Source organism: Chroicocephalus ridibundus, chromosome 2 (genome assembly GCF_963924245.1).
Source record: "Chroicocephalus ridibundus chromosome 2, bChrRid1.1, whole genome shotgun sequence".
NCBI classification, from domain to species: Eukaryota; Metazoa; Chordata; class Aves; order Charadriiformes; family Laridae; genus Chroicocephalus; species Chroicocephalus ridibundus.
In genome coordinates, this window is record NC_086285.1 from 50,417,088 (window position 1) to 50,478,035 (window position 60,948).

General features: G+C 41.0%; 2 protein-coding genes across 2 annotated transcripts; both read right to left on the minus strand.

Moving 5' to 3' along the window:
- Window positions 1-6,276: 6,276 nt before the first annotated feature.
- Window positions 6,277-58,379, minus strand: GLB1 (galactosidase beta 1). The gene is made up of 16 exons (XM_063325398.1): window positions 58,240-58,379; window positions 46,420-46,589; window positions 36,816-36,966; window positions 36,458-36,518; window positions 35,525-35,619; window positions 34,067-34,247; window positions 32,742-32,800; window positions 31,729-31,850; window positions 31,592-31,632; window positions 30,994-31,106; window positions 27,499-27,573; window positions 22,368-22,457; window positions 20,322-20,435; window positions 19,015-19,146; window positions 15,262-15,501; window positions 6,277-11,506 (listed from the first exon to the last, which is right to left on the minus strand). The coding sequence occupies exons 1-16, from the start codon at window positions 58,291-58,293 to the stop codon at window positions 11,246-11,248; spliced, it is 1,959 nt and encodes a 652-aa protein (XP_063181468.1). The 5' UTR covers window positions 58,294-58,379; the 3' UTR covers window positions 6,277-11,245.
- TMPPE (transmembrane protein with metallophosphoesterase domain) lies at window positions 50,383-58,354 on the minus strand. The gene is made up of 2 exons (XM_063325399.1): window positions 58,240-58,354; window positions 50,383-55,381 (listed from the first exon to the last, which is right to left on the minus strand). Exon 2 carries the CDS (start codon window positions 55,290-55,292, stop codon window positions 53,973-53,975), a length of 1,320 nt encoding a protein of 439 aa, XP_063181469.1. The 5' UTR covers window positions 55,293-55,381; window positions 58,240-58,354; the 3' UTR covers window positions 50,383-53,972.
- Window positions 58,380-60,948: the final 2,569 nt, after the last annotated feature.

The window sequence follows — 60,948 nt, forward strand, 5'->3', positions numbered from 1 at the left end:
TCATCAACCCATCGTTGCATAACACAGGTCAGTACTCACTTCCTTTCCTCAGAAATACGAGGGAACCCCCAAAAATCCCCGTGGGGAGGCTGGCACCCATCTGCTCCTGGCTTTTTGCGTGAATGGGTATGCTGCAGCCCCCTCTCCCACAGTCACATGGAGCCGAGAGCAAATCCATTCATTTCCTCGCCAGCTTCAGCTCACGTTCTCCGCACGCAGCAGTCAACGCAAGTCGGATGTCTGTCTGATGACTGCGCTGGCGGAAGATTTGGCATTTGAAGAGGCAGTTTCATGAAAATCTGAACATGGGAGAGAACATATTTTTGGTGGCAGTCACACTGTCTAGCGATCAACACCTTTTAACCCGGTGCTGCTGTTTGCTTTTTGTTTCAGCCTCGGATTAAAACTATTTTAGAGTAAGCGCGGCCTATTTTTCAACGTTATTGAAATCAAATATTTCAATTTTTCGGCTCTGAATTATTATTAAAATTTTATTCTGTTGGGAATTCTTATTAAAATTTTATTCTAATTCTGAAAGTCCTCACATAATCAAAAATTGTAGATAGAACTCATGGATTTATCTTATTTAACATATTTTTTGTAAACAACTTCTTGAATAAATATGCCGCATTGCTTAATCAGTATTTTATTCCACATATCCATAGGAAAGTGCCAGAATTCAGAAAAAAGCTAGCATTAGAAGCAAAATGTCAGTAAAGTGATGAATGTTATTGTAGAAGACTACCAAAAGGAAAAGTTTTTTGTTGGTTTTTTTTTTTTAAAGCTACTGACTTAGTTCATGAGAATTTGCCTAGCAAATAAGCTTTCGTTGCTTCTATAGTGTAAAAAACCTACAGTGTTTTATAAACTTTATCAAAATGGGACTATGTGAACAAAATTTAAACAATCAAACCTCAAATCGGCATTTATGAAAGGTCAGCTCTTAAGTGATAATTATTTAAAAATTTGTGCGAGGGACTGAAAAAGCAAAGGTCAGCACTAGATATACAAGATTCTGCAGAATTTTTCTTTGTGTGCTTTTTTTTGGGGTGGGGCTGTTCTTTTTTAAATTGTACAGATGCAGGGTAACTACTAATTGCATCAGAAACAGAAAAAAAAGCTCACCTTTTCTGTAAGGTAATTCACAATAAAAAACTCAGTCATAATACGATAGGATTGAATGTGGCCTGGCTTTTCAGGAGGGCACAGGCCCAATTCATGAACCGCCATGCCAACATAAACCACTGGGTACGTATAGGTGTCCAGGTTCCTGGAAAAATGTAAGAAGAGCTCTAGAAATGTCAACTACTTGTACAGAAATAGCTGTAGAAAAGCTGAATACTCCCTAACTAGGGAACAAATAGGTAGCTAGTATCAATGTTTATTTTAGTGACACCTCCTAACAAAATCTGCCATGTTTTCTAGACCTGAAGCCACAAGATCACACAAAGTTACCGCTTCAGCAAAAGCAAAACAAAACACAGTAAAAAAAAAAAATAATAATAATAAAATCAGCAAGATCCTTCACAGCAAAAGCCACAACTGCCTGGCCAGCGAATGGCACAAGCTAGACGTGTCTACTCCAACAAGAGCAGTGGCTGAGGACCAGGGACGTGAAACCTCCTACAGACCCACCAGCCAGACGTGCCCTTTGAGCGGAAGGGCGCTTCTCTTTTGTGACAGCAAACGCAGAGAGTCCCACGCAGACAGACCACGGTAGAACACAACTGCCCCAGGTTGTGTTCATGCGGACAATGCTTGTGCTTAAGAAAAAAAAACATGTTTTATTACCTGCAGTTTACTAGATGGCTTGCACTGGCTTCCTTATTGTATTGGGCCACAGACTTAACCCAGGCAGACGCATGTCCATCACTACCTCTCACCCAGAGATGATATGCCCAAAAGAGACTATAGCACCCTTTTCCTTTAATTCTCCCTGAAAAGATAAAAAGAAAAAACCAAAAAAACAAAAAAGAAAAAAAGCGCCTTTTTTAAGGCGCCAGTTTCAGCCTTGCCAGGGATCTCAGTCAATTCAGCTCTTGCATCTGCTACCTGAAAATCAGGACTCTGCCCTCCTTTGTAAAGCAAGGCATTTTGCAGATGAAAAGTACTACAACAAATTTAAGTATTATTATAGAGACAAAAATCTGTACATTCATTGCTAGATTTCTTGCCTTGTCTCAAGACATCAAGAAATATGCATACTCTTTTACTCACAGCCCAAAAAGTTTCATCTCCTTCCACAGAAGACGAAAATAACTTCATAATGCATTACTCTCTTAAAAAAAAAAAAAAAAAAAAAAAAAAAGCCTTTGGTTTTGAGCAATTTCTTCCTAACATTTCTCAGTCAACGGGTGATTGTTGTCCTGAATCATGAGGGTTTGCAGACAAAACCCCTACCCCTTTTAGACTTGCTTGCCTGATTTACTTCATCGTTTTGACATTTGTAATCAGCAGGGGGTTTCACCAATTTGCATGAACACCCTAAAACAGGTAGCAGGAAAAAAACTAAGTACTTCATCAGAACAGGAACATTCTTTCCAAGCCAAACCAGCATCACATTTTCGCATCAAAAGGCACAGCACCTGACAATAAATGAGTAAGCCCCAAAATCAAAATACTCTCTGGAGCACAGACCAAGGTTGTTAAAAGACAGCCGATGCTTTTAAATCATCTCAATTGCTGTACACCAGATTGCATTGCAGATTGGGAGCTTTATAGTTCAGAGTTGGTTGGGTTTTTTTTTTTGCTGAGTTACAGTGAGCAAGCAGCTGAATCATCAGTCAAACCTCAGTCTCTTCTACTGAAAAGGCTTTAAAAGCACTGAAATTCCAGCTCAAATTAGTAAGAAAAAAAGACTTCACCTGAAAGTGTCAGGTGCTGAAACTCAGACACAATCAGATACGCTCACCTTGAAAAGAGGGGTAGATGGACCTTAGTCAAACTTGTAGCTTTCTTCTTATATGAAAAAATACACTTTTTATTAAATGAGAAAAAGAAACCAGAAAACAAATAATATGAGCTGAGCTCTGTGTATTTTTGAAGCCCTCAGCCTCAGGCAAAAGCATTTTCCTGTGCTGTGTGCCAATAAGGCAGACCCTTGACAAACCCCTTATGCAGAGAGAGAAGAAACTGTGGGAATCCCTGAATGTTCCTTCACCCACTTTGCAGGACAAGTACAACAGTGTGGTTGTCTTCCTGAAGAAGGCACTTGCTCACCAGAAACCGCACTGAAACCAAACCAGGCATCATCTAGCCCTATTATTTTGTGAACAACTGACAACACGTGATGCATATCAAGGACTGTCAGAAAAAGCATGGTTTCTACCGTGAATTGCAAAGATAACATGGAAGACAAGATGGTGACAAGCGGTTGGAGAGCAAGTGCCAGCAGAGCTACAGGTATTCACAACCTTGCAGCTAGGTGGACTTTTGTTAGGATTTGGATATATTTTCCCCACCCTGCACATCCAGCCAGGGGAGCTGAATCTTCACCCCACTTCACCTCCTTTCTTTCATGTAAAATTTTCCACTTGTAGCTACGAAAATCTGAAAACTAGAGAGCTCAGCATCATTCACTTTTGCCAGTTCAGTGAGATGCAAGGCCACAGACTGTAGCTGGTTCGTGGTGGCTGGAGGCACCAAACAGGAAATTATTTTCTCTCCCCTCTCCACCGCAACCTGCTTGGATTTGAAAAAAGAAAAAAAAAAAAAAACAACCAAACAACACAACAACAAACAACCCACTATTTACCAGAAACATTATTATGCTTTCCCCTCGGTCTTCACAAGGCTTCTTATCCAGATCACGTTTTCTAACACTGTTTGCTTGTACCTACATAGTGCTTAAACATCCCCTGTTTCAGCACCGTTTCTGTAGGTACAGTACGAAGGAGAAACAAACTTCCTGCAAGTCAAGTATGCTACTACTCTAATCTCATTTCAGTGCCTTTGCAAGACTGGGTTTTTCAGAATTAAAAAAAAAAAAATAAAGTAGCCTAGGTAGCTTCTACTCTTGTGTCTGAATTACTCACACCTTCTGTCCAAGCTCTCTTTATTTCCTAGGATGTGTGATCAAGCTTGATTTTGGGGGTGGGGTGTGATGCATCCCTTTTTTTTTTTTTTTTCCAATAAAAGACATTAAGAGGAGTCCAAAGTTTGGCTAATGCTAAAACACCAACTGTCTCGGCATGAGACAGATAAAATTAGAAAGGATTCGTAGAAGCTCTAGGTTTTCTTCAACACCTCGGAAGCCTTTGAGTCAAAGCAAAGAGACCTCAGAGATGAGACTTGAAAAAGTTAAAAAAAAAAAAAGCTGCTTCAGCAGATACCAACCACCAGCAATTTTCTTCTATTTCAACACAAGCTAGGAAGACTCAGGGCTTTAAATAAAGTCACGTCTGCAGGTGTCTATGTTTGACTGTAGTCAAAAGACTCACATTGCTTTAACTTCAGCTTTTGAAGTAGATACTGCTCTGGATCAAAGGACCAAAAGAGCAATATCGGAATGCACTGTAGCAGAAGTCATTGCTTTGACAAAATTTTGCAGGAAATCATGCTAACCCTTCACGAGTTCAGTACTGGGTTCTCAGGTTCTTCAGTGCACCAGATCTACCTATTCATGATTAGTGCAAACCACATCCTAAAAATGAGGTGGGGGGGAAGTCAGAAAGCTTGAAAGAAGATTATGTACAGTGCGTGCAGGATCTAGGCCCATCTCTCAGAGCCTAAAGTCTTCTGGGAAACCTCACTGGTATAGCACAGTGTTTCAACATCCAGAAAGAAAATTTAACATGGAGGCAAGAAAGGAGTGCAAGTTTTCCTCCTGCGCAGCTTCTTTCTTCTTCCATATGTGCCTGCTCTGAAAACAGCAACACTTTCAATATACAGGAGAAAGGTAACAGTCTAAAGCTCAGCAACAGACAGCGCATGAGGAAGGTTAAGAGTAAGCTACCAGTTTCTTTCCCTCCTTCTCCTCAACAATTCTACCTATGCTTCAGAAGGCTCTTTCACCCACAGTGCAGGAACACATCCAGATCCTGCAGCCACCACGCACACAACTGTTCACTTTCACCCAAGGCAAGTGCTACTGCAGAGCTCCACATCCAGGGGAGACTTCTGGCTAAATTTAGACTACAGATCCATAAAGAGTGTCCACTCTGTACACCTGACCAAGATTTGTGGGACTTGCCAAAAGGAAACTCTGAATGGGATTTGGAAGGAAGGTATAATCAAGCTGGAAGCAAAGGCACCGTCGTCCAGCTTGCAAACTAATGATGGATAGGTGGAAGGGGTGGAGATAACTCCGCTTGAGACAACTGAAGACACATCGAAGGAAATTTTTTTAGTTTCTCTACACACAAGACTTCCCTAGTATGAAAGGAAGAACAAGGAACACTTAGGGAAGAATGAAACAGGAAACAGAGAAGAGTAATTTCTTAGCTGTAGCGTTAGAGGGATGGCCTGCAATTGCTAGGCCTTTCCCCACATTGTGATCTGGCCCACAACCACACACACACAACACTGAAAATGCTCAGTTAATATTAGTATAGAAGCACCAAGTTTAAAAAAAATAAAACAAACAGTATCATATACACTTAGAAGGACTGAAGAAACTTAACAGCAAAATTGTTTCAAACCATAGATACTGGCTGCATTTTCCTACTGAATTTGCACCAATATTCAACAGATCTACTCTACTTAACAAAGGCCCTTTCTGTTGGAGTTTCAAACTCAATTCACAGTTCCATTAGGGAGTCTTTTTTCCCCTTGTCTACCAACAAAAAAAAAAAAAAATTAAAAAGGCTAAGTTACGGTCATGCAGCTGTAAGCGTGTTACCAAAGTGCAAGATACTGATCTTAACAAGACGCTTGCAGAGCCTGCTCTGAACGCATGCTGGGGAGTTCCATGAACAAGACTGTGCTGCCCATTACAGCACTGCAGAGTTAAAAGTGGGACCTTCCTAAGACCCTGACTTTGGAGTCCTATCTATACTTGGCTCCTGAGGGACAGGTGTATGTGCTGAAGTCCGAAACAGGAATTCTTGAATACATTGCTGATTCCTTGGCCACAAATCCTACTGAAAGGGGATGGCATTACCAAGGGCCTGAAATTAGCACTGCAACTGTGAAACCTCTTGTAGGTAACACACCCCTTCAAGACTTCCCCCAAAGCTAGGGACTCTGGTTCACTACTCCCATGTTTGATAACATAACAAGCAACAGAAAATACCTTCTGAAAAGGGATTTTTAAACATACGTAGTTTATTCAGCACAAGCATGACAAAGATCCCCCATGACATCTTTTCCAACGTTTTTCCACTCAGCCCTTTGCATCAAGTCTCAAGATCATCTCTTCCTGCACAGTTTTGCCTTCTCATTGACGGAGAACCATTAGACATCATTCTTCTGTAGCTTCCAGTTCCCTTTGTCATGAAATCTTCCAGACAGGACCTTGAGGCTGGCTACCATGCTTTTAAGTCCTGGCCTGCAAGACAGCTTTCTGGCAACTCAGTAATTTCTTTCAAATAAAGCTGCTGCAGCACCTGGACCAGGTCATTCAGGACCTCACCATCCTTTCACATCCTTGATGAGTCTTCTCCATGTTGCTCTGCACCTCTTAAAATTTCTGTAAATCCAGTCCATCAGGGAGGTAAGAAGATAACAGAGAGGGCACGAAACAGTTTTAGAGCACAAAGACATACTTCATGTTGGCTGTGAACAGTGAAACTGGTGACTGGTGTGCATGCAGCAATGAAGACTTCCATTAGCTGTTGACAAGCTTCCTAACACTGGAAGAGCTTGCCTAGGGAAGCGTGAGGTCTCCATCACAGGAAACTGTGAAGAACAGGTTACACAAATACACTGGGAATACTTTAGACACAGATAACATTGGCTTCAGAAAGAGAGGCATAGGGCTAGATCATCTCTCACAAACCTTTCATCTTTTATTACCTGTTAAAATGCTGTCTGCAGTCTGGAAAAGATACATGCAAAAAGAGATTAAACCAAAAATGTGGGGACTGCACATTAATCAGCAGTTCCTTTGGGAAGTTATGCTAGAGCATTTGCAAGCAAAAAAAAAAAAAAAGGAAGAAGATGAGTGATTGCAAAGCCATGTAACAGAAAAACATTTTCAAGTAGTTTCCTGCTGATACAGAGGCAACAATGCCCAGTAAATAACTAAGCTGCTGACAGAGGCTCTGGTTAGGATCTGTCAGCACTGCGAGCTATTTGCTCAAATATGGATGGATTTCCAGGAAGAGCATCCTAGGAAAACTGTCAGGATATCCATTTTACACATGGAGAGATGCTACTGTTCCCAGTGATCTCAATATATCTGAAATGAGATTAGAAGGGGACTGCAACAGTCTAGTCAGTCATCCAACTATATCAAAGTGACCAAATCCATCCAAAGAGAGTATATTTCTTCCCTTTGCAGTCCAAACTTAGTGTTTTGTTAACAGGTTGCCTTCTCAGCCTGGATAATCCAGTATCAGCTCCTTCAGAGCACACTGTGAAACACAGGATTCTTCTGTAATTGCCATTTCTGAATGCCTGACACATTTGTCAGGTGGATAGGGTTTGCTGTCCACTTGGGAGGACTATTTTTAGAGCCAGGCTCACGTAAGCATTCAAACTGTGCAAAGAAACGAGTATTTCATCAAAAAACAGCGAAAGAAAGCCACAGGCACTGTGGAATCCCCAGAGAGATGGGAGAGCAGAAAGACAGGGAGAACTACCTGCACAGGTGAATTACGAAGGGCATGGTGAGTCTAAAGAGGCATGGACACGGTCAAGTTTCAAGTGATTCAGGGACTGAAATTTTGGTCAACACTTAGGAAGAGAATTATATTATGAATATAAGACTAGTCTTGTACGTAGATTAAGAAAGAGAATTCAACTATATACTGCACACTATTCACCAGTTCATGTTCACCTATTTGCTCATTCATCCCAAGTAATCACATTTAAAAGGCCTTCATTCATGGGCAGGCAGTATTACAGTCTAAGCTTACAAACCTCACTCCATGGCTGAAAAAACCCCATCTGTGCTAAGCTGAGCCTCTACAGCTACACTCTAGGTGCAGATTTGAAATGGCGCTCCCCTACAGAACTGTAAAGATCACACCTACCTTCCAGCTGGGACCAGTGTAACATCTCCACTTCTCTTTACACACTAATTCTGACCAAACACCGGGTTTGCACTGGTCTGCTGAAGGCAGGGAACACTGTGCCAGCAAAGTACTTCCAAATTCCCAAGGACAGGCAGGAGGGAGCATTTGAGGAGCCACAATTTTAGCATTAGGAACATTCTTTCTTGCCACGCCTTCAGTAGAAGCTGGCTCCAGACAGACCATCCCATGGAGTTCCAGCATCTGGAACAGATCACACAGCTACACTGCAGATACTAACCAGGGGTCTGACAATGGTTTCACATCATGGCCTTCAAATCCAAATTGAAACTTGGTCAAGGTGAGCCAGCTAAATCCTCACACCCCTCTTCTCCTATGCATTTGGTCTTCAGTCAGAAGGTTCTCTGCTGATTTCATTTCTACCCCTGGACACAGACGATAGAACCACATTTGAGGATAGATTAAAACAACTGACCTGCTCAAGACTGCAAAGGAGCAAAATGACAAAGCGGTCCCATTTTGCACCATATACTTGGTCTGAGGAGGACTGCACGCCAAAGCTAGGAAACCTAGGGTAAGCCCCAGCCACATAGCATCAGCAGTGGTGTGGGCACAGCAACCCAGTATGAGACATTTACAGGGCAGAACACCCTCCTGCAGCACCTACAGACGCATCCTTGGGTAAAGCAGCAGCAAGCGGCAACAGGTTCTTCTTAGTAGCGCTGTACTGTGGAGGCCCTGTGCCACAGAGGCCTCCCTTCTGCATACTCAAATAAATACTGCACTGCTTGGCAACCTCTAGCAGTGTTTTCATGTAGGTAGATCAGAATTAGGAATCAGGGCTTCAACTTTCAGTTCCTTTCTGTAAACAAGAGAACACTTCACTGAAAGCAGAAAACACGCCGGTGTGTTAATCAAGCTATCTAAGCCCTACTTGAAAAACCTTACGCTCTTTTTTTTTCATGTTGTTCTTGTTAGTCTTATATCTAACCAGATGCATGTTTGTAATCCTTGATGCAAAGCCTTTCTGCTTGGAATATTACAGAGTTGTGGCAAAAAGTGAAGTCTCATCAATTACACTACATTTTCACAACTACGACGTAAAACAAAATGAAGTCAGAATGAGCGCCAGGAGTTCCACTCCCCTCACAGCACTTAACTGCCATAAAAATTAAAAATACTCCTGGCTGTTAAAACACTGAACTGTTGTAGGAATAATACCTAAATAGTACTGTCATTCTGCACACTTCAAGCCACAAAACCCACAACCGGTATGAAACTAACTCTGTTCCATTCCTTACATTCAAGGCCTGGCTCTGAGGTAATTAATACTTCATAATAAACCGACTGCAGAGCATGTTCCAGGGTCTGAATAGGGACTGTGCCAAGAAAAAAAAAAAAAAAAAAATTTAGGGTCAGGGCAGACCACTTTATTCCAAGAATGAAGTGTGTCAGGTACTGAACACACAGTCCCCAGCCATTAGATTTTGCATGTGAGGTGAGAATTTAAAGAGTAGCAGCTCTCTGGCTCAGGTAAACCACATGTGTCTGGTTTGAAAGCCCATCATACGCATCAGACATAGCAGAGATGTAGATACTCAAGGGAGTGGTGGTCCTTTTCGCTCGCTCCTCAGGTGACAGTAGTAGTCCTTATCAGCTGAGAAGAAATAAGTTTTTGCATTGGCCATCTCAGAAAAGGGTGGCACCTCTGGGGTCCACACAGCCTGTCACAACTACTTTGTTTTGCTTTACTTTGCACAAATCTTCATACCACAGAAAACAAATGAGACACCAAGAAGAACTGCTTCTCCATAGAGACTTTACAACCTCATTTCTCCCTTATGCTGTAACTCCTCATAACTCTACCTCATCCCCTTTTTCCCTTCCCAAGCAAGCACAGGGAGGATTTAATCTTTAAAGAACCATTTTAATAATATCAGACAAAAATCAAAGAAACAAACCACAGATTATGAAAATACTTGATTCCATTATCTTAATCTTTTGTTGTTTAAATCTCACCAAGGAGTTTGCATGATTGACACCAAACCCATTAGAATCAATGAGACAACTCAGTCTATTGTAGAAAGTCAGTTTTACTGACAGAGATTGCCCATCTTTGCAAATACCAGGCCCTTACAAAAATCATCAATTTACTGGAACAAAATAGAAGATGTGAATTAATGACTAAAAGAGAACTAAAGTTCTTTAACTTTAGCCTTCCACTTCCAAGGTGCTGGCCTATGAAAAACAAGTACTCCAAGTCCATTAAAGTGGAGAGAAAAAAAAAAAAAAGAGAAAATAAATAGGATCCATTAAAAGGAAATGTGGCTCATTTTAAGACTAAATTCTGCAGGCAGGTTAATCAGAGGCTATGGTCCAACCAAAACAGCCTAAGTTTTACATAGTCCTTGTACTTATCAACTTAAAGTCTTCAAAGATAGCATAAGTTGGGAAGCAGTAAATTGGCTTTCCAAGAGGGGACAGACGCGGACTACAAGGTGCCTCCACACTACTCCTGTTCGGACCAGCTTGTATTTCAGTGCTTTCTTTCACAGTTCTTCTCACTGCTCCTGTGAGAAACCAATAGAAATTTTTCTAAGGTCACTTGCACAGGGGTGAAAAAATTGAGGTCTGCCCAACATTGGCAGTGAGCCTCTTCAGACTACTGATAGTAACCAGATGATAAAATCAGCTGAAAGCGTCTAGTCTCTTGGCAGCTCTGACCTACCAGCCCATGTGAATAAACAGCAAGCTAGCGAGACTGTGCACTCCTTTTGCAGGCTCCTCTCCAGTTGCAAAACATGGTAAAAAAAGAAAAGCGTACGACGGTTCCTGTAATATAAGCTGCTACAAGGACTACATTTTTACTAGACTGATAGGAACATTATCTTCCAGTTGAGTTAAATTTTACAGTCCAAAGCAAATTCTAAAGCTAGAGCTTTTATTTTTTTCAGAGAATGTCAGTATTTAAATCTGGCAGGAATTTGAGGAATTTAAGAAGTTGCCTCAGCTAAACAACTTACTGATAAACACTGAGTCTTTAAAAAAGGGAAGTATGGTTTGAGGAAAAGGGAAGCAAATTGGGGGAAGATAAGAAAATACTCAAATTATTATAGATGGTTCAGCCACGTGTCTCTAACAAAGAGTTGGGGGGCATCATTTTCATACTGTGTTGTTGCATTGATACTAGGTTTGTCTACAAATTCTATCTCGCATGCTCGGGTGCTGCAAGGAGAACACTCCAGCTCCAACACTGTTATGTTGTTTGGCACCGATGAAACAAGTATATTCCTGGGAACGAAAAGGGTCAGCTGAGGACCACGGGCCGGCCAGTAGCGACCAAGATTAAAGCCATTGATCCAAATTTGTCCCTGTTAAGGCAGAAAGAAAAAAAAATGACATTTTAATAATTTGACAGCGATAAAATGATGAAATAGCTTTAAGAATAACGCTCTTCACATAGTAACTGAATTTCCTCCGTTATCCAGTTTGATAGAACACAAGGATAAAAAAAAAATCTGTTCAAGAAAGTGCTAATGACAGTCAAAAGAATCTAAATTCCCTGATGAGTTAAAGCCATCATTAATATTTAAAAAGAAAGTGGTCAAATACTGCAGTAATTCCAAATATGACAATTCTTAGGAAAATGGAATTGCAGGTTCCTGGCACTGAATTTTGCACCAAATTTCAGACGAAAGCAAAACTGAAAACCCTATTTGCTTGAAGCTGATTGTTAAAAGGAGAAAGAACTCAGAAAAGAAAAAAAACAGACCCTAATTCTGTTGTGGCTGTCTGTACAAGCATAAGACTACATTATCTTGGTAGCCCCTTCATGTTGCATGATTTCATGAAAAAGATACAGCTTGTCTAGACACATGAAATTCAGATGTCTATTATACTTGTAATAGCTCAATCAACAAAAGAACATGTGAAATCACACTTCAAGAGAGTACTGTATTTTGGTGCAGTTACCTACAAGCATTAAAATCTTTGGGGCTCTGCGAGCATTAATTTAAGTTCAATGAAGTTGTGGTTAACATGCCATACAAACTCTTTAAATTATTTTTATTGTGGAGGTGGCCAGAACTGCTAACACAAAATACTGTTCTAAAATAATAAATAAGACCTTAAGTTCAAAAGATAAAACAAAATTGGGCAAAAGGAAAAGAAAAAAGCCAGACCAGTCATTTATACACCACAAAACAGACACACTGAAGTGAAACAAATGCAGATTTTTCCAAAAGTCTGTCTATCTATCTAGTCTATGTATTGGTGAGTTGCAGAATGTTCTGTAAAACTGTAAATGGACTCTACTGAGTTGAGCTGAATCTTAGTTCATTAAACAAGACATAAGGGAGGATATACAGCTCATTTGGGTAAATAATTTGCTTTTACTCCTCCTAAATGTCTTTTCACCATATGTCAGACGAGAGTTCAGTGGACAAGAAGAGGGATGGGAACAGATAACTGCATCTGTGTTTTCCCTCCTGCTTTGGCCTTTGGTAATCAGAATATAGAGGAAAAGAAGCTAACTCATGGCGTTGATGTGCAGTGATAAAAATAATAAAATAGTCTGAATCAGTGGAAAGTAAGGACTTTTACTGCACTCTTGGTCATTTCTACAATTTTCTGGGATATCTGAATAATACTTTTAAAGGATTTACAGAAGCACAATTGTAATATAATGAGTGTTGCTGTTCAAGACGCTTTGGAGGTATTTTTCTTGTGTTTTCTTTTGCAAGTATTTAGGAAAACAGGCCTTATGAATCTTGCAAGAGAAATTTTATAATAAGTTGGTACACGTGTAAATGCACGTGAGTTATTTCAGCTCTCTATTCACTTCCCGGGTATAAGATTCCTATCTTGTACAGTTCTGCCGAGGTGCTAATAAACTTTGACCTCAAACTTTCCTTTTTCTTTTAGTTTTTTTTTTAATTGAGTTTATCTTCATAGCTTGTTTTTGCTGTATTAAAAGGCAAGGGAAGAGCTATTTATTAAAGCTCGCTACTCTGCTGCTGTGGTAGTTTTAGAAGAAAACATGGCATTAATGCAACCTTCCCCACTACGACATAAATTAGTGAGTGTACCCACCAGACAGTAGCCTACATACTACAGAGAGTGACTGTAATCCTGGGGGAAGTAGGAGTTTACTGTAGGAATCAACTGCATTAGAGTTCTAACGCAGCAGGTATGATCAGGCAGGTCGCCGTTTCTGATCTGAATCAGTCACTGGTTGCAACTCATTTTTCCAGTAAAGTTATGAACTCAGTTTCTCAATTCGAAACTGTCCTTATTAACATTGCAGTCCCTAAAGACTGCACACTCAGGAATTTGTATGCCCTAAACCAGCAAATCACACCACTATACACACTACCAGTACATATGCCCTAGACAAAATAAAGGAGGGGGAATCTCTGTCTTCAGTTACAAGATTTCCTTTAGTAGGGTCAGCAACCAAAACCTATGATTCCAAAGAAATCAAGAACAGTTCTGACTCCAAATCCTCATTTCTGCTGAAGAAAAGCAGCCAAATAAATCTAAACGTACATTCAGGGCCATCTACGCTTAAGGGCATTGTGCTTCCTCAAGCAAGGGTAGAGGAAGTTTTATTAATAGTGAAGGCTTTAGAAACCACTGAAGGCAAGCGAGCTACAACATAGGTCATGACTGTTAATGCTCCACCCTTCTTCCAGGCAATCCACCATGCCATATTCTTCATCTTAATATGCAAAGGCAAGATGATCATTAGAATTACATGTTTTCTTGGTAAGTGTTGTTTCCATGGTTTTCCAACTACTCAAACCAGGTGGGTTTTTATTAAAAGTCCCTCTCCGCACCTTGGCATCAGCAATTTATACAGTGCCACTGAAGGAATTAAGACCCAGATTCGGCGGGACCCAGGTGGAATTTAAACCCTTATGGCCTTCTGCCTTAAAGGTATTTCTCATTGGTAAAGTTATCTGGAAGTCTCAGTTTCCACACGCACTATCACCTCAATCTTAGTACTCCTAGGTATCTTATTTAAAACTTTGGTCCAATTCATGTAAAGCTTGAAGGATCGATTCAATAACCCTACTTACAGTTTGTCTGGGATCTCTTCACCTTGACTGTTTTAGAGGGTGTACAAACTACGTAAAACAGGTTTCTGTGTTTGGTAGATCAGAGAAAAAAGATTCCCACCAGTACATGAGACTTCTTGGACTCATTTGCCATTTCAAAGATGAGTTTGCCAACAGGCAGGTATTGTCATCTCGCTTCCTGAAGATTTACGATTCATTGGGTCACAAAATTTACTGCAAAAGTCTCAGATTCCAGTTCCTGTGTAAAAAGCTATTTTTTGGATTTTATTCAGTGACTTTGTAAGATAGACACATATATAGGAACAGGGACTAAATCAGACTTCCTCATCCAAGCTCAGTAACACTAAGTGCCTGCCATGAATCACTGCATATTGGGAAGTGCTTTAACCACTACAGTACTGTAGAGAGGCCACGAGCAACTCCTTCTCCTACTCTATTTTAATAGCAGTAAATTAATTGTTTCAGAAAGGAATAATTTTGCTATCTAACACAGGCACTTCCCTGAAGCCTGGACTTAAATGCTTAGGTTTCCAAGAGGAGTGGCACTTCAGTGCACACATTCTGCCCTCTGTGCACCAGCTAGTTGAGCTGGTCCTTGCCCATCCTGCGTGCTGGCTGTTACAAACATGGCACTGTGAAAACTCACTCTTTGCTGCTCTAGCTATGCTCCAGGCCCATAAGAAGTTCCCATTAACAGAGATATGCCCACAAGCTTCTCACAGCAGTGCTCTCTGATCCATTCAGTCCAGGTGCAGGTAGCCTCCAGAAGACAAGCACTAACATCTTCCATGCATTGGATCTGTACCCATGGGCACTTTCTAGACCAATACCAGGTATCTTCTGAGTGTGTTTTCCTTCTCTTAATGGTTTATCTCCAGATTTACTTAAAGCAAGGAATCAATTTCCTAGTTGTTTAAATATATTTGAGACACTCCACCACTACAACCAACTTCTACCCATCCAAGAGAGGTGGACTTTGATTGTCCATAGAAGTTTCAGTGCTTTCCGAGTGGACTTTACAGCAGTTTTTACAGCAAAAGTTGTACCTTTGTCCAGCCAGGGAACTTGACATAGGTGTCCTGAGGCCAGTCTGGAATCCCTCCAGGAATTGACAGTCTACCAGTGTAAAAAGTAGGTGCTTCATAACTCAGTGGATTGCCAACAGATCTCTTTGGTAGGTCAACATGGCCATTAATGTCACGGTTCACTGCTCCATCTATGTCTAGAGGATACATTTCCCATTCAACAAGTATGTCTTCATCAAGAGTTAAATTTGAAACTAGACCCTAGGAGGAGAAAAAAAACACCAAAACAAAACACTAACACATAACATATTTAGCTTCATGTTATTGAAGTTACTTGGCTGCAACTATAAATCAGTCAGGAATAAAAACTGAATCAAACTACTTGCAACAGCTGCCAATCTCTGTATGAAAAAAACAAGCATCTGGTCTTCACCAAGTTACAAACTTTGCTTAAGAATAAACGGTTTCGTTTATTCTCTGTGGAAGATCTGTTCCTCTTCAATGTTTTGAGCTTTCACTGATGCCCAAGGGTTTGGTTTTTTTTTTGTCAAACTTTTTTCCCGTAACTGTGAAAATATCTGTTTTGCTTGATTCCAAAACCTGGGGCTTAAACAAAAAGCAGAAAAAGCACTGAATAGCATATGTTTGAGATACCATCAAGATATCTGGTAACACTGAGTCACTAACCCAAGACATTAACCTGCACAATAGCGGAGAAAGCAGTATTTACTTCCTACAAATCTTCTACAGCTAAGATACAGTATCACAAAATCAAGGCACATGCTTTGTGACCCTGATTCAGTGAAATACTTTAAGCTTACAGTCAGCTTCAAGCCCACGGAGTCCTGTTTCATTTCTATGGAACCACGTGTGCAGCACACCAGGGCACGTGCACAATGAATGCAAAAGCAAGGCAAGCTCATGATTTAAGAGTGAAAGGAACATTAAGTGACCCCTGCACATGTCCTAATTGTGTTATAATAATAGTTTCTGAAGTTGTGTTTCAGTGCAATGCAAGGGGTTGATTTTAAACCAATGCTGCTACATCCATATAATTGGTTGAATAGACACTGTATAGAAGCTGTTTTTCAGTGCAACTTAAGTTCTGTTGCAAACACCACATGTCGAACAGGAACAAGCAAAACCACATTTTCAATGGCCTAATACTATGTCGTGTGTCTGTTCTGATGTCTAGTAAGCATGGCACTGACTCATCATCAGTACAAGCACCAATTGGTTTTCTCTTCTTTACCTAGGCACCCACTTTACAGAAGAGGAACTTGTTTCTCTTATATCAAACTAAAATATCTGCACAGAGTTAAGTGGCAAAACTTTTCCATACAACCTAGACTTTACTGTCTAGCGATCAATTGAAGTAATGCAACATAACGTTAGCCCAAACTTTCTGATTTGCCTCCCTAAGCCCATCTTTAGGCACTATGAATGGCGTGATTTTTCAAGTGAGATGAAGTACTAAGCATTCTTACTTTGGTCTGCATAAGAATGCATATTCAACAGTCCAGATATGGATATAAATTTCCCAAGCAAAACAAAGATCTAGGTGGCAGTGAGTATGTAAAAAAAAAAAAAAAAAAAAAAAAAGAAAAAACAGAAACCACACTCTTCCTTCCTTTGTGTCCTTCAACAACAAGACTTAGATCAGCAGGATGTTTTAAAACCAAAACTCTTTTAAGATTCTTTCCCAAAAGCTAGGTGGCTAGCTCAATTTCAAGCTAAAAAATGCTATTAAAAAAAACATCAAAAAAAACCCAGAAAAGCTACCCTATTTGCTTAAAAATGCAAGAATTCACAAGGTAGGAACCTCTTTCCCTGAAGTTATTTTTGAAAGCACAAAATAGCTAAAACCCAAGGTTAATCCCAGCTTTCAAAATCAACACAAGAACAGCGCGAGGGAGGGATTCTATGAGAAGAAGCAATGCATGTTTTACAAAGTTACCCAAGAAAGGCTGCCTCTTCCACACGGAGGGATGCTGCTTTTAGAGGATTATTCTCACAAAGAATGTGTCTCCTAAACTTGCTTTCACTCTTAAATCTTTAACAGGTTGAAACCCTGGTATAAGTGTGAATTTCGGCTAAACCACAGCAACATTGAGCACCTCCCAAATCCAGCCTCTAACCCTCTATTCTGTTACCTTAATTTAGCACTAAGCACATAGGCTTCCTTATCACCTGGCCTGTTATTAAATACATAAATAAACGCAACAAAACCACCACGTAGCTAGCTGTGAGAGAGGAGTGAGAAAAAACGGGAGAGAAACAGCCCTGCAGACAGCAAAGTCAGTGAAGGAGGGGGAGAAGATGCTCCAGGTGCTGGAGCAGAGATTCCCTTGCAACCCACTGTCAAGACCATAGCGACACAGGTTGTCGCCCTGCAGCCTATGGAGGTCCGTAGTGGAGCAAATATCCACCCTGCAGCTTGGGGAGAACCCCACACTGGAACAGGTGCATATGCCCTGAAAAAAGCTGTAGCCTGTGGAGAGCCCATGCTGGAGCACGCTTCTAGCAGGAGCTGTAGCCAGTGGAGAGGAACCCACGCAGGAGCAGGTTTTCTGGCAGGAGCTGTGACCTTTTGGGGGACCTGTGCTGGAGCAGCCTGTTTCTGAAGGACTGCAGCCCATGGAAAGGACTCGTGCTGGAGTAGTTCTTGACCTGCATCCATGGGAAGAGCCCATATTGGAGAAGTTAATGAAGGACTATACCCTGTGGGTGGGACACCATGCTGGAGCAGGAAAGAATGTGAGGAGGAAGGAGCAGCTGAGATTGTTATCAACTGACCACATCCTCTGTTCCCCATCCCCCTGCACCTCTCAGTGGAAGGAGGCAGAAGAGTCAGGAGTGAAGTTGAGCCTGGGAAGAAGGGAGGGGTGGGGGGAAGGTGTTTTTCAGATTTGTTCTTATTTCTCATTATCTTACTCTGTTTAACTGGCAATAAATTAAATCAATTTCCCCAGGTCAAGTCTGTTTTGCCCCTGATGGTAATTGCTGAGTGACCTCCCTGTCCTCATCTCAACCCACCAGCTTTTCATTGTATTTTCTCCCCATCCTGTTCATGGAGGAGGAGTGGTAGAGTGGCTTGGTGAGCACCTGGTACCCAGCCAAGGTCAACCCACCACAGCCACTCATGTGGGTAGGTGACAGTCACAAAGTGTAGCATGGACCCAGAAGCATTCAGAAGCTTTCTGATAATTATCTTTAACACCTGATCAGTCCAAATCTGAACTGGCAATTTTGCATGGAAAGGTGCTCATGAGACAGCCTTTTCTAGACACACTGCAAATATTGCAAGGGTACGCTGCTGACAAACGAAATGGGACATGGGAAGAGACACAAAAGTGTGTGTGTGTGTGTGTGTGTACATGCACACACACAAATACAACCTCGGGATTCACAAGCCTTGAAGTACAACCAAGACTTAACCTGATTTCCAACGCATTTTTGGAGTTTATCCAAACAGCTTTGCACATTTTCAAATGCTAGCTACACGCTCATCTCAGTCTGAAAGTCTTGTGGGCAACGCTTCGGCTGACAACATAAGTGAACCAATAAAAAAAAATTAAAAGATGTCTGTCAGTTTTTAAATTGCACTTTGATTTCGGTGACTGGAAAAACTCAAATAAAAACTACTGAGTAGTTATTATATTTTCAGGTAAAGTTACAGCTGTGTAATCCTGATCCTTTTGCTCTTTCTAACCCACTACGTTTTAACCTGTGGAAAAGCCACCGTAATCCAGTAACTCAATTGATTTTACTTACTTTAAAGTCATTATTGTATCTACCAAAGTTGACTCGGCCCATGTTCTCTACCAAGATGTCCAGATTTGCTCCAGCCTTCCCAGTTATATTTATTGTAAGTGATTTGCCCCTTTCAAGGACACCTTGAGGAACCTATATGAATTACACCAAGAGAAAGAAAATAATAACCATTGAAAACCAACAAAATCCTGTTATTTGTCTCTTCAACTTGCATGAAGAAAAGAAAGAGGACAAAGGAAACAAACAGAAAGAGTTAAAAAAAAATAATTTTCCTTTCCTCCTCTTGCATGGGAGCACACACACAGTGCTGCTATGTCAATATTCACACGTCAAAACATCAACTGGATGTACTACTAGGCAGCATTTGTCTAACTGACACCATCTCTTTCCTTAGCTGGATTCAACTAACTCAATCAACTGTTAGAACTCGTAGAACTGTTAGTATTTTTGACGCATCTGATTCACAAAAAGCAAGCTCCCAAATTTAGTTTAGTGACTATAAAGATTTTGGCAATATCAGTGATTAAAAGAGGCTTAATCTTCCAATTAAGCTCACATCAATATTTAAGCTTTATTTATTCCCATTGCCACAACATAAGGAAAGAAGACCTTGACCTGGACACCAAGATGATGAGAGTCAGCACAGGTCAAAGTATAATTAAAGAATAGGCTACAAAAGTCCGTAAATTGATATTAATTCTCATTAAGCAGGAACGAAACCCTGCTTAAGGGAAGGAAAAATAAAGTTCACATCCTGTACAATACACTACTTTTTTTTTTTTTAAAAAAAAAAAAAAACTTGTGGTCAGAAGCCGGTTTCATAAGGTAAGACATAGGCTCAGGCTTCCACTTCCCCCCACCCTCAAAGGAAAAAAAAAAAAGAGAAGACTAAAATGAAATAAAAATTTAAAAAAAAAATAATCTATGGAAACACTGTAGAAAGCCACCAAGCATACAAAATTCATTAATGTATTTCATGAACCTGTAAGTAAAGCCTTCCTCTAGGCTTTGGTTGTTTTAGTGTGGTTTTCTTTTCCCTGAAGTCATGAATCTGTATTAACATTCAAATATCTCAAAAATGGAAACAATTACATTTTCCTTAGAAATAATAGTCATATTTTCTGAAATATGAACATTTAGAACGAATCAACTGTACACTTCCTTACTTCCTTCATCTGATTAAATAAGTTTGTCTAAAAAAGTTGTTTGGTAAGTTGGAGAAAGGAGAAAAAAAAAAAGTAGATTCTATCCATGACTTTTGTGAAGGCCACTCATAGCAGAAATGAATACCAGCAAACGATGTTTACCCCATCAACAGAGACATAGGCACGATCATGGACTCCATTTGAAATTGAAGACAGTTGTGTTGGCTCCGTACAGTTTTTTGGAAGCGTAGTTCTGTACAGTACAAACCCAAAATACTAAGAGAAGAAAAGAAAGGACAAAAACCCAAACAGATTAGTGAACCAAGTCACTCCGTAGCTTCAGTTCAGGTCATGAATTAGAAATATCCCACATTCCTGCCTACGCACTCAGATTAAAATGTTAACTTCCATTCCCTTCAGATAGCATCTATCACAGATACCAGCTTCAGATTACAATTCACTTTGACCTTTAAGTAATGGTTGTAAATTCCACACAGTTTCCATTTTTAAATGTTTCATCAGAATATTTATGTAACTTTAAAAGATAAGGGTCTTAGCTATGATATTTCCTCAATAAAAACAAAGCTGTTGATGACCGACAGTATTATATCTTCATTAAAATCAATGAGAAGATAGCTGGAAAATCCCTTCATCACTGAGTTTTTATAGCAAACTCGAAAGTGCACTTGTCATCCAGTGCCCATAAATTGACATGTTCATCAAGTTGATATTATCTATTTTAAAAACTACCTGATTTACATCAGGAACATTTACAAATATTTTTCACTAAGTTCCCAATCAGGAAAGAGAAAAAAAATAAAAAAATCTCACAGTCATCGGATTTGCTCTCATCACAAAGTGAAACAAATTAAACACAGGTCAAAAAAATGCATCATCTCATTCACTCAGTAGCCACAAAACCATTTATCTTCAAGATTTGGATTAGAACATAACTGTGGCGGGAAGAAGTGAGAGTAAACCATTTCGATTCTGCTATAATTATTATATTTGCATTACATTCGCAACAAGGTGCCCAGAAAAGGGGTAAAGAAAAAAAAAAAATTAAAAATATGCTAGGAAGCTCCCCTGGCTGCCCTATTCTCTCAGGAATTTTCCTAAGCAGAGTAATAAGGGTGGGAAGGTCAGAGGACGAAAGAGAAAAGCCCACTAGAAATTACATCCAGCCGCAATGCATTATCTGCAGCTTCTCTCATACCTCTGTATTCGTGGCTTGGAAAGGAAAAATCTGAGCTTTGACCCCCACTTGACTAATGCCATATCCCAAGCATCTGCTGAACGGCTCCCTCCTCTTCTTCCTCCCCCAGCTACTACCACCATCACATTCTCTCCAGGTAGTTTATTTTAGCTGCAGGCAATTAGCACCCATGCTTCATTCTGTGGAACTCGGCACAGAAGTGATCAAGGAGCCATGTAACCTTAATGGAAAAACAGAATCCCTCAGCAGCAAGGGAAAGATCTTTGGCGCTGAGGGAAGATATGGCAAGTCACCAAAACTGACAGAGAAACTGATGCAAAGACTGACAGAGAGGGACCACAAAAGACAGTGGGAGTCAGTAGAAGCCATAGGAAAATACAGAGACAGGTATTTTTCCTATCTCAATCAGTGGGGTGAATGACCTCAACAGTGGGTTGCGACAACTTCAAGAAGTTGCTCCCAAAGGTTTCTCTCACTGCATCCTCTTGCCTCACTATATATGTAGTAAAAGAAAAGGACTACAAATATGTAGGAGGCCCACAGAAGTGTCAAATCGACTGCATTCCCCAATCTCCAGGCCCCCTGACTTGTATGCGAAAGCAGTGTCACTCTGGTAGCAGGTGGGCGGAGGCAAAGAAAAAACAGGATAAGGAAAATAATTAGTGAAAAAAAAAAAAAGGTGGATACAAAAAGAGTCTCTTAAGAACCTGGAAAATCAATACTTCAGAGGGGAGAGAGGTAAGAGAGATAAAGGTGAAGGCCCAGACAGCATATATACCTACATTCATGGAAAGAGGAAAACCTTAGGTGCAAAACAGGAGCACTGTACAACATGGAAAGGTCTCCAATGCAAAAATCCTAGATACCTTTATAATACTATTACTTTTTTGCTGAGATAAGGTGTAAGACACTGGACATAAGAGTGATACCACAGAGGGTTGTAAAATTAAATTTACAAAATTACTGCAAAGCACTACCGAAGGAATACTCACCTGCTTTAGCTGAACAAAGGTTAATGGGTAAGTGCTTTTCACTGGTCCCTCATGTGACAGCGTGTCAAGAACCTCCACCACAGTGCCCACCTGCAGCATAGAAAAAGCAGATATATGAAAGTGAGTAAATTTCAATCCAAATGTAACAGCTTGCATACCGAGTCACCTAGCCAGCTAGCTGTATCTGTCCAGAAAGCAAAGAAAACTTAAGCCCTTACATCATCCTTACAGACACATTAATAGTATAATACAGTACAGAGAACTGATGAACCCTAAAAGAAACATGCTACACGTGAAGCAATGTTTTAAAAATCCAGATGTTCTAAATTTGTTACCCGTTCATAAAAAAAGTGACTCTTTACTATTTAATGAGAACTAACCCATGAGTTTCTCACAAAAGTTCTATAAACAAACACAACTACTCTGGTCAGTTAATACAAAACAACTATATTATCTAAATTTTGCTCAATTATACTTAAAAATCAATCTAGGGAAAATGCCACTGATTTCCAGTGAGTTACTCTGGAATCCTCTGAGCTAAGTAGGGATACAACTTGGTTCCATCAAGAGTTATCCAAGATGAATTTACCTTATTTAGTCTTAAATGATATTAGAAACCCCAAGGCTCTAATTTAGTGTCACACATAAGTACCTAGACTGATTTTAGGGAGACTGGGAGCAAGATTTAGGCTAGTCACATGCATAAGTACCTTGATGGATATGGACTTAGATGTGTACAATTAAATTGCCTTTTGTTGCCATCTGCAATTTCCTTTTGCGATCACAGAGTTTTCTACTAATCTACAATTCTCTCTCAAAGCCCACTATCAATTTTGTGTTAGTCATGATGCATACAACATGCCTAGTGTCTTACAAGCTCCAAGAATCAACTGCATTCATATTTTTCATGCAAGACGTCAGTCTGTTTCACCAGAAGTAATGTCACCATTCAGTGGTAATTACACATCAGACAATCAAAATATTTCTCAAATGCAGATTTACTTTCAAATGCTTGAGTGAAAAAAGGTAAAAAAATAAAAGCATTTAAAAATCATGTAAAACTGTATATTGTAAGAGCATCCACAGCAATACAAACCTTTGAGGCTACTTCGGTAACAGAATTATTGTATTTTTGCAGAGCATACATGAAATTCAGTAGTGCTGAAATATTAAATTATATATTAAAATTTACATCACTGTGTGAAATCCTGTATGTGACAAGTCAGCATGAATCATCTACGTACACGCAATGATTTCTTCAGTATACTACTGGTTTTAGCTGGGATAGAGTTAAATTTCTTCATAGTGGCTTTATGGGGCTATGTCTTGGATTTGTGCTGAAAACAACGTTGAAAACACAGGGATGTTTTTCTTACGACCGAGCAGCGCTTAGACAACATCAAGGTCTTTTCTGCTTCCCTCTCTGCCTCACCAGCAAGTAGGCTGGGGGTGCACAAGAAGCTGGGAGGGGACATGGCCAGGACACCCTCACTAGTCTACTTTTAAGTGTGTTCACCCTGGAAAGAAGGCTGTCAGTCAAATGATGGCTGTCAAACATTTGATGAAAGCTGTTTGCTCTTATGTTTTCAGTTTAAGCACTGTACTTAAAATAACAATCAGCTTCCATAGAGTAAGATTCCCTAAATGCTCTGGACTGTGTAAGTGCTCCATTCCTTATCTTGTGCTCCTCCAAGGGAGCCAGTAATGTTAAAGCAACATAAACTGCTGAGTCTTGTACAACAACCATGAAGCAAGAGATGAGTATCTTCGTACAGATACTGACAGAGTTGATTTTAGAACCAAACAACAATCCTATGAGCATTAATAGTCTTGGCCCCAGGTGGATAATGAAATTAGAAATAAGCGTAAGCGGTATTAAGACGCACCCGGTCACTTGAATGAGCTACTAACTAGCAGTGAGTGCTGCTTTGTGCCTTGCTGAACTGAGCATTAGCAGCTTGTACATGTGCCTGTTTGACTTTTTTTTTTAAGCTCCGGCTACAGGTCGACCACGTATGAATCACTTATGGACTGGGCTGGCAGAAGCTCATTTCTTTGCAACTTCAGTAGATTATTTTTGTTCAGCTTTTCACTCTTAAGTGGTGCGTACAAAAAAAACAACAAACAAAACAAGATCTACTCTTGCTGCAAGTTCCTGTTGACCGCTTCTTAGTCGAAGTCCTGTTGACTGTTGTCATCAGTATGACAACAGAAACTTAACAGTAAATTTAAAAAGTACAAATGCTATCAAGAATTTTTTAACAACTCAACCCATAAAACAACAGATGACTACTAATAAAAAACAGCAATACTTTTTATCCTCCAGAGCAAGGTCTTCAAAACCAAACTGTAAGATCAAGCATGAAAAAAAAAAAAAAAACACCCAAAAGGAAGAAACAAAACAGGTGCAAGAGGAATGATATCAACTACTGGCAGCACCCTGTTTGCTTAACCCCTTTCTACACCCAAATCATATCAGCGTTGCCTACTATTTACTGTTGCTTGAGCTCTCCACATCCTAAGAACTGAACAGAACTCCAAAACCTATGAGTCTGCAGGTTGCAGTGCTGGGACAGGCATTTCCTTGTGACCAAGCACTCCTCAGGGCCCTCCAAGTGGTGACCAGAAACTACCACCCGCTCACAAGCCTGCACAGCCACAGAGAGACACTGCAGGCACTAGAACTCATTCATTTCCCTCTGGAAAGGATGCTCCCCACATTCTGGATCTTAAACCCCTAAACCCTGTCATCTTGCTCACGTTTCTTGAGTCTATCTATTGCCGTTCTGCCTTTGCCCACTCTCATTCCTCATCTTCAACACTTCTCTTTTGTATCTATGAAATAGGATTTTTTCCTCATGGCCTGTTTCCCTGTTTTCTGCTCTTCTGTAGCAATGTCAGCATCCCCAGCATCTTTTAAGAAATTATATTTTTTCCCCCACCCAGGAGAATTCTTTAAAATAATTCAATACCTCAAAATGAACAACTGCCTGATCAGTGAACAGCAGGGGAGTTTTTCTTTATTATTATTCTTTATTTCTTTTCCCTGTCCAACTAGCCTGGGTTCCCCAGTTACTTTCATCTGGGGCAACCTATTTGCAAACCTCAAAAACACCATCGAATACGACAGGCAGCACTGCTAAGGGCAAAGCTCTCTTTTCCTCAAGCATAGGTCCCAAGCAGCTGATCAGGTACTTAAGGACTGAATTGTCACAGAACACCTTGTGGAAAAAAAAAAAAAAAAAATAGAGAACAGCCTGCTCCGGTTACATGTAGACTATTCCCTCTCTGCTATTCACCCAAATACGTTCAGGTTTCTCCGTACAACAAGGTGCACTGGACCCGGTCCCAGCAGGGGCTAGAAGGCATGATGGAGCTGAGGGGATGGCTTTGTCTGGGATGGTACAAAGCCTCTTTGATTTGAGGCTCATCCTGTGTTGCACGGTAACCAAGCAGAGGAATAAACTGCTGCTGAAGTTAAGCAGTGGGTTCACAGAACAAAAAGTAGCCTTCTTCCCGGAAAACAGTTCTAGAGGCTTTCGGTGCAGATGGCAGTATATGTACGGGCAATGACAGGAACCTCACACCTGGCAGTTTAGGCATGCCATCTGGATTCCTAAAACTGCTGGGTAGAGAGTAAAACACCTCCCCCCAAAAAAGCAGGAAGTGTAGAAGGAGAGAAGGTGCAGGAATTGGGCTCCCAGTGTGATGGCCCGGTCAAAGCTGTGATATTTGAGCAAGTTTAGTCGTCTGACACCTCCTTTGTAAGACAAGTGTCTGGGATAGGCACCGTGCAGCATTCATTTCTTGAAGGTGTAAAAGATAAAGTTCATCATTCTAGTGAAACTGAACAGCCCTATCTGGGAGCCATGAACCATGCAAAGATAGAGTCAAAATCTGATTGCTAGGCTCCCGAATGCTAGCAACCCATGATAGCAGAAGAAGTGGTGGGCGTACTGATAACAATATATAATTAGTCAGTACCAAATATAAGCCAGTTCAGTGAAACACCATATAGCAACTCCTGCCTTAAAAGGTCTGGAGATACTCAAAGGTTCTTGAAAATGATATAGATCTGTTTCAACTTCACTGGTGAATCACTTTTATACAAGAAGTATTTCTGCCCACCACTTGAGTGGCATTACACGAAAACACCTGCAAAGCCTTATCACTACCAAATTTTACAGAACTCCAGCTGCAGTGTGTAACAGATCAGATATATCGCTGATTGGAAAGGTGGCTCCAAAGTATAAAATCAAAGCATTATGAATTACAGTACACAGTACACCAACTGCAGTAATCTTCCACCCCAAAAAAAGTTGTATGTGCCCAGCATAATGAACGCAGCCAAGTTCATACCTGTTGTCTTTTCCATCTCCCCTTAAACCATCCTCTACGCTCACTGCAGGCACCTAGTTCTCAATCACATTTCACAGAAACGTGGTCCTAAAACGGTGGTACTACGGACAAAACCCCAGCTACTCATGTGCTGACCAGTTACACCACTGTTGTCAGACAGGACATAGCAATGCTGGGTTCTGCATGCTAAGTTCTGCCTGCTTTTTGCCTTGTCAGGAAACTAACTTAATTTCTCTCATCAGCTACAGATTTTCACAAATCTTTTAAGAAACTTTTCAATAAATCTGGAAGTCTTATTGATAAATGTCCCACATCCAAAACTTAAACACCTAGAAGTATGTAAAAGATATACGTATCCTACCTGCTGCTTCTACTTCAGAGGCATCACCAGCTACAAAAACACTCTGCGCATAGCTCTCACACTAGCATTCCCCCAGCTACGTTACTCATACGTGAGTTACCTTAGACATCTATGATTCTCTTGTGTTAATAATATATTAATTTCAGTTCAGTAAAACTTCAGGCACATACTGCATATTGTAAAAGTTATCTTTTATATCCAGGTAACATACACTTTCTCATTTTCCACCATGGCATGATTACTAGCTCCCAAGCTCTGCTCCCTCCTTCCTGAAAGTTTGCTTTCAAGGTTTTCCTCTTTGTTTTTTATGGTATTTAGAGACTGTCGTGACACATTCATAAACATTTTTTGCAAAAAGTAAACATAGAGCATTACAGAAAGATACACAGCGTATTACAGATGTTAATTTACCTTCTGCAAGCGAACCTTCCCATATGCAAATTTAGGTGTTGTCGGAGGGATAAGACCTTCTGGTAACTGCTTATACTAGAAAGGGGAGGAGGAAAAAAAACAAACAAAAACTTAAATACAAATATGCTTTAACTGAATTCTCACTTTTCACTTCACAAGTTACAAAAGCAGAACTTTAGTTAAAAGTAGATAATCTCACTGTGCTAAAGGGTTACAGCTGCATCTAGTCTACATCTAGTCTAAGTTGAAGGGTTTTTTTAAGAAAAAACACATCTGATGATCACATATGGCAAACAATTTTTAATAACTATTCAACTCGAGGTAATAGGTAAAAAGCATAGTGAACAAATGAGCTGCCAAAGAACCACAGGGCCCTTGCAGCCCTCCTGTGTCTAAAGCTTGCGCTACTGTCTTCTACAACCCTCCTGCAGTCGTCTCCCCAGTCCATGGGGGCTCGAGTTAACCCTTTCAAGTCTGTAGGGCAGTATCTCCACGTGAACCTTCCTTAGCAGCACTTACACATGGGAATTATTAGCTTCTTGTGCCTTTCCTTTTAGTGTTACTATACTCCACCACCACCTGCTACTCCATTACTGCCTGGGCTGGTTTCTTTGAGAAGCAGGCCTTGAGACCACAGCGTCCTCCACAGCTCCATGAAGCCCTGAGGTCCCATCATTAGCTCCTCTCTCTGGTCCTTGTCTAGAGAACTGCCCAACCAATCACAGGAAACCATGACAAGGAAACACTCTGACTGCCGGGCTACTTCTGTTTACTTCTTACCCTATATCTCTAGGAAGAACCATCCAAGATCAGCAGAGAGAAGGGGTGAACGATGTCCACCACTTTCTTGGACACCTTTGAGAAGTGGCAAGCGCAGACAGTGCCTTTCTGCCCCATACCCTAGCCTCCTCCTTTCTGAGACTACAAGCTTCTTTTCTCCTTGCCATCATCCCCTTCTCCCTTTCCAGCCATTACTTGTCTCCTGACATGTCCACTCTTGATAGCACTGAGATAGTGCACGTTATAGAGAAAACACTTCTGCAGATGAGATAGCAACATGATCAAGCAATCTAAGCCTACATTTTAATACACATGCACAAATGATCACCCTTGTGAAGGCTATCTTAATCTGCACATTCGGTGACTTCTGAGTGCTTACTTTGGCAGCTCCTAGTTCTTTTTTTAAATAAATTTGGTGAGGGGCTAAAAGGGCGTTTTTCTTAAGAGGTTTTACTTTGATTTCAGCTTGAAAGTTTTAGCACAAGGCATGATTTTCTGGGCTTACACCTAGTATATCCAGCATAAAACTCATGCTCAAAAGCTCACCTCTGCACCAAGACATGGGGCTTTTTTTGGTTAGTTTTTTTGTTGTGGGCTTTTTTTTTTTTTTTTTAAGAGACCACAGCAGTATAATTCCCAATGCCCTCCTGTCAAATATCAACTCTGGATTGATGAAAGCCTGATTTATACTTCCAGTAACAAGTTCATTTCTTCCTTTCTGTATTTGAAAATAATCACAGTATTCAGGCTTAAAGAAAACTATATTCACACAAGAGAAGTCAAAACCAGGAAACTTCAGCCCAAATAGTAAAAATTAGAAAATGCTGTCAGCAATTGAAAGAAACTGTAGACTGAAATCCTTCCTCCCTATTGCGTTTATTAAATGAAGGAAACAGTAAAGGAAGATTATGTGTTAGCCTTGTAGCACTGCAACATGTTGAACAAAGTAACTAACAGGCAACTTCATTTTCTTTCATCAGCTCCACCTGAAACTGCAACTGAGTAGACAAACTGTTACAGGGTTTAGAACCCAAAGCAGAGACAGGAAAACTTCACTGAGATCCTATGGGTATGGAAGGTAAGAGATAAACAAACCACACCAAAAAAAGCTGTACCATGACCCAACACACCTTAGGTTATACTGAACACTTCAGATCTTACCAAGGTCCTCGCATTTACTAGAACACTACTTACATTTCAGATAGGGATCTTGCCTTGAAGAAAACAACTCAAACCCAGGAATTTCTCCTATGAGAAAAGCTGTATCAAGACAGGAAGTTCCCCTTGAAAGGCCATCAAAATGATCCCATTAATGGAAAGCTTAGAGATAATGGAAAAATTTAAGAAAGTGATCCACAGCAGGCCTTCCACAGGTACGGAGATAAAGGCGTGCTCAACCCTAAGTGTAATACACTTTTGGGAGATATACTCCCATCAAAAAAAAAAGTCTTTAGTGAATAGGAATGTTGCCAGCATGCAACAGGACAGAGAGTACAAGCCTAAGTCTTGGGATTCCCATGGAATCTGTTTTTAAGCCTTACCTGAATGGCCTCCAATGCAAGGCTATTCAAAATCTAAATACACGTTCTATCTTTCACTTCAATCTCCAGTTTGTAGGACTCCTGTACATTTTTACAGCAAAGGCAAAGCTGGTCCCGCTCACTAGCTACAGTTTGTGGCATCACAAAACCAAGACATATTCATTTGGATAAGCGCACTCCTTCTCACAGAGGCCCAAAACCATAACATGGAGCTTGGGATATAGACAGCCAAAGCACGAGTCATAGAACCAAAGAATGGTTTGGGCTGGAAGGGACCTTAAAGATCATCTAGTTCCAAACCCCCTGCCATGGGCAGGGACGCCTTCCACTAGACGAGGTTGCTCAAAGCCCCATCCAACCTGAACACTTCCAGGGAAGGGGCACCCACAACTTCGCTGGGCAAGAGTCTCACTGTTCCAGTGTCTCATCACCCTCACAGTAAAGAACTTCTTCCTAACATCTAATCTAAATTTCCCCTCTTTCAGTTTAAAACCGTTACCCCTCATCCTATCATTACACTCCCTCATCTTTCCTGTGGGCCCCCTTCAGGTACTGGAAGGCCACTATAAGGTTTCCCTGGAGCCTTCTCTTCTCCAGGCTGAACAACCCCCAGTCTCTCAGCCTGTCTTCACAGCAGATGTGCTCCAGCCCTCTGAAGTTGTAGTGCGCATCAGTCTGCCATTGAGTGATGAGCCTGAGCAGACTGAATGGCTGATCGACACTGCAAGGGAAAACCTCTGTTCACTGCTCCTCCATCTCTACTCCCAGACAAACCCTTCCTGCCTCCCTCTGCTCCCCTTGTGCCAGCACTGACTCTCATCTCATTGAGCCAGACAATTCAGCTGACTAACCTTGAGTTGAAAAGAAAACAAATGCAGCAAAAAAGCAGAGCTGAATCACTTCGTTGCCAGACCTGCACCTGTATCCCCAACTCTGACAGGAAGGAGGGAGCCATCGGGACAGAAAGGATAGCCAGAGGTGTGCCAGATCTTTCCCCTTTTGTAACAACAACCAGTCAGGTTGGCCTAATCGCCTTGTTCTACTTCACTTCCCCTACCTGCAGAAAATAGTAAATTCAGAAGAAGCAACTTATACCAACATAAGAGCAAGACAGTTTGCAGTACACCAGGGATGTTTCAAAGACCCATGCTAAACATGTCCTAGAGACACTCACCATACCAATGACTTCCCTCAAGGCAAAATATTTTTCTGTGAGATCCCCCGCTTCACTCAGTGGAGCATCATAGTCATAACTAGTGGGCTGTGGCATATAGGGCATATTAGCACCTAAGGGAGGGGGGGAAAAAGAAAAAAAGCAATGGAAACAGTGAAAGAGTTGGGTAGTATCAGCTTTCAGAATTCTTTCAAAGTATCAACTTTTAGAATTCTTTCAAATCACAGACAGACTCTGCTATGTTTTTAGATTCAATGTAGACCTTGGGATTTGGCATAGAGAAACTATTCCTGATGGAGGACAACATCCTTCTGACCTCACACTGCTCTGTTATACAGTCTTCAGAAATATTTTGAAGAGAAAAAAAATTATCCACATTTCAACCATTTCACAGGACTGAGTGAAGCAGAAGCAGCCTTTGCAAAGATAAACAGCATGTGGGTTTAGTACAACACGCTGGCAATACACAAAGAACAGCTAGCGCAGTCATCTTTTGCCATGTGAAAGCAGGCAAAGCTTATTCTTTCACAGAATACATTACTACCTAATTCATAAACAGCTCTCCTACATTATTAGTATTGTTTAAATAATTTCTTACCATTCCAATAGGCAAAGTTAGTCCCACCTATAAACATGTACCTAAAAAGGAAAAAAGCCGTCTGCTTAAATCAGGTATTGCTGAATTGGGAAAAAAAAAATACCCCCAAAATTAACCTCTACTGAACACACACTTACAGGTTAACGTTAGCACCACGTGCCAGGATTTCATTAAGTGTTTTAGCTACAGTTTGTGCGGGCACAACAGAATGACGGTGCCCCCAGTGATCCAACCATCCAGTATAAAACTCAGAATTAACCTGAAAGGAGGAATGGAAAAAGAGGAAGGGAAAATACAAAGAGGGAACAAGAACAGAATACAATGTGATTTAAGCTTACTAACTGTAACCGGGGAAGGAAAAAAGGCACCTTGACTCATTTGAGCCGTTTTTAGACTACTATAAATACAGCAATGTATACACTAGGTCAGTCATTTTCAGCAGATAACTGGTCAAAGAAATTAAAGGATTGTTTCAATAATTTTATAAGGACGCTTTGAAAATAATTGCTTAAGTACCAAAGAGCATGGATTTCCTTGGAACCTGTCAAAACGAACGTATTCCAGATGCTCAGCATTCGAATGATGGAGCCAATACAAACTCTTCAGAATAGCATATGTAGGCTAGATGTAATGGAAAATAAGTCTTTCAAATGCTCAAACTGCATCCTGAACATTTTCAAAGCAGAGATAATCCTGTACCCTCAATGGGCCTTCTCCCTTTGTCAAAATGGCGACCAGTGATCTCACATCCCATTATAGCTTGTGTAAAACCTCCAGGGTAGCTGAAAACAGGAAGCAACTTCTAACCTGCCCTTTTAATTTTGCTTTTAACTTCCACCCACACACATACCTCACTAACTCGTCTAATCATACTTACTGTTTCCGCTGCTTTGTAAACATTTATCTTGGCAAGGAAAAATACTAAAACAAAATCAATACCTTTTGAGACTAAAATAGTATTTGCAGAATAACAGTTAATATGGATTTGACAAATACACACAGAAGCTCCTCTGTTCACTTTTTCTAACTGACTTGGAAATTATGTCTTCGTAAACACATCCCTAAAACTGCCCAACACACTGTTGTCAACTCTCTTATTAACCACTACAGGATAAGGAATGGTACAAGAAATTTAAGTGAAAAGACGTACCAAAGGGCCTGTAGGCTCACTGCTCCTTTGAGCTAAGAATGCTGCTGTGACATTGCCACCTATAAGCAAAAAGAAGTAAAATTGAGTTGCTACATCCATGACTTTTTCAGTCCTTCATTTTATTGAAATAGCTGTCTTACCTTCTTTCCAACACCTAGCAAAAATCCAAAAAATAAAGTTACTTCAGAAAACACAGGAATCAATACCTTTGATTTCAGTATCTAGAACTTATTTAAAAATATACATACATGTATGAATGCAATCATGTATGTCTTTGCTTTTGAGACACATCTTCTGACCAGATCTTCTCAGGAATGACATCCTGGCACCAAAAAGTCTGAGATGTGTTAGAATTGCTACTTGGTCATTGGAAAGTTTAGGCCTAGGGTTGCGGTACCAAGACTACGGGGAAGAACAGTTGCCAGGCAATCTCTAAAAAGGACTTTCACTACCAATCAGTCCTAGTGGCTCAAGCCATAGGGACTAGAAATAACGACTTCCGTGAGTAGCTCACCATGTCATAAATGAGACACATGACAGAGTTCACAATTTCAATTTACATGTAAGAAAACAGATTCCTGCTAAGCACACATCTTTGAATGTGGAGAGAATAATGTACAAGAGAGGCCAGACATAAAAAAAATATGGAAAGACCTGTTTTGGAGTTTCTTGTGCCTTAAGCCTATTTTGCTAAGTCCGTGCAGTATATGAACATCTACGTCATTAACTCTCTTCTATCAAAAGGGCATTTTCTGAACACACTGCGGTTGCTTAGCCATTCTTCAGGCCTATATCAGAGCAAACTGTAGCAGTGTGCACATTTCTAATGATGAACTTCAGCACTAATTTTTTTTCCAGTAACCACTGCCTTAAAAAGAAATGAACTATGAAGGTTGGATTCTGGGACAGACAGAGGACCTTAAAAACACCAAACAAATCCAACAACAAAAAAACCTCAGCAAAAAAAAAAAATTTAAAAACCCCAGTGGAATCAATGCCAACTATTACTGCTAATTGTTTGGAGATATGCCCTTTGAGCAGTGTAAATTGTTTATTCATGATTTCATGATGCAAGAAATTGATTATGACTCTCTAACTGGGTACTTGTGGGTGATTCTTGTACATTTAAGACTACATCAAATATACATAAGTGCCATGGATTTGGACTCGATAATTCTTATGAGTCTCTTCCAACTTGAGACATTCTATGATTCTACTACCCCATTTAAACAAAGCCATCAGGTTTGTCAAGCAGTCAAGTCAGTTTGTCCTGCCACAAATGCATACACAACAGAATTTTTTGGTAACAAACTGCAGTCTCCAACCTGGAGCAAAGTCCACTGTTGCGTAAAGACCCTGAAGAGCTCCACATCTCAAGTAAAACTGGCTTGCACCATCAGTTGTGAACAGCACCACCTCATCCCCAAGATGCTGGCGAAAGAGCTTCAGAAGGGAACGCAGATAGTCATAGTCGCAAGCAAAGTAGCTTCCATACTCATTCTCTACCTGCACAACAAAAGCAAATCAGTAAAGCAGCAGCCAATTTCAGTCTGCATCTAATAAGAAAGATGGAAAGTCCAAATTCAACTGCCCCCTTCCTTTGACAGCAATACTAAAAATTTCATTTTAAATTCAGACCTGAAGAGTAAGAGAAGACACACTTCTAGGCACTCATTCCTCTCACCTGTATCTTACAGTGGAGCAATCATTGTGTGGAGATAAGTAATTTTCCTACAAAATCACCCTCCACATAAAAATCTCTACCCTGGCAAGTGATCAAAACAGTCTTTATGAAAAATTGAGAGCTATGATCCACCTCTCAGGCAGAACAATAAAACCATAGAACAGGTTGTGACATGATAAAAATTGCAGCAAAACTGGACTTCCAGAACAGAGACACCTACAAAGGGCTCACATGAAGAGCAAAGGCCTGCAACAGACCCAAAAGACTGAGGGGAGGAGGACAACCCTGCTACTACTGAGAGGTATGCATCTTGCCCTTTTCTTAAGGAGAGGGACTTTCAAGCTCCAGATACAGTGCCATGCACACCTGAAGGTTATTTATGAAAATCCTGTTATAAGCATATTATTTCTGCCAAGGAATAATTTTGCCCACTGGTTTTGCTAATTGTCATAATGCATTATTCAAGAACAATGTTCTTGGACATATTATAAGAAGGGTCTCCTATCCAATCCTGTGCCAACCAGGGAGTTTAAGAAAAAAAAAAACAAAACGAAAACAAAGCTCTTGTTATGGTCAAATACTAAGAGTACTGCACACTTAGAAGGACTTTAAGAGACAAGCTACTCATCATGAACACACAATATTGTGTCCTGAAACATTTACAGCTTAAGTTAGGTGCTAAGAACTAAAAAACCTAAATTTTGAGGCCGTTTTTGTCACAAGTTTTAGGCTTACTCCATACTGCTTTTGCTTCTATCTTCTGGTATCCTTATTCCCTTTTTTCATGTCAGAGGGTTCCAGGTAATTGTAATGTATTTTGACTTTATGTGAGAACTGGTATGAAACTCAGCTCTAAAAAGCTCCACAAGTTTCCTCTATTGCTTTCTATAGTTGTGGGAAACAACTTTGATGGTGCAGACGAGCGCTCTCTGAATTCTGGGAACAGTGTTCTTTAGGATAACAGATTTTGTGAGAATCTTTCAGCTACCTGAAACCATTAAGGAACACCTGTGACATTACTACCCACCATCAACGGAGCATCTGCAAGAGCAATGTAAGCATCATGCTGCTTGGGTTCATTTGATTTTCAGGAAGTTACCTGCACCATGATGACTGGACCTCCATTGTGATAGAGGTGAGGCCGCATCTTTGGCAAAAGGACACCCATCCATTTCTCTACTGCTGCCAGGTAATCTGTGATACATAAAGTATAAATGTTTCACAACTTTTCTGCTTTTTTTCTAGGTTTTGTTTTAAGGTACATACGGGTAGATTTTACCTAGTGTACTAAGTACGTAGAGTATAACAGAACAGCATTTAATGAACCAATGTGCTCTTACACTTGTTCATAAATGTCAGCTTCCAGTACAGTTTACTAAATAATAAAACATTTAAATACCAACGAACTTTGAAAATCGCCAGAGAGACTTCAATATGTCTCACACAGGTTGTCCTAATACATTTCAACAGGAAAACAAATTTGAATATTGCTATATTTACTATTTTTTAATAGATAATTTATCCCAAATAGATAATTTATCCCACAACGAGCAGAACTGAAGTCAGACATGTATCTTTGTCCCCTAATACAGACTCCAATAACCATATTAATCTCCTGTCTCATCTCATCCCTCCATGTCTGGTCCATGACAAGGTAGCACATAAGAATGCTGTAACTAGTTCTGGAATTACATGCACACTGACCAGCCAGAAAGGACTGCAACAATGAGTAGCCAGATGGCCACTGCAAAATCAAAAAACTCAAAGCTGAGAGCTCACCTGTTTTTTCCTCAGTGGTGACAGTGATTTCCCTCTTGCCACCAGTTTTCATGAAACTTGCCAATACCTCGGAAACTTTCCACCCTACTTTGTTTGTTCTATATACTTCTTGAATGCCCACTTGTTATTAAAACTACTGAAGATTTTACTCACAAAATAACTTAAGCTGAAATATGAATTATCTAGTAATGGCCTCAAACAGCAAATCACCTTGCTGAAGTGTATTTTTGCTAGTCCTTTTTGATGCCTCTACCTGAATCAGAAGATCTGAGAACAATAGATTTCTTCTCCAACAGCCATGCAGGAAGACCTCCCTGGGAAAAGAAAGGGAATCACTTCAGCAACCATTTCTAGGAAATGTAAGAATTCAGCCTTTTATCAAACCATATACTGAGACCTGAAGACTGATTTTCTACAAGTAATTATTCCCAATGAAATACAAATACAAAGTAAGCTTGTATTGTAATAAGTCACTTCAGATGCATGGATTTTAATACACTAAACCAGGAGTCTTGTCCAAGCATACACCAAGTATGTTTGTCTACTTTAAGACAGAAACATTTGCATTAGATTTACCCTAGAAATGAGATAACTGTTACAAAAGGCTGTACCATGTCCCATTCTGCACAGATGTAAGGTCCAGCTCGCAGGATAACCAGCAAACCAGTGTCGTTAGCAAGCTGCAAGAAATACTCCAGATCTTTGTCACCAGAAAAATCATACACGCCCAGCTGGGGTTCGTGGTAGTTCCATGGCACATACCTATAAAGAGAGAAGGTCACCTTCCATTAGAAAACTGAGACTAAACCAGAACTCTGAATAACAACTGTTTGCGCTACGTGCACCAGAGATCTGTAATGCTGAACTGGTCTTCAGTAAAAGAGAAGAGTAACTCTAGGGTCTTTCTTCTGTGAGGTACTTCATGTGGTAGAAGGCGTTAAAATTAATACTGAACTTTGCAATATGCCTGCAGGAGTCCATATAATTCAAGAACAGGTTTTGGTAATGCCATTTAGAAACCATGTCTGTTCCAGAAATTAAGTAGTTAACAGTTTTGACATTAGCGAGTTAGTTGCCAGTGGTATCTATAGTGGTGGGAGGTTTGTGAAGAGATGAATACTGTAAACCACACACAAAGGAGGTGGTCAAGAACAAGCTTGCCCAAAACAGCACATGACCCTTTGCAAATGCATCACACAGCTTGCACAGGGAACAGCAACTAGGCTGACAGGTCCATGCTGCTGCCACTACAAAAAATTTAAAAATGTTTAAGCCTCAAATGATATTGCATCTAGGTCCTGAAAGTTTTCATTGACCAGGAGCAATGCTGGTTCTGAAAAACCAGCATGAGAAAAAACAGACGAGTTAGAGGATGTTAAGGTGCCCAGGAGCCTGGACAAAGTAAAACTTCATTGCAATCAAGTAATAAAGCTGCCAGACAAGCAGATAACCATTTGAGAACACCTCTCTTCTACTTCCAGGACTTAGGATACCACAACCTCACCATAGAACACCTCTCAGAAGATAAAAATACGCTTGGTTGCAAGACAACAAAGAAACACGTTATCTACCGACTACTACACGTTATATTGTAGCTTATGGCCCTTGCGTGACAACCATGTGAATTTTGGCCTGGTGCTAAGTGGCAGTTGTAGCACAGACAGACATTAAAATTAGGGATGGGTACAGCCTGAGCAAGGATGGAAGAGAATTGGGAAACTCATTCTCCATGCATTTACCCTTTTGTACACAGGTTTGTAATCCCCCTAAGAGAACTGTTGCCAATGTTCCAGAGAAAACAAATTTGAGAAAAGTTTGTAAAATCAAAACTGTGATTAGTCAAGCAAAGACCCTGTCAGGCAACACTTTTCTTACTGTCTGCGTTTGTTTCTATTTTCCAGAGTTAATTTTGTAAGAATTACCCAAGAGGGAAAGAAAGTGCAGAAAGCACTGCTTTCAATTAGCAAGAAAAACAGGAACCCTCACACGAGCACACTACTGGAATGGCCACACTCAGAAATACATGCACATGAACAAAAAATACAAAAATTATGATCTTTCAGCATCATTAGTTAATATTATAGCCTCACAAATGTCAAACCCTTAATTCTCTGTTTGAAAAGATAAAGCTTAAAGTTTGTATGCCAGGATGGAGTCGACACACTCAGACATCAAAATGCAGACTTTTCCCTCTACGTAGTATATTTTATTTCTTTGTCACCCTGCTCTAATTGTTTCCAAAGCATCTGATTAACTCACTTGTAGAACAAACTAAATGCGCATGTAATGAATATATGAATCATGTGAAAAATATACCCAACATTAATTTAGTTGTGTGCTTTGCCTAAATTTGCAGATGAGCAAGCTGATTGCTGACATCTATGATTTAAGATCAAAGTAGAGAAAATAGAAAACTATTTAAAACAAATTGCCAACCTACCTCAGAGAAGCCAATACCAGAGTATCATATTGTGCTTGCTTTCCCTTTTCCATGTACCATTATCCAGATTATCACTGCAGAATAATTTTAGTTTGCTCTAAACCATAATAGCTAAATTATTTTCAAAACTACTGCTTAGAAATACAGAATTCTTCTAAGTTATATATATAATGTGACTATGAATTTGTCAAGGACAGATAAACCTAACTCCATTTGTTCACAGGAAAACTTGCCTAAAAGATTAGGAAAAACGAAAAAACTAATGAACAACATGGTCTGATATCAACAAGGAATTAAGAGATACCACTTTTTAATTCTCTCTAGCACAAGAAAAGGCAAAAAAATACAAAATGAGAAAGACAACATATGGAAGTGGTATTAATAGGAAAAGGATCTGCAGGTTCCACTGAAAAGTACCATCTGACTATGAATCACCAACATGACACTGCAGTAAGAGACAAAGCTCTTTCTGGGAGGAATTAAAAGGCATGTTGATGTAGCAACTTATTCACTGAAAAATGCTTCTAGCAGGCAGCTGCACCTGTTTGAGCTAAATAAAGATGACTGGATTAACTTCATAACAGTTTCTCACTGCCTAAAATACTACTACAGAAACTGCTTATACTCAGCAACAAATGCTAATAGTCCTTTCTCTTTAGGCTACCGAACAAGTTATTTATAACCAGTAAGTAAACGACAGGTTAATATCAGACAAGCATTCTTAGCTGCAATTTAACTACACCTCGTAACCTGTTACTTATGAAAATATACTCATTAGAGAGTTTTATGAATTTGTTCTAGAACCAAGTCTGAAGATCTAAATATGCTTAATACTGTCTGAGGTGAGGACAAAAGGGTTTCTCCAGCTCCCTTACACTCAAGACAGAAAAATTCTTCCAGAAACAGATCTAATTTATGACCCATGCTTCCCCACATGGCTGTGGAAAAAAAAAAGCAAGTTTTCGCAGAGAAGGGAAGAAAGTGAAGAAAAAAATTTTATGTGAAATGCTTTCTTACAGAATGAATCATGATATAAGTGTATTTTAAATACTGGTCTAAAAATTGTTACTAATACACTTTAATCCCCTAATATTTTTTCTACAGCTCACAATGGCCTCAAACTAAATCATTTTACTTTGAAATTGTTATTATTCACAAGTATAATTCCTATATACCATTGTACAAATTTATAATCAGCTGTTAATGTCATACTGCTTTAGCTACAGAATAATGAATTTATAAAGGAATGCCACATTCCTTTTTCAAACTTGAAATGTGATATTTTTTCTGTATTTGAGTAATAGCATTTCACAGAATCACAGAATTTCAGAGTTGGAAGGGACCTCCAGAGATCATCTAGTCCAACTCCCCTGCCAAAGCAGGATTGCCTAGAGCACATTACTCAGGACTGCATCCAGGCGAGTCTTGAAAGTCTCCAGAGAAGGGGACTCCACAACCTCCCTGGGCAGCCTGTTCAGTGCTCTGTCACCCTCACCGTAAAGAAGTTTTTTCTCATATTTGTTCGGAACTTCCTATGTGCCACCTTGTGCCCGTTATCCCTCGTCCTGTTACTGGGAACCACTGAAAAGAGTCTGGCTCCACCCTCCTTAAACCCACCCTTTAGATACTTGTAAACATTAATAAGGTCTCCCCTCAGCCTTCTCTTCTCCAGGCTAAAGAGTCACAGCTCTCTCAGCCTTTCCTCATAAGGGAGATGCTCCAATCCCTCAATCATCTTTGTTGCCCTATGCTGGACTCTCTCCAGTAGTTCCCTGTCTCTCTTGAACTGGGGAGCCCAGAACTGGACACAGTATCCCAGCTGTGGCCTCACCAGTGCAGAGTAGAGGGGGAGAATGACCTCCCTTGACCTCCTGGCCACACTCTTCCCTATGCAGCCCAGAATTCCGCTGGCCTTCTTGGCAACAGGGGCACATTGCTTGCTCATGGATAATTTACTGTCTACCAAGACCCCTCAGATCCTTTTCTTCAGAGCTGTCTTCCAGCAGGTCCACCCCTAACCTATACTGGTGCCTGACATTCTTCCTCCCCAGGTGCAGGACCCCACACTTGATCTTGTTCAGCCTCATTAAGTTCTTCTCTGCCCAGCTCTCCACCCTGTTTAGGTCATGCTGGATGGCAGCACGGCCCTCTGGGGTGTCAGCCACCTCACCCAGTTTGGTATCATCAGTGAACTTGCTGAGCATACACTCTCTCCCCTCGTCCAGGTCGTTGATGAATATGTTAAACAATACTGGTCCAAGTATTGACCCCTGGGGGACACCACTGGTTACAGGCCTCCAACTCAACCCTGCTCCATTAATCACAACCCTCTGAGTCCTGTCACACAGCCAGCTCCCGATCCATCTGACTGTCCCCTTGTCTAGTCCACACTTCCTCAGTTTCCTAAGGAGGATGTTATGAGAGACAGTGTCAAAAGCCTTGCTGAAGTCAAGGTAGATGACATCTGCTGCTCTGCCCTCATCCAGCCAACCAGTTATCACATCATAGAAGGCTACAAGATTGGTCAAGTATGATTTACCCTTGGTAAATCCATGTTGACCACTTCCAATAACTTCCTGCACTTGAACATGCTTGGATATGACGAGTTGCTCCATTACCTTCCCAGGGAGGGAGGTGAGATTAACCGGTCTGTAGTTCCCTGGGTCCTCCTTCCTGCCCTTTTTGAAGACTGGAGTGATATTGGCCTTCCTCCAGCCCTCAGGCACCTCTCCTGCCCTCCATGACCTTTCAAAGATGATGGAGAGTAGCCAAGCAATAACATCTGCCAGCTCTCTCACCACTCGCGGGTGCATCTCATCAGGGCCCATGAACTTATGGATGTCCAGTTTGGCCAAGTGGTCTCTAACCCGATCTTGCTCTACTGGGGAAAACTCTTCCTCTCTCCAGACCTTCCCCCTTGCCTCCAGGGCCTGGGATTCATGAAGGACAGCTTTAGCAGTGAAGACTGAAGCAAAGAAGGCATTCAGTAGCTCTGCCTTCTCTGTGTCTTCCACCACTAAGGCGCCCATCTCATTCGTTAGTGGGCCTACATTTTTCCTAATCTTCCTTTTTCTATTGATATACCGAAAGAACCTCTTCTTGTTATCCTTAACCGTGGTGGCCAAGATGAGTTCTGCTTGAGAGCAGAGCTTGAGCTTTGGCCCTTCTAATTTTCACCCTGCATAGCTTCACTACATCTTGGTATTTTTCATAGGTAATTTACTGTCCATTTACACGCAATTTCTAAGCTTTATCCCAAACCCTCCTTTTCTTTAAAATTCATTTTTCCTCTACTATTTCAGAGAGATGTTGACAGGCAAAAAAAACCCACGTTAACTACCTTAATATACAAGATAATATTCTGTAATACCAGGGTTGAGTTTTTTTTAATAGCGTGTCCCAGTTTGAGCAACACAGGATTAATTTATCTTCTAATGCTAGGGAAAACTGCATTTTTAGAAAACTCTAGTGTCTGAATCTGTAAAAATACTTACTTTATAGCCAGCTATGATATGCAGGTTTCGAAGTCTCAGTGTTTTTGAGCCTAGCCAGGTGCAGGGATGAGAAGCAGCAAGACTCGGGCACTTGACCCAAGCTGGCCAACAGGATTATTTCATACCACCAATGTCACATTTGATATAAAGTAGAAAGTTTGCTGAGGATTCTTCCCTCTTCCATGATGGCTGCGATCCTGAAAACTCCTCGCCCCAGTGCCAGACCCCTGAGCCCTTCCCTTCCTCCCGAAGCCGTAGCACTCACAGTGTCCGACAATTTGCTGTCCACTGCTGGGAGTGCACAGCTTCCTACTGATAGAATTGGCTGAGTATGATCCTTGTATATTTTATATTGTTATTGGGATCAATACTGGTTCTTTAGTATTATTAGTGTTAATTATTTAGTCTTGTCCTATTAAATCTGTTTATATTTCAGCTCTCGGGTTTCTTTGTTTTTTCCCCCGATTCCCCTTCCCTGCATGGGGAGGGGTCATCCAGTGGTAGAATAAATGACAATAAATTGTTGTGGCGTCTTCAAACCATAAAATAGTGTAACATTCAATAGCTTGTACTAATTTAATAAACATTAAAGCACCATTTCTACATGCTAGTTTTATTACACATTTATGAGTCTTTAGAAAAAGTAAATTGTGCTTATTGTTTAATTAATAGATGCTCTAAAAAGCAGCTCTTTCTTAGAGGGAGTTTCTACTGGTTTACAGTTTTCTGCTCATTAATCAACTACAGGAAAACAAATAAAATACTCATCATTCTTCTTACTCTCTATGAGCCTGTAAGGTTGACGATTCTTCCAGGAAGCTTCTCCACCAGTCTGCAATCCTGTAAATATTTAGCCCCATCTAGTGGTTACTTATTTATCTCCGCCATACCAAAAAACCCAAAACAAACCACGAACTTTCAGTCCTTCTCATGTGTCTTTGATAGCATTTGTTTCTGTTTGGTAGACACAGTTCAGGAACTGAAAACAAGCATAGTTACCTTTGTGTGACCAGATACCTCTACTTGCTACCTGCAGAGGTCAGGAGTGGAGCTCCTAGGTACGCCTCCACCATCTTCTGGGATGTCACACCAACCACAACATCAAATTTCAAACGGCTATCTGGAATGTTCAGGCCTTTATATTTTAAGCTCTAATGTAAGGTCAAGCTTCCTGTCACCTGTTTTCTTATATTCTGTTATTGCTTAAGATGTTTCCAGGTGCAGATGGTTATATACACATTAACTGACTTCACCCATTCAAAAGTCCCAGATGAGCTGCTGACTCAGTTATTAGTTGAACGATGCATCAAGGCATAGGGAATCTTTTGGAAATGAGGTTGCAGAGAACAGGAAGGAGAGCAGGTCTGGCTTGCTTTGCCCACAAGGTATTTATGAGGACCATCCTGTAATAAAAGGATCCTGTTTCCCTTGAAGTGGTAAGCCTCACTGGGAGCGTCTTGATATGAACAAGGCAGGCTCCTATATTTCAAATTACGGCAAGACCCCTCCCTGTCTCGTGGTGAAAAACGCCAAGCAGCAGAATCACAGTCTTCACTAGTGGCCCAAAGGTTCAGAGCTCAAATCTCACATTCTGCCAGAAGGTCTGGCAGTACTGCTGCCCATTCCAAAATGACTTCACACAACTGGTACCTCAGTTCCTTGCTAATAGTTCTACTGATCCAGGAAAGAGTAGACAGAAGAAGAGAAAACAAAAACATGACTAAATAACCATCTAGACCAATTTCCATTTTTACCAAAACCACACAAAAATCACCGCAGAGTTATTTGGGGTAACACGAAAATTTATTGCTTTTTCTCAAATAATCAAGAGCAGTAAGGCTTGATTATCTGCAAACTCCAAAGAAAAACAAAAGGGTTTTTGTGGGTGGCTTGTTTTTATTTTTTAGCATTGAGAGAGAGAGAGAGAGAGAGAGAGCAGTGTCAAATGGAAAGACGCATGGATTCATTCTTGTAGAAAATGCAAGGCACAAGGGCACTTTCTGCTTACAAGATACACATTTAGGAACTATCTTTCACCATAGCGGAAAAAATCCAAAGGTAAGCAATGATGGGGGAGAAAGTTAAAGAATCCCAGTCTGCTCTACTAAAAGAAAAGGAGGTTGCAAAAAACCTGTTACCTGTCATCACTGATCCAGCAACAACACCTAAGGCCATAGGTCACATAACCACATGGCAACACTTGCCATCTGTACCATACTTTCTGTGCTGAAACAGAAACAATTCAGCTCTCCCAAGACCAACACAGACCAGTTAACACCAGCAACGCGAGACAATCTCCACTCCTTCCTGCACAGCAGAAAGACACTAATGCAGAACATTAAAGCACAGAGTAAGAGACCTCAACACAGAGAGAACAGTAAAGCAGAGTAATAGATCTCAACAAGTGGGGGGGGGGGGGGGGGGGGCAAGAAAATAAAGAGGGAAAAAAAACTTTGTTAGTGGGAGATCACAAAGGAAGAAGGAGGAAGCAACAGGGAAAAAAAACAAACAAACAAACAAAAAAAAACCCCAGAAAACAACTCCAGCCCTGCAGCAATTTTGACATTAAACAACAGTGATGGGGGGAATGAGAAAGAAAAGATTCTTGTCTCAAAAGACCAGTGATGCAGCAGATACATAAACAGGCAATTTCAAATCAAAAAGGAAGGGACTGCTTGAAAAAGCTGGAAATTTTCAGCCCTTCAGAGGGCACTGAAGATATATAGGTGTTGGGAGGAGGAGGAAAATAAATCAAGAGACATAAGGGAAGTATGAGACACTACGGATCATAGGAGTCACAGAGCCACCACCAGGACCCAGGCTCATCTTCAAGACAGACATCAATAGGTATAATTTTCAGGTCCATTTGAGATTACTTTTATTGCAGCAAAAAATAATTACATGGGCAATTCCAGCAACTCTGTCCTGAGCAGATGTTACTTAATCCCCTTATTCTTAAATGAGGGAAGACAGAACTTGCTTGGTTTATTAGAAAGCAACAAAAACCACCCACCAAAAAGTCACCACATCACAACATGAGGACGGGTTTTAAGACATCCAAAAAAACAGAGAACCCTAAATTTGGAAAAAAAAAAAAAAAGCAACTTTTCTTTCTTCTTTCCCTGCCACCTGTTCTTCACATACTAGCCCTTACTAATCACATCCTCGAGTGTACAGGGCAACCCTGCAACTTGCAGGTCAAACATAATACAGATTTCAAGGGAGGGGAAGAGAGATGATGCAACACTCCCACTGAGGAAAGCACCCTGTTATACAAGCACTGCACTGCCAGAACCAACATTGCCTGGCAGTCATAATGATCTAGGAAAGAAAAACAAAAATGTCTAGGACTTACAACCACTGCTTGAAAAGACTGTGCCTTACACTTTTCATCGAATCATAGGGTTGGAAGGGACCTCTGGAGATCACCTAGTCCAACCCCCTGCTAGAGCAGGGTCACCTAGAGCAGGCTGCACAGGAACGCATCCAGGCGGGTTTTGAATGTCTCCAGAGACGGAGACTCCACCACCCCTCTGGGCAGCCTGTTCCAGTGCTCTGCCACCCTCAAAGTAAAGAAGTTCCTCCTCAACTTTTCTACCATTCTACCACTTTTTTACCATTCCTCTTGCCTTGTCAAGGAAGCTTTGGCAAAAACAAGAGTAAGCTGCATTTTTTTCAATCTGTGCTTCACCTGTTGTAATAAGTACACAACCAGGTAGGAAAGACAAGAAAGATGGACTAAAAGTTTGGTACGCCCAACTGAAAGCTGGTTAAACTGTCTTTTTTTTTTAAAAAAGTACACCTACTTCCCCACCATTTTTCTAAATTTAAACTCTCCTGGTGAAATAGTTTTAAATATTACTGCAGCCTTTGCCAATATTTTAAAAGCATCAGGGCAATACAACTCAGGCTGTATTAAGAAGTTACTGTCCCCTCTCACCTCATCTGCTTTTTGATCAGAGAATACAATGCCCTTGGCAGAGGCAGAGCACATACAACTGTTCTGTAGTTGCCAAAGTTCACAGTCCAACAATTTATTTTAGGTCATATTTGTACTCCTGGCCGTGAAGCAAAAGCTGTTGCCTATCAGCAGGGAAGTGGACTGTTAGCTATAACCTGTGCCCAGTTGTCCCAGTTTACAGTGTTAGAGGTCATCCTGTACTACCATTCACTTCTCTGGAGCTTTCTCACCTATTACTTAAAAATTAATAAACCAATGTTAGCATTACACTTAACTACCTCTCATACATCAAATCACTTTGAAAGTCAACAGCTACTTACGTTTGAATGGCATCAAGTCCTGCCATTTTCATCTTCAACAAGCGGTCTTTCCAGTAATACCGGGGCACTCGTGAGTAGTGAATGCTACCTGAGATGTAACGGAAAGGTTCCCCATCCTTGACAAAGCAGCCACAGTCATAATCAATCCCAAAACTCCTCTGGGGTATAGTCTGTACAAAAAAATAAAAAAGTAGACAATAGAATCTTTTCTGCCTTGAAAGACATGGAGAACAGTCTATACAACATCTGTGGGTTGTCCACAATAGAAGGTACAGTGGTGTTAAAATAACTGATGGTGAATGGCCCTCCACTAGCTACATATAGCCCACCTCAGCACAACACACCAAAGGACTACAATACATCTCTCTGCCAAACACTCAGCAATGACAGGATTCGCTACTACACCAAAATATGCCACATGCATTCTCCACTTTTAACAACAGTACCATCTTTCTACAGTGATACAGGTTGCAGATCCTTACACCAGTGCAAATGATGAGGAATTAATTAGGGGAGATACCATGAGCGTCAATGCTTTGCACTCAATGCTTCAACTTACTAAACTATTGAAAAACACAACCCTTTTTAACCCTTAACAACTTAATGTCATGCTCAAGTCTAGAAGCAAAAGCCAGCTGGGAGCTCCTGAGGAACAAATACCACATTCTAAATGCTCCAGAGCACTGACACATGCAGGTTTCAAAGCCCAATTTCTAGTAGGTATAAAACTGTTTGATAGATTAGTCTAGCAAACTGCATACATTTATGTAAGTCACTAAAGATTAGTAATTTTTGGAGAAAGTCCTACTTTCAATACTTTTGCAGCTAAGCACACCCAACCCGTGAACCCCAAACAAGAAACAGGTAAATGAAGAATAAGAATATGCATTTCCTAGCCATAAGAAAAATACCTTAACTGCAAGAGCATGGGATTAGTCTCAAGTGAGCCTATGATCTTAGTAAGATTTGAAGTACTATGACCCATAGCAGTACTTCTTTTGCTTGTCAAAAACAAGGAAAAAAGAATATTTTATTTTTTTAAGTGCATGGTCCTATGCCTTTAAGAACGTTTAACTTATAATTTTTTAACATCTTACATTTCTCATATATCTTTGGCATCTCTGTCACCAGCACTACTTTCGTCCTCCACACACCACTGAATAGTTGGTTGGTTGTCTTCATGTTGTAGGACATTGCATTTGTGTTTTATTAGATTCATTACTGAGCGCACACATACAAAAAAAAAAACCAAACCTAAAACCTTCAATAAAAACTCAGTAGGGATTTATGAAGTAACATCCCAAGTCAGCAATTGTAATTGGTTAGTTCTCCATGCCTGTCAGAAAATAAGTCAGGAGTCAAGCAAACAACTGCCATGATTCATTAGACATTACACTAGTCCAAATGAAAGCAACACCCTTCAGTAGTGTAAATTAAAATCTGTTGAAGGACACTGGCCACCTTCTTGAAAAGGTGAGCCTCGGCCTGACCCATATTTAGAATGAAGCATAGTAATCAGGAAATTGATTCCATGAAACAAAAGTGACAACATTAGAAAGGTAAGAAAGATGTAGGCCACCATATAACCTCAGGTGACCTCCACTACACAAGAGCCATCCACCACCTGGGGAAATCTGCCCAAAGGTTAAGTAGGAACCAACAGACCACACATAGTTTTGAAGAACCTTCCCATGAAACCACTTCTTTCTATTCATGCTGAACAGTGTTGTTACAGTAGTGTCTACAGCTACCGGTAAAGACAAAAGAATAGAAAAAGTTAAATACAGCAGGCATGTATAACCATAAAGCTGCAAGTACCAAGATGCCTGGCCAACAATTGGACACAACTGCCAATCAAGATCATACTCTTAGTGCAACAAGACAGCAAAAAAGAGACAGTGCAGTGTGTCACAGGACAAAAGAACAATAGTACAAAGGAAAAAAAACACTCCTGAAAACTAGAGGATGAAATTGCTGAGTAAACATGCCTAGACTTCCATTAAATGGAGCAACTGAGATAACACTCTATAAACATCTGAAGACTACAAACTCCAAGGAGGAGAAAGACTAGTGTGTTGCAACTGCAATGACAAAGGCATTTCTTCACAGAAAGCCTACAATAAAGTTGTGGAAAATGTCTTAAATGCACAAAACAATCCAAAACTGCCAACAGTGGACAAGTGAAACTGTCTGTGTGGTGGACATGTAACAATAGATGGGAGAAGACACAGCCCTGAGCTGGCAGGGAAACAAGAACTGCAAGGGTCTGCAAAGCATTGCATAGGGGAAGCTATGTAAGTCCTGATCCCACAAACATGGACCCATTCTTTACATTACTTAAAGAGTTCCATGAAAATTGAAAAAAATCTTGACTAAACAAAGATATGGATGTGCCAGGTGTCCACAAAATCAGGCCCTTATAGATCTGAGAAATACAACCCAACTGCTCTGGAACAAAAATAACTCAAAGGTTGGGATTCTACATGGGAAATTATGTTGTTGTAGTAACTCCAGGCTGTTAAACCTCAAGTAAAGTGCTGCAGACGATGCACAGGTATCTACCATCTGCTCATGTTCCTTTTAATTCAAATCTAGAGTGACATTTTGCTGATCTTTAATTTATAACCTGCATCTTGATTCCTGGGCATGCTGCACTACGATAGAATTGTACTGTGTGTATCAATCCCCTAAGGAAATCATTCACCCTAAAGAACACCATGCAGACGTTTCACATTCTTCGAATGTTTTCAACTCTAGGGCACTGTGACAAGCTGCAGCATTAACACAGAACCGAGTGCTTCAAAGTGATCCTGACTAAGTGAAACCCATAACCCAAGTGCAGCAACACAACTCTGCAATACTTAAAAAAAAAAAAAAAAAAAAGAGACAAGCATTAGGAAAAAAGGCATATTAAAAGTCCATTACCCCTAGAAATAAAGGGGAGTGAATAAATTGCTGTTGTTTCCCTCTGAAAGAGGATTTTAACCCCCTTATTTAGACTAACCATGTCAAGAGGCCTATGGAAAAGACACTTGCTCCATTTACGGCAGATTAAGTTTTGAGAGATGGTGAACATTGAATCAACTGTTTACATAGCTCCAACCTCAAGGGTCAGACACCTCTGGCAGAGAAACAAGAATTTCTTTTCATTGTTTTAAGATATTAATTACGAAAGCGATCATCATTGAAACAGTTACCATTTAAAGGCCACACTTTTAAAGCTGTGACCATAACCGTAAATAACCTTCCTTACACATACACTTCCTGATACAGTATTATTACAGGGGCAAGAAGAGGGCGGAAGCTTCCCATGTACTTACTCTGACTCACCTCATCCATTGCCCATTGTAAACAGACTTCCCTTCATCGTCAATTATTCAACATTCTTTTATTGTCAGTGCATGACTCTACCCGTTCCTTGCAGATCAGGGCTCGCAACAAAAGCAAAACAGTTGTCCTCATGAATTTATGCCTGACTCTGCCAATATTGTGTACTCATGGTTGTGAATACGCAGCGGGAATGAATTCCATGCATCTCCCTAGAAGACGGGGTAGTGGGTCTGCTAGTTTGGGAAGCAGATTCAACAGACACAAACTAACTGCACGCTGTTCAGGATGCCAGTTCATTCACACCACATCATACTAATGCCCAGCTGGCAATGGTATAATGTTGCATCTTACATACTCACAGGGAAAAGGGAAGAACTAAAGAATTTGTCCTTTCTTAAATCAAGTAAGAATTTATTTTTACAACCTTAATGCTCTTTCAACATTTTATAACATGTATGTGTCTCAACATAGGAAAAAAAAAATAATCATAGCTTCAGCACACAAAACTTGAACAGAGGCTAGGATCTCTCATTCTCCAAGTTTACAAAACAGGGTTTTTTTCTTATTTCGAAAGCAAACAAAGATGGATACAAATCCTCAATGAACCTCTCCATCCATGAAGACTTCTAGCATCTCTTATGTAGACCATTCAAACAAAGAACTCCTCTTCCTCTACACCAAAGCTTAAGTATCAAAATTGAGAACCACAAACCACTCTTGTTTTCTTTTGCTTCTTCAAAAAAAAAACAGAACAAAACAAAACAAAACGCTCTTAGTATCCTTTCTCTGCCCTTGCAGTGCTTCTTTTCTCAGCATCACATCCTCATCTCTTCAGCCTGCACTTTGTCCCCTTAGTAGGCACTAGGTAAATTTAGTAGTGGCCTTACCTTTCCCACTTTCCACCACGCCTCACTGAGCAGCGTGGGTGTAAGATTTTCCAAAACTAATCAGATTTATTGTCAGTAGCTTTTTGTTGGTAAATAGAACTAGTGTGTTAAAACTATTCATCATGTACTGCTACAATAAATATTGGTATAAAATAAAACATCATTAGAGGCATCTTTCTTGATAAGTGAATAAAGTTTTATTAAATCCCAACATTTAAAGCATTTGTTATACCACAGTTTACATATTTTCAAATCCACTCTATACTGATTATATTATGCAATAAATATAACTTTCACAAAGTGATGAGGCTATTCTATTCTGGTGTGATAAACTCCCCCCCTCCAATTAACTGGCCTTTTATAGGAAGAAATATATATTCATTTAGTTAAGTTCTCCAGATCAAATACATTCCCCACAGACAAAAAAAACAATACAAAAAATATTTAAAAAATACAAAATAAGCAGCACAGCAATTTTTTTTCATCTGGAATACTGAACGCAGGTCTAAATCATGCACATTCAAGTCAAATTGGAAAAAGTATAGGAAAAGCCTTAAAGGACAATTAGGGATTCTGTCTTAGAGATTTTAGAAAAGGTTCATTCCTCATACTATCAAAAAGGAAGCTGATCTAGGATACCTTCCATTCATAGTTTTTTTCCAAAAAGCAAAATAACGAAAGGCTTTGAAGTGTTTTGGCACAGAAAGAAAACATTTTAAGTGAAAATGAATCATCAATCAAAAAACCAAGAACTAAGTTACATTGAGAGAACTCAATAAATTTATGAAATGATAATATGACCACTCCTAAAGGATGTGTATCTGTTCCTAAAAGAATACACAAAGATATTCAAAGTTGAGCACATACAAAGTAATGAAGAATTCATCTGTGCCCCCCTGCGACTGAAGGACCACTTCAGCTAGATCTTTCCACACAGTTGGACAGAATGAGGAGATAAATAAAAACAGTAAGAGGAAAAAAAGAAAAAAAGAATACCAGCAACTTGCCGGGAAACCAACACCATCTAAAACCAGTCCCACAAAAGCCTCCTGATTAGGAAACTAGCTAAACAATTAGTCTTCTTAACACAGTTAATAACCTTCAGCATAACAAATGACAAGCTACCCTCCTGGACCACTGGCCTAGAAAGAATACTCTGCACTATTAAACCCAGGACGCAGTTTTTAACTGAAGGCATGTTGATTAAGTAAACAGAGGGTATCAAGGCTATCAAGATTTTCTCTCTACGTAAAACCATTCAACACTAAGCCACCGATGGGAAAGAACCTCAGAAGGACTCCATTCAGGCAGTGTTAAATACACATGGAAACTTTAGGATACTTAAGTGGATATTATTGCACAAGCATAAAAAAAGTTTCCAAAATTATAGATGCTGGAAAACAGAAATTATCTAGTCCAGCACATGAAGAGCCTGGCTGGTCAGGTGCTCAGTTCTCAGACTAAAAGAGGACTGACTTCTCCACCTTTTCCACCAACCTCCCAGCGCATATTATGCATTTACAGTATTTCTCAATATTCCTGAGACTAAAAAAAGCAAGATGTTTGTACAGAGGAACAGGATACAAAAACAGCTTAGCAGTTGGAAATTCTGCCTGGGGGAAGGGCTGAAGGGAATGGATGAAGTGAAACTTCAAAATTTCACTTCCAGAAAAATCTCAACTTTACAAAGTCGATGGTACTCTTCAAATACAACCCCACACACCTCCTGCAAAGCAAGAGCAGGAGATGAAGAATAAAACAGAAGTGTGCCTGGTTCAGGAACACACAGGAAGGCAGGAAAAGACTGAACACTGCAGTTCTGGTCTTGCCATCCTCAGCCTCCCATGTAAGCACTGATCTCTTCTGCCCTATGCCACGCAGGTCTGCCCAAGAGAACACCAGGTACGGGTGAGCAGAAAGGCAGAGCAAGCTACAGCTGGAGACCTCAGAGTCAGGGGCAGGATCCCCAGACTTGTATTGTTCATGGAGTTTCATACAGCTGCACTGAGATGGAAGGGGAGGAGAGAAGAAGATATACAGAAGTAACTCCATCAATCTGAACAATATACGCACATTAATTTACATCCTGGCTTTCTTACACGACATGGAAGTAAAAATGCTTTTATTAATATTTTCTAATCTCTCAGACTTCCCAGAATGATATTCATTTATGTTAAGCCCTTCTAGGAAAGACAGAGAGAACTTCTCCATCCCTCATTATCCTGTAGCAGTTATTCTGTTACATGCCTACAAGACAACGAGGACATAGATGCACAAATGCTATTAAGGAAAGTCACCCGCTGCAGAGTTTAGTCTTCTTCAAAAGGACACTGTTTACTTGAAATATTAAAACCTTAAACAAAATTCAAGCATTAACCGATCTACATTGTTTTCAAATAGCATCTCCTTACTTTTTTAAGAGAAAAGTCACAGAAGAGAATTTAAGCATTAACTAAAAAAAATACAGAATGAAAAGAGCCTGAGTATTTCAGCTTTGGATTTTGTGCTTTACATCAGCAGGTACTGTATGCTCAGACAGCAACATAAGTTATGTTAATTACGAGTTTTCTTTCTCATTTGCTTTTATTAGAGGTATTTTCAGTAAGTAATTACTAGATGCCCAGTTATTTGGGGGGAAATGCCAGCAGAAAGACAGCTACTTTCACCCTTTTATATTAATCTCCCCAGCTTTTCAACTGGAAAAAAATGAATTTCAGGAATGATGCCTGGCACCTTACTGTACCAGTAAGCAGCTCAGACTGGAAGCTCTAGTGCATGCTGCAGACAGATAGCAGGATAAAGACACCCAGCCTCAATTAAAAAAAAACAAAACCAAAAAACAAATCAAAACTACTCCCTTCCCTTAAGATTTCTAGCATAAGGCTTTTAGAGTTTGCTTACTCAGTTCTGTAGTCCCTTCCACAAAACATGCGTGTGCGATTTCACTGCAAGAGATCAGAACTTCACCTGCCCGAGATCTGATAAGGCAGTGCCTGATGGGTAATAAACAGTGGAACAGGAAGTAGCTGCAGGACACAGATATTATTAAACAAGCACAGGACACACATTATCTCCGTGACATCAGTGTTATCTTTAAGTGCAGAACCTCAATAATAATGAACTCAAATAATTAATTTCTTCAGTATTTTAACAGCCCCAATTTGTTTCATAGGCCCAAGACAGAGTTAGTGTTTTCTGCTCAAACTTAACAGAATCTGCTGAAGTCCACCCTAACACATCTTCTCTGGCTTCCCTGAAAAAGGATTTGCCTTCAGAGCAGAAGAGCCAGTATACTGACCAAAAAGGATGGCAGAAGTCTGCCAAATGGAAAGGTCCTCAAGGAGAACGTAGAATTATCTCCGTTATTTCAGCTCTGCTGCCCAGCCTCATGGGTATTCCAAAGTACATCGTCCCCGGGCTAACGTAGACAAAGGTGTTCTGCCCAACTTTGTACAAGCCAACAAAGAAAGGATTCAGAAAATAAGCCCCAGCATGTAGTGGGAAGATTTGCCCTCCATGAGTATGACCAGAGAGAATTAAATTTATGTCTGGTCTCTCCTGAAGGGCCCACTTCGCAGCAACCGGTTGATGAGCTAACAGCACTATTGCATGCTCACTGCTACAATCTCTGAGAGCTTTTTTTAAATCCATGCCATGCCCCGAGTAGCGCAACACATCTGCTTCAATATCATCAACGCCAGCCAGGCAGAACCAGTCATCAGTGCTCTTCGGTGAAACAATCTTCACATTCTCATTATGGAGCGGCCGAATGTTAAATGATTTTAACAACTCAAACCAGTTGCTAACATCTGATGTGTAGTACTCATGGTTTCCTGTGACAAAGTAAGTCCCCAAAGGGGAGTTAAGTTCTCCAAGAGGCTCGACAGCAGGTCGTATGACCTCTGCCTCAGAGTCAGTCAGGTCCCCAACAATCACGGTGATATCTGGTTTCAAAGCCTTAACCATTCTCACGATCATGGCAAGTTTCGTCTTCCCAACTGTAGGCCCCAGATGGATATCTGAAAGCAACACCACTTTCAGATTATTCATTGATGAGGGCAGCTTGTGAACTGGAACCTCCACTGAATTCACAGTGGGAGGCCGGGAAGCATTTAATAGCCCGACAATAGTCAGCACAACAGTCAGCATAACTGCCAAAACTGGTTTCATAGCCGTTCTGCTGTTCTTGTTGCCAGTACCTGCCTTAGTGCCTCTCCCAGCCAAGAACTTGTAAGCCTGCTCTACAGAGCCTAGAGTGAAGAGGAAGAAGATAAGAATGATATAGGCCCCCAGGCAAGTGTAAGCAGCTAAAGAAAAGAAATAGGGCTCTTCTGCGACAAGAAATAGCAGTGTAAAGAAGCTTGAGTGAGCCAAAGCTAGAAACATGAACACAGCTATTTTCCATGGAATGAAATAGAATGAGCTGGCAGCTGAAGACCTGGAGAACGTGGTGACTGTGCTTCTCCAAACATGAAGAGATCCTATCAACATGAGCGCGTTAGCAAATAGTGCCATCTGCAGCCTTAAAAGCCAACGCCGCGTCCTGAGCTCGAATTGTTCTGCCAGATAACTCCGCGACAGCATCATGGAGAAGAAAACCAATCCTGCAACCACTGCAGCCTTTGCTTCAAGAGGCAGTTGCTTGAAGGAGATCATCTTTGCTTCCTGATCGTTCCCTTCTGTTCTGCAGAAGTCTCCAGTAGGCAACAATGTGGTTATGAAGAGATGCCTTGGGTCAACGAAGCCTGCAACCAGGAACCAGTATCAGCCGTTTTAAAATACTACAACACATTCCCTTTTTCCCAGACTCCAACAGAGGGCTGTTACTCTGTATATACTACCCAGGCCACCGGATCATGCAGAATCACTAAGACAGGGAGGAGATTTCATGATGTGGAATAAATCAGACAACTGAAAATACTGGATTCTGGCAGTCCACTTCCAAGCTCCCTGCCTGCCTTCCTCAATGATTCCTCCCACACGCCCTTTTTTTTTTTTTAAATGTGCTATTTCCTCATTAACTCTTCTTTATAGTAGATGGCAATAGATCACAACAATGATACAACGAGTGCTGGAAACAACCATTATAGTATTTGTAAACCCCGTACGTGTTCTGTAACTAAGCTGCTTCTACTGTCAACTTAACACACGTGTTTTCTGTTCTTCTTCCCAAGCAGGTGGATTCATTTCAAAGGCAAGTATCACCCTAATCATTCTTACTGAATGCAACAGGTTCTATTAACAAGCAACTGCAGCGGCAGTGAAATCCCCACTGGAATAAACTACCAGATGCAACTGCAATCCCAGGAACTGCAGATGATACTGGCAGATATCCTTGCCTACAGTTGTGAATAAGACTTCCCCAAAGCCCTCAAAATCAGTAGAACCAGTGAAACACACATTGTGTTTTGCTACTCACTTCCACTGCATGTACAGTTCCCAAGACTCGACAGCTATTTCAGCATATCCTGGTCTACCAGGATGCAATTAAGTTGAAAAACATCACACACTGCACTCCTTTAGAAGTAAAGACAGCACTAAGTCTAATGCATCTCTGCTCCCAGATTGAAAATAAATAAGCAAGCATCGCTTATGCTTGAATCATACCAGAATTCCCTGTTTTGCTCAGAGTTCATAGTGTTCATACTCGTGCCCAGTGTGCACATTACTATTTAAAATAAACCCACTGTTTTATTTTAACTATAGCTGAGAAAAGTTTAGATGGTCTTTCATAACATACAATAGAGATCAAGTTTGAGACAACAAACTACCTTATTTAAAGTAAGCATATGTCACTGCATGGCCTTCAAAACACTTCCTGTCTCAGTCCACACTTAACTAGAAAAAAAGTAAGCAATTATTACAGACAAAAATATCTCAGAACTAGGGCATGAAAGCAGCCTTGCAGGGCTCTGCAATGAGCTTGAGCTCAGAAGTCTAGAAATCCGAGTCTGCCAGGTTGCTTATCTGCAGCATATATTTTCTCAAGCTAATTTAAAAGAACATTAGCAACTCTGTGATGATAGGACCCTGCTATATTTTGAGGACTAGACCAAATCTTAAGAAGACCTCCTCTGTTACTGCTTGGTCAGGGAACTGTGGGTTGATAGAGAAATCGTGCCTTGAGCCCTCTCAGCTGTTATAACACTACTCTTAAAAAACAGTGCTATTTTACACACACGCCTCTACAAAAAGCAAACAAAGCTAGGAAGATAAGAGTATAAGAAATGCCCTACTGGTTTGAGTCCACAGTTCCTCTAGATGTCAGGCCATATTCTGTATGGACAACAGCAATAAGAAATGCTGTTTAAAGAAACGACATGACCCTGGCTGCTGTCTGTGATCTGCTTCCTTCACACTCCTCCAGAGGACAAAGCTGTTACATCAGCAATATTAGAAGGCAAATCCCTGCCCACTCATTTTCGGATGTTGTTTATGAACCTGGTGTGTTTTAATTTGGCTAATCCTTTTTTGGAATCTGTTAAATACTGCCTGCTCCACAAGCTCCCGTAGCAGCAAATTCCCGAACTTCACTACGTACTTTTAAAGTATTTTATCTGTTTTAAACTAATCTACTAAATCCACAAAGTGTCCCTCTTCTAATACTACCAAATTTGGTGACTATTGGTTCTCCATTCCTTTTTACTCGCCACCTTCAGAATTTTGCCTCATCCATAACCTTGCCCCTTACCGTCATCCAAACTTCCCTTTGACAAAGGTCTCCCATGAGGCTGTGCTACTTTTCACACAGCTGTGACCACCTGTGCACGATTCAATTGCAACCACCTATCAAGATAATACTGACACGCTGCTTCAAACTCAAGGCATAAGCAACAAGGCACGGTTCCACGACAACTGCAAAGACTAAGGATTTTGCCCAGGCCCCTGGTTAGGCAGTGGTATGGCATGTGCCACTGGCCAAAGGAGCCACAAGACAGTCAATGCTGAACCTGGGCAGAACAGGAAAATCTCCTTCCTCTCCCTCCTTACACACACCACAGGAAGAGCCAGTTTTCCCATGGGATCTGCTAATAGAGTGTGGGTATCAGGTAACCGCAGCTCGATGCCCCCTCATATGGGTTGCTTAATGATATACTAGTATTGCCTTGTAACCTGTTATTTCTGGCAGCAGGGTCTAACCGGCGGCAGGAGTACAGCTGCCAGCACCGCACGTCCCGCAGGCATCGACCCCGGGCGACCACCCACGGAAGGCGGCGGCAGAGCTCACCCACCGCCCGGTGGGCGAGAGCAAGCACCGCCAGCCCTTCCTTCCCCGGTACAAAACGGCGAGGCCGAGGGCCCAGCGCGGCGGCCTGCCCAAGAGAAGCAGCCGGCCTTTCCCCCCCAGCCCCGCCGCCGCACCTGTCCCGCCAGCTCCCCGCCTCGGCGCTGCCGCAGGCCCAGCCCCGCTACCCACGAACCACAACTTGCTCAGGAATTAAAAACGGCCCGAAATTAACCCCCTCCCTCGCCGGGGGGTGGGAGGAGGGCCCCTACCAGCCGGCAGCCAGGCCCGCCCGGCAGCCCCCGCTCCGAGCTCGGGGCCGCCCCAACAGCCACAGGGCCGGGTGCCCGGAGCTACCGGGGGCGGGAGGGGACTCACCGCTGCCCGGAGAAGCGCCGACAAGGCGGCCAGCGGGAACAGGAGCCGCAGCATGACCGAAAGCGGCAGCAGCGAAACGGACTCTCCTCAACCCGCCGTCCCGTGACAGGGCGGTGTCAGCTGACGGCCGGGCCCGCCCCGCCCCGCCCCGCCGCCTCCCGTGGTGCCGCGGCTCCCGCTGGCCGCCGCCTCGGCGCGCAGGCAGGACGGAAGGTGTCAAACAGGGAAATATTTCTTTTGAGTAAGTAAGAGTGGATGGGAACTCCTCTCATTCTCAAAGCCGTAAATGGATACCAAAATGACATCACCACAAATGTTTCCATTTCTTGCCTTACTTTTAACTATTCATTCCCTCCTTGTGGTACATACAAAGTTTGCAACGTATGTATCGCAGCAAAAACCAAAAAATACTTTACTGTTTCTGATACAGTTGAATACCTGGCAGGGAGGGATGTGAGAGGGAAATGGGAGAAACCCCTCCCTCTCCCTTTAAACTGCTTTTCAGTCACATCTGCAGTAGGTCGGAGCAGTGCACTCTGGTGGGTTTGCCTTTAGTGTCAGTTGTTGATGTTGTCTGTCTGATCAGATTGTAGTCCAGCTCTCAGCTCTTGCCACTCGCTTGGGGAGTTCTGAATGGGCCTGCTAGAGGTACAGACTGCTACAAACTGCTGCGTACAAAGAACCTTCTCCTGCTGGTGGTTTTCTCATGAAAGGAATGTCATTTCCCCCACCCCCCACCCCGCCAACAGCATTTATGATATAGGAAGAAGGCAGGGGGAAACGCTTTACGTCATTTTTGAGAGTGACCGTGTGTTTATTCAGGCGGGTTCAACAGTGACATTTTGCCACGTCTTAGATCCCGGGAGTAGATGTTTCTGTGCTGCTGCTTGCTCCTCTGGAGGGAGCTTTCTCATAGCCACCGAGTTCACTTAGGAATGTGTTTCTACAAAAACTTTTTTTAAGGAGTAAGCAAAAAATGAGAGACCTGTCAGCCCACCAACAAACAGAGCTAGAGCATAAAGCACAAAAGAAACCACAAAAGAAACCAGGCATTTGATGAAAGTGCAGCTGAGATTTCCCTTTGCCTTTAGCACCGTGTGGGCTGACTGGAAGCGCATAGTTTTGGGACAGCCAGGAAGGGCAGCTGGCGGAGTTCCAGTGCTGGGACACTTAGAGCGGCACAGCCGCAAGAGCTCATGTTAGAACTGAAGTCTGTCTTTGGTGTAGTTGTCTCTCAGGTTTCTTTCTGAAATGACAGGGTACCTTTTATGGATGCAAACTTAAGAGTGCACGTGCATACGTGCTTGTGATTCTTGCTGGTAGTTTTAATATGTGCACTTCTATAAGCTATTTCAGGATGAGAGGGAGGTTCAACGAAACCAAGGACAGAAGAAGAGACTCATCTTCTAACTGCTGTCCTTGAAACAGTTGATCACACCATAGCTGGTGAGAAGTTCCTAGAAAATGAATTTCAGCGTGTGATCCCCACTGGTGTCATTTAGTGTGAATACATCAAAGGACCACTCATCTACATGCTGCAAGAGTGGGGAGAAGAGGCTGTCAATCTAGGCTGTCAATCTAGTTTCCTTGCACACTTCTCTGCTACTATTACATAAACAAGTTTCTGACGGAATAGGCTAGAACGCTGCAGGAACATATTTTTTTTCCTCGTTTGCTGTGCCATTCATAAGAGGGCTGTTGGAAGGAGGATTTTTGCAAGCCTTTTTGTGTATACACAATTCTATTGGAGCCGATAAAACGATGGGTATTCAAACACACTTTGCTTGCTTAATAGGACAGTATTAAACCATTATATTGATTGATTACATTGATAGAATTATCTTGGTCCTTATAATGACCAAAGGGGGGGTGGTGGAAGATCTCTGAACCAAAGTCTTCTTTAAGGAACTCAAGAGGCTGGAGAGGAAGGTGGGTGAGTGAGGGGACAGGGTAGCTGTGTCACAGGAAGTACATAAGGAACAGAACGACAGTTGTTAGAACCACAAACAGCTAGGCGTACTAAGGGAAATCTAACTAGAGCAGTCGTCAGCCTCATAAATACGGAAAGAACGGGAGGAGGGAGGTCAAGAGGCAGACAGGGAGATTTCTGGGTTTGAGTCGTATGCAGATTACCTTCAAACAAATCCTTTGTCTCCTTTTTCAGCAAAAATGATGATGTTGATTATTAATGTAAAGATGGGAGGAGGAAACAAAGACTGAGTTCAGGAGGCTGGATCAAACGAGTCAGAAGAACTTGTTTCAGAATTTAAAAAGATCCGACCCACAAAACTGAAGCCCTCTCTCAGAGCAAGAACTTTTGACATCTTCTGCCTCTGACTTAGCAGATTTGCTACTGAACTACAGAAAAGGTTTCCTAAAAGAACTGGAGGCGGGGAGCTGTGCAGCTGTAGCCTAACAGGTTTGACATCAGTAGTATGGGAGGCTCTAGAGGATTTGTGAAGGAAAGAATTAATCAGCAACATGAAACTAAGTAGACTGAGTCCTACGTGCATTCACTACAGGTGGAACCTGCGTCTTTTGTCAGAGTAAATGATGGATCTGCTTTCTTGGTACAAGAAATAAAGTAACTATAAGCAAGTCACCAAAATGGTGTGATCTGCAGGGAAGAAGGCAACAAATCTAGTCCTATAGCCTAATACGAATATATTTATTGATGTATAAAACTTCTGATCCACCTTTCAGAAAAAT

Coding starts and splice junctions, on each gene's coding strand:
- TMPPE (XM_063325399.1), bottom strand. CDS start 55,292: ATGATCTCCTTCAAGCAACTGCCTCTTGAAGCAAAGGCTGCAGTGGTT.
- GLB1 (XM_063325398.1), bottom strand. CDS start 58,293: ATGCTGCGGCTCCTGTTCCCGCTGGCCGCCTTGTCGGCGCTTCTCCGG. Junction 46,590..58,239: donor CGGCGCTTCTCCGGGCAGCG/GTGAGTCCCCTC, acceptor TTTTTTGTACAG/ACTATACCCCAGAGGAGTTT. Junction 20,436..22,367: donor CCTTTGTTCAGCTAAAGCAG/GTGAGTATTCCT, acceptor TTCTTCTCTTAG/TATTTTGGGTTTGTACTGTA.